Here is a 72,089-nt window from a genome sequence, read left to right as displayed (position 1 = left end):
GACAAACTGTTTATTTTTTAGCAACCTTGGATACAACCTTTAGCAACCTTACACCCCAAAATCAATGTTTATTTTTCCCCCCCGAGAAATCTGAAGACCTAATTCCATCCATTTTAGGTAAGCTTAATCTCAGATGCTGGAGCATTGCGGAATGGACAAAAAGCATAATAAGGGATGAGGTTGAGGGGAGAAACTATCTCACCTGGTTACCATGGAAACATGTCTTCTCCTTATTCCAGTATCATCCCTAAGCCCAGAGAGACAGAGGTCCGTCTGATCTCACACAGAAGACAGACAGCATGCATTTTTAAAGCTGCTTCACCTGATACATTTACAACCCACAGGTATCATGCACACACCTTCCATACACACCACACAATGCTTCTGACTTCTCTGAAACACCCCTCAATGTTTGTCATGTATAAGTTAATTAATTGTTTATTCAATAATATGTTTAAATCCCTGTGTTTCAACATTATTTTCTACAACTGTATCTTGATCATGGATCTATTCTTCGCTGTTACTCAGTGCACTACATACAGCAGTTATAATAATATCGGTCATCCCTGCACCAGTGTCGCCCAGTTCTCAGCTCTACACAACTTCAAACTCTTACTGAAAACATTTCACACACACACAGACACACACACACTGCTCGTTGACAACACTTCCCTTTCCAAACCAGCACAGAACATAGTCTACAATTTGAGCAAAGCCCTACTCTTCGTTACTACACGTGTACTACACTTTAAATTAGACCAGCTTCAAAATGTCATCACACAGAGGGAATGTGCTGTTGGAACTACACAAGAACTATGTTGTTTCTTATTTGGTGAATTATAGTAGTTGTATCAAAAGCTCAAATAAAGATGTTTGACCCTTGGGACCAGCTTGGAAGGATTCACTTCCCTTTTTGGCAATGTACTTTATTCATATTATTTTTCCAGGTCCTGTGTTCAAATCAAATCAAATGTATTTGTATAGCCCTTCTTACATCAGCTGATATCTCAAAGTGCTGTACAGAAACCCAGCCTTAAACCCCAAACAGCAAGCAATGCAGGTGTTGAAGCACGGTGGCTAGGAAAAACTCCCTAGAAAGGCCAGAACCTAGGAAGAAACCTAGAGAGGAACCAGGCTATGAGGGGTGGCCAGTCCTCTTCTGGCTGTGCCGGGTGGAGATTATAACAGAACATGGCCAAGATGTTCAAATGTTCATAAATGACCAGCATGGTCAAATAATAATAATCACAGTAGTTGTCGAGGGTGCAACAAGTCAGAACCTCAGGAGTAAATGTCAGTTGGCTTTTCATAGCCGATCATTGAGAGTATCTCTACCGCTCCTGCTGTCTCTAGAGAGTTGAAAACAGCAGGTCTGGGACAGGTAGCACGTCCGGTGAACAGGTCAGGGTTCCATAGCCGCAGGCATAACAGTTGAAACTGGTGCAGCAGCACGGCCAGGTGGACTGGGGACAGCAAGGAGTCATCATGCCAGGTAGTCCTGAGGCATGGACCTAGGGCTCAGGTCCTCCGAGAGAGAGAAAGAAAGAAAGAGAGAAAGAGAGAACTAGAGAGAACATACTTAAATTCACACGGATAAGACAGGAGAAGTACTCCAGATATAACAGACTGACCCTAGCCCCCCGACCCATAAACTACTGCAGCATAAATACTGGAGGCTGAGACAGGAGGGGTCAGGAGACACTGTGGCCCCATCCGATGATACCCCCGGACAGGGCCAAACAGGCAGGATATAACCCAACCCACTTTGCCAAAGCACAGCCCCCACACCACTAGAGGGATATCTTCAACCACCAACTTACCATCCTGAGACAAGGCCGAGTATAGCCCACAAAGATCTCCGCCATGGCACAACACAAGGGGGGGGTGCCAACCCAAACAGGAAGATCACGTAAGCTACTCAACCCACTCAAGTGACGCACCCCTCCTAGGGACGGCATGGAAGAGCACCAGTAAGCCAGTGACTCAGCCCCTGTAATAGGGTTAGAGGCAGAGAATCCCAGTGGAGAGAGGGGAACCGGCCAGGCAGAGACAGCAAGGGCGGTTCATTGCTCCAGAGCCTTTCCGTTCACCTTCACACTCCTGGGCCAGACTACACTCAATCAACTGATCTACTGAAGAGATGAGTCCTCAGTAAAGACTTAAAGGTTGAGACCGAGTCTGCGTCTCTCACATGGGTAGGCAGACCATTCCATAAAAATGGAGCTCTATAGGAGAACGCACTGCCTCCAGCTGTTTGCTTAGAAATTCTAGGGACAATTAGAAGGCCTGCGTCTTGTGACCGTAGCGTACGTGTAGGTATGTACGGCAGGACCAAATCAGAAAGATAGGTAGGAGCAAGCCCATGTAATGCTTTGTAGGTTAGCAGTAAAACCTTGAAATCAGCCCTTGCCTTAACAGGAAGCCAGTGTAGGGAGGCTAGCACTGGAGTAATATGATCACATTTTTTGGTTCTAGTCAGGATTTTAGCAGCCGTATTTAGCACTAACTGAAGTTTATTTAGTGCTTTATCCAGGAAGCCGGAAAGTAGAGCATTGCAGTAGTCTAACCTGGAAGTAACAAAAGCATGGATTAATTTTTCTGCATCATTTTTGGACAGAAAGTTTCTGATTTTTGCAATGTTATGTAGATGGAAAAAAGCTGTCCTTGAAACAGTCTTGATATGTTCGTCAAAAGAGAGATCAGGGTCCAGAGTAACGCCGAGGTCCTTCACAGTTTTATTTGAGACGACTGTACAACCATCATGTCAAGCTCTGACCCTAGTTCTTTTGTTATTTCTTTGTTTTAGTGTGGTCAGGGCGTGAGTTGGGTGGGTAATCTATGTTCGTTTGTCTATGTTGGTTTTTTCGTTTGGCCTGGTATGATTCTCAATCAGAGGCAGGTGTCGTTAGTTGTCTCTGATTGAGAATCATACTTAGGTAGCCTTTTTCCACCTGGGTTTGGTGGGTGGTTATTTCCTGTTTATTGTTTGTGTGTTTCACGTTACGGGACTGTTTCGGTTTTCATTTTGTTTCACTTTGTTAGTTTGTATTTTGTCGTATTCATTCTCATTAAAAGTCATTATGGACACGTACCACGCTGCATTTTGGTCTTCCGATCCTTCCTACTACTCCTCATCAGAGGAGGAAGAAGAAAGCCGTTACACATCAAGATTAATTGTCAGATTCAACAGACGATCTCTTTGTTTCTTGGGACCTAGAACAAGCATCTCTGTTTTGTACGAGTTTAAAAGTAGAAAGTTTGCAGCCATCCACTTCCTTATGTCTGAAACACAGGCTTCTAGCGAGGCCAATTTTGGGGCTTCACCATGTTTCATTGAAATGTACAGCTGTGTGTCATCCGCATAGCAGTGAAAGTTAACCTTATGTTTTCGAATGACATCCCCAAGAGGTAAAATATATAGTGAAAACAATAGTGGTCCTAAAACGGAACCTTGAGGAACACCGAAATTTACAGTGGATTTGTCAGAGGACAAACCATTCACAGAGACAAACTGATATCTTTCCGACAGATAAGATCTAAACCAGGCCAGAACTTGTTCGTGTAGACCAATTTTGGTTTCCAATCTCTCCAAAAGAATGTGGTGATCGATGGTATCAAAAGCAGCACTAAGGTCTAGGAGCATGAGGACAGATGCAGAGCCTCGGTCTGACGCCATTAAAAGGTCATTTACCACCTTCACAAGTGCAGTCTCAGTGCTATGATGGGGTCTAAAACCAGACTGAAGCATTTCGTATACATTGTTTGTCTTCAGGAAGGCAGTGAGTTGCTGCTCAACAGCTTTTTCTAAAAATGTTGAGAGGAATGGAAGATTCGATATAGGCCGATAGTTTTTTATATTTTCTGGGTCAAGGTTTGGCTTTTTCAAGAGAGGCTTTATTACTGCCACTTTTAGTGAGTTTGGTACACATCCGGTGGATAGAGAGCCGTCCGTTTATTATGTTCAACATAGGAGGGCCAAGCACAGGAAGCAGCTCTTTCAGTAGTTTAGTTGGAATAGGGTCCAGTATGCAGCTTGAAGGTTTAGAGGCCATGATTATTTTCATCATTGTGTCAAGAGATATAGTACTAAAACACTTGAGTGTCTCTCTTGATCCTAGGTCCTGGCAGAGTTGTGCAGACTCAGGACAACTGAGCTTTGGAGGAATACGCAGATTTAAAGAGGAGTCCGTAATTTGCTTTCTAATGATCATGATCTTTTCCTCAAAGAAGTTCAAGAATGTATTACTGCTGAAGTGAAAGCTATCCTCTCTTTGGGAATGCTGCTTTTTATTTAGCTTTGCGACAGTATCAAAAATAAATTTTGGATTGTTCTTATTTTCCTCAATTAAGTTGGAAAAATAGGATGATCGAGCAGCAGTGAGGGCTCTTCGGTACTGCACGGTACTGTCTTTCCAAGCTAGTCGGAAGACTTCCAGTTTGGTGTGGCGCCATTTCCGTTCCAATTTTCTGGAAGCTTGCTTCAGAGCTCGGGTATTTTCTGTATACCAGGGAGCTAGTTTCTTATGACAAATGTTTTTCGTTTTTAGGGTGGAACTGCATCTAGGGTATTGCGCAAGGTTAAATTGAGTTCCTCAGTTAGTTGGTTAACTGATTTTTGTCCTCTGACATCCTTGGGTAGGCAGAGGGAGTCTGGAAGGGCATCAAGGAATCTTTGGGTTGTCTGAGAATTTATAGTACGACTTTTGATGCTCCTTGGTTGGGGTCTGAGCAGATTATTTCTTGCGATTGCAAACGTAATAAAAGGGTGGTCCGATAGTCCAGGATTATGAGGAAAAACATTACGATCGACAACATTTATTCCATGGGACAAAACTAGGTCCAGAGTATGACTGTGACAGTGAGTAGGTCCAGAGACATGTTGGACAAAACCCACTGAGTCGATGATGGCTCCGAAAGCCTTTTGGAGTGGGTCTGTGGACTTTTCCATGTGAATATTAAAATCACCAAAAATTGTAATATTATCTGCTATGGCTACAAGATCCGAAATGAATTCAGGGAACTGAGTGAGGAATGCTGTATATGGCCCAGGAGGCCTGTAAACAGTAGCTATAAAAAGTGATTGAGTAGGCTGCATAGATTTCATGACTAGAAGCTCAAAAGGCGAAAACGTCTAGGTTTTTTTTTGTAAATTGAAATTTGCTATCGTAAATGGTAGCAACACATCCTCCTTTGCGGGATGCATGGTGGATATGGTCACGAGTGTAACCAGGGGGCGAGGCCTCATTTAACACAGTAAATTCATCAGGCTTAAGCCATGTTTCAGTCAGGCCAATCACATCAAGATTATGATCAGTGATAAGTTCATTGACTATAACTGCCTTTGAAGTGAGGGATCTAACGTTAAGTAGCCCTATTTTGAGATTTACCCACAGTGTTACATCTAGCTGTGCGTAATTCATCGCTATTTGACATAATTCATAGCATATCTCAGATTCATCCATGACTGGTGCACAACAATGATTGACACCAGATGTTAGAGAAATGAAAGGTGAGAGAGCAGAGGTCCATTTGCCCTTATAATGGTATGACTTTACAACAAATCAAATCAAAGTGTATTGGTCAAGTATAAAGTTTAGCAGATGTTGTAGCGGGTGCTGCAAAATGTGTGTAACTAGCTCCTAACGGTAAAGTAAAATGGCTGGCCCTCTATTCTTCCACTGATTCCTGGGGCTGTTATTGGGAACTTTCGTGCTCAACAATTGAGCTTATTCATTTTACACAGAAGCAAAATTCAACCAAATCTGGCATGGGACAAATCAAATAGAACAACTAGGTCTGTGTTTAGTGATGTGGAACGTAAAAGATGCAGATAGAAATAGAATGAATGGAGCTGACATGAGTCCCTATTCTATGAAAAATACAGATATTTGTTCTACATCTGAATGACATTGTGCAACGTTACATCCCCCTGAACAGGCCCTTGACACTGAGTTACTGAAACCTCTACTACATAGCCCTTTGGGACATTCCCACTGGGCACAAAATGATTAAATCAACATTTTTTTCTACGCAATTGGTCAATGTCAACGTATTGTGATGTGGAATCTATGTGGAAAATACATTGGATTTGAAAAAAGTCCTCAACTGTTGTTTTGAGGGTAAAATTTCAACCGCAGGATTACGTCATCATGGTAACCAATTTTCAGCATAGACAAACCTTGTATAAAATATGCTGAATTTGTACCTTTGAAACATCAGATCTTCAACGTAATACCCGCTATAAAAATAAGAAATTGGGTGAGACGCACCTCCTACTAGAGAGTTGATAAATTTACAGCTACCCCATCAGTCTCCCATTCCTGCTTAGCTTTGATATTTGTCACTGACTATTACCAATGTGCTATTGTGAGAATGATTGTTGAACAATCTACACTTAATAGATTAACTGTTGCTATCGAAGTCATTCTAAACAGTAGGTTCAACAGAGTAACCATACTTTATCAATCATATATCATCAATTATTCTACTTAAGCATGTACAGCATTTGGGAAGTCATCAACAACTATTGTTTAAATTCAGCCCAGGATTCAACTAAAAATAAACAATACATACAGGCCTAGGGTTTCAAGGTTTGGTTGATTTCAAATGGAATCTACAAGTTAATAATACATATGTTGGATTCACATCTCCATCTTAACCAAAAATACAAGTTAAAGAATAGTTGAATAAAATCAAACTATATAAGTGTTACGCACGCCTCTATAAAGAGGGAACGCAACTCCCTGCTGCAACAACTCCCCGTGAAGTGAAAGAGGTATGGACTGTAGGTGCGAATAATGATGACAAAAGTCAGAATTTACCGTTTACTAGGATTTATTTCCTACACGGTAATATGGGGAAAAGGGGCTGGACGGAACCAAAGAAAAGAAAGTATATATCAAAGCTCCCCCTCTCCTATCTAACCTGCCTACCCACTTAACTTACCTAACTTAGCACCACCTGGTGCCCTAACCAAAATACAGGGGGTGGTCCGCCCAGGTCTTACCTAGTGTGCCTAGACAGTGAATATACTACGGGTATATGTATGCCCTCGGGCCTCTTGCCTAAGCACTCCCTAAGTGCCTTCCCCTTCCCCCCTGGGAACAAATGAAACAGAATAATTATTAACAATTTCACACACACTTTACAACAAAACTGAGTAAACTAACTCAGGCCACTAAAGAAACTTTGACAAAGCAACAAACACAGAACTCTTTCTAATGATTTCTCCAAAATATTCAATCTCCCTCTAATCTTTTCTCCAAAATATTCAATCTCCCTCTAATCTTTTCTCCAAAATATTCAACCTCCCTCTAACCTCTCTCTCTCTCATGATCTCCCTTCTTCTGAACAGAACACTGGCTTTTATATCTTCTGGTGGCAATGGTGATTAGAGTCAGCTGCTTCTTGACGAGGGGGCGGGGTCAGCTCCAATCATCAATTAGCCTGGGGTCGACCAATCAGCTGGTTGGGGAGGCTTCCAGGAAGCCATCTCCTGAAACACACACACTCAAATACAAACCAGAAACTGGGGAACGTAACAATAAGTGCATTTAAAGTTTGATTTGATTTAATTATTTTCTATTCTTTAACTTGGTTGAAATGGAGACTTGATTCCAACATATCAATTATTAATTTGTAAACAAACTGGAAATAAAGCCACACTAAGTGGCACATATGGAGCTATCCAAGCAGAAAATACATCTCTTTCAAAAGTGTATATTTTATTGCGTTGACAACAAACACAATTCAATGTCACTTTTGCAATATGGTAAACAGCATATTAACTTGTCAACAAGTTAACAAATGATACGATGGTTTCACATCTCCATCTCAACCAAAAATAAAAGTAAAAAAATAGGATTAAGCCAGTGGCTCAGATGTAACTATTCAAGCAGTAGATACGTCTCCTTTAAGTGTTGTTATTTAGTTGCATTGTCAACCAAACACAATTCAATTTTACTTTTGTAAGACAGTAAATAGCCTAATCTTATAGGGATACTTCAGGATTTTGGCATTGAGGCCCTTTATCTACTTTCCCAGAGTCAGATGAACTTCTGGATACCATTTTTATGTCTCTGTGTCCAATGCTAATAAGCGTTAGCGCAATGACTGGAAGTCTAACAATTTAGCAATTGCACTAGCGCTAGTTAGCAACTTCCTTCAAACTGCACGCAGAGACATAAAGACTGTATCTCATAGTTCATCTGACTCTGGGGAAGTAGATAAAGGGCCTCATTGCCAAAATCCCGAAGTTTACCTTTAAGGCTGTCTTACAAACTAATGTAACAGTATTTATTTAACCTTAAAATGAGTAGCACATCATTGGCCACATTGTGAGGTTACTGGAAAAATAAATGACTTCTTATGTAATCATAGAAAGTATGCATGTTCAGGGTCGCAGGGATGTGGAAATCTTCACAATTGCTATAATAATCTGCACAGAATCTCAAATGGCACTGAGAACTTGCACCATGTACTTTAATAATCTCAATTGCAATCTAGGCCATTTGGTTGTGCTATAATTTGAAGCACAGGGATAACACATTAAGTTGTTGTATAAATTAACAAAATATCTGACATTGTATCCCATTTGAACTTTGGTGTGCTTTTAAATGGTTGAAAGCACAGTGGTAACACATTTTGGTGACAACTAAACCAAAAATCCGACATAGATTTTCCATTCCAATGTGGTTGTGCTGTTAGATCAGGGGTGTCAAACTCATTCCACGGAGGGCCTAGTGTCTGCAGGTTTTTGGTTTTTCCTTTCAATAAAGCCCTAGACAACCAGGTGTGGGGAGTTCCTAACTAATTAGTGATGTTAATTCATCAATCAAGTACAAGGGAGGAGCGAAAACCCGCAGACACTCGGCCCCGTGGAATGAGTTTGACACCTGTGTGTTAGATGGTTGAAAGCATAGTGGTAACAAATTGGGAACTCAACAAACTTTAGGCAGTTTTTTTGAGTGGGTAAAAATAGGTTGGAATCTCATTGATGAACCTATCTACCAAATATTACCAAATTCTCCACATTGAAATTACATGGTGTGCCCATTGGGTTGTTAGTGATGGACATCGGTTATTTAAAATCCCCTTTTCCAAGAAAACAACTGTCAGTCCATTCTACTTGTGCATCCTCCGTGGAGTTCTCTTTATTCTAATTCTAAATGTTCTCTATTGAAATGAATTACACTATCATTTCTAGTGCTCTGTGGCTGTGTAGCGGAGGCTTAATGCAGGTAATGGAGGCCTTCAAGCGATTAATGGATTCATGTCCTTGGAGATCCACAATACTTCCAGCTCCTCACTTTGCTATGGAGGGAGAAAAACACACGTGAAATAGATACTACACATATTCTAACAATCAAACAGTCTCAGCACAATCCTCTCATTCATCACGAGACAATCTCTTCAAATGTCAAGGATATTTGTCAACAAAGAAAAGCTATGAATAAAGACAGTATCAGAATACCCCCCTCCAAGCTGTATTGTCATCAGTATAAAATTAAGGCATTTGTTGTAGGCACAGCCCATGTCCCTCACCTTCAAATATTGACAGGGAAAAGTTATACTGTAGACGTAGCCTAAAACCTGATGTATTTTTTTCCTGTTTCAAATTCTTTGCATTTAACATCAGATAGTTGTTTGGACATTCTGATACTGGCGAGGAGGCTATTACTCTGCACAATTTTTCAAACAGTAGAACCACATCTATACCTGACTGTCTTCTGTGCAATTAAGCTTACAATTTAGTGCCTGGGGATACAGTGCCAGTACCCCAAGCCCTCCTCAGTGGAAAATAAAATCATTACAAAAGCTTAGCTTTCTATAGACACTCATGTAACTACATGCTGGCAGGCCGCGCATATTTCCCAGTAGAAAGTTACATTGTGGTCATTTCGAACACAAATTCGGGCAACAACTTGCATCCACACTGAGGGCCTCTTTTTGTTTTCTTAGCAGTGCCTTCTCAACCTATCTTTGAAAGGGGGGAGGGTAAATGGGTTGTACCACTGGGTTTGATGAGCAACTAAAACATCCAACCAAAAAGTAAATTATCATTCAAACTGCCCAATGGAAGCTTTGGAGTGTTGATGCTCTCCTCTCAGCGGCGACGATGGGCGGTCCTTTATGCCAAGGGCCACTTGGTTAGGTTGCGCATAGGCTGCAGTTTCAGTTTGTTTTATTCACCATTTTGAGTAGCTGAAGGTAAAATTTTTAACTAAAATCGCGTTTGGAAGACAAATCGTTGCCGTAGATTTAGTTTTACGCAGTAGCCGGGGCGTTGGAGTTGGAAGGTCTCGTTGCGCCCTTTGGAGTTGCAGAGCGGGACGATTTTGTTTTTATTTTTCTGGATTTCCTTTCCCCTTTCTTACATTCTTAACCTCTACAGTATTTCTGCAAAATGTCAAGACCAGTGAGGTAGGTTTTTCCTAATATGTCCTCCGCTGAGACTGCACGGTGTGCACGTTGCCTTTCGCAGGCAACACGCACGTCGCTACCATGTTGTGCATTTTGGTCACCGTTGCGTTTATTTGATTAAACATTTATGTAAATGTTTTTTTTTTCTTGTCGTGCACGCACTTGATAGCATGATTCCTTACTATGTGGACTGTTCGCCATGGTTAGGTTGAAATGTCTGTAATGCGCGTACCTTGGCGTGTGTGCGTGCATCTGGTGCAAATCATGCCTAAAAAACGATCCAACGCGAGCATCATTTGGTGCACTAACCTTAATGTTTTGTCGGATTTACCATTGTTTTATATGTCCCTGGACTGTGGCATGGCCTTGTATTTTGCGTGAAAGGGGAAGGAGACAGACTGGGGAATATGGCTACCCATTCATCCACGGGGGACTCTGAAAAGCTAATAAAAACCAGGGCTGGAGGTAGACATCGGCTCATGGGATGTACTATTGTTAGCGCGCAGCCTTGCGACGTGTGCACTAACTACAAATATCTACATTTAAAATGCAATTGTCTTTTAATTTTAATAGTCTTATTACTAGGGAACAATGAAATGTAAAAAGGCCGAGGCAGCCTTGTTGGTTTTCAGTGAAAACGCGGTAGGAGAAGGGGAGAGCGGAGGAACTACATTTTCACTGATGGCAGTAAATTAACACTGGAAGTGTGTCAGAGGGGGCGGAGTGGGTTTAGAAGTCACCACACCCCCCATGCCTAGCTCGTCACTGCCTGAAAAGACCGAAAGGGTCGCATTTGAGCGAAGAAAAAAATCGTCTTTGTATCTCAGGATAACCACTAACAAATGGACGATACTTGTTGATACAATGTAGCATACTATCGGATGCGAAGCACGCGCCACCCGAATGTTGCAACACTGTAACCGCAAAGAGCTGATTAAACTCAACGTGATGATTTGAGCGGCGACTGGTGTGGACGGCAGAGGTCACATAAAATTACGTTTTGATATATATAAAATACACATTTCAGGCCCCATTTATACTGAACAATGTCGTGTGTAACTGCGGGCTATTTTGGGTGCTGAAATCAGTCGTTTTTTATATATATAAATAAACGTACATTTGTGACATCGGTCCAGTCATTACACTAGTCGCCGCTCAATTCCGTCGTAAATCGTGGAGTTTATTTGGCTGCCACAAACAATGAAACCGATATTGCGACCACTGATATGCAAAAAGAAAAATTTGCAATGTGGCGTCGCAGGTAACCCAGGCTCTATTCCTTCCAGGTAATTCGCGGGTCCCAGTCCCTCGATATTTTGGCTCATTATGGTCACTGTTCTAGTGGTGGTCAGCTTTCGGTCTGTCTGTCTGTTGCAAGGTGGCGACAGGGCCTGGCTTTGCAATCTAGCCGCTTGTAAAATTACTTATTGCCCTGACGACTCTTCCTCGCTCCCGTTAGCTAATTTAACCATGTGTGGTACTGTTAGCCTATACTATTACAATAAGGGTGCTTCCAGGACTATTGTGTGTTGGGAGGTCAGGGTGGTGGCAAAATATAATACAAAATCCAAGGTTTTTGGTTCTGATCCATGTGTGTACGTTTACCAGAACAAGACAACTATATGTAGGTTTTGAATGCCTGTGTGTGTATATTACAGCACAGCTCTGAAGGTGTGTATTACATTGAGCATGGTCTGTGGTCAGCAGTGTGTCACCTGAAGTGCTGGTCTCCTGTAGTGTGTGTGCAGAGGCAAAACTTTGGTTTTAGAAGTGGGGGGCATAACCTGACAGGGGTTCCTCCCTCAGAATTTTCTTAGGCATCTAAAAATAATTTTGCATTTCTACACAGTCTAATATGACCATTTTGCGGTCACTTTAATTGTAATTAAGCCTATAATATGTTTCTGAACACTTCAACATGAATGTGGATTCTAACATGATTATGGATAATCCAATCCTGAATGAATCATGAGTAATGATGAGTGAGAAAGTTATAGATACGGGCTCCTGAGTGGTGCAGCTGTCTAAGGCACTGCATCTCAGTGCAAGAGGTGCCACTACAGTCCCTGGTTCAAATCCAGGCTGTCACATCTGGCCGTGATTGGGATTCCCATGGGGTGGTGCACAATTGGCCCAGCGTTGTCAGGGGTAGGCCGTCATTGTTAATAAGAATTTGTTCTTAACTGACTTGCCTATTAAATAAAGGTTACTTTTTTTTTCTTTTTTTTTTCTTTTTTTTTTCTTTTTTTTTTAATACCCCCTGTAGAGCTGTTTTTCTCACCATTACAATAACAGGGGAGGTTAGCATTTGAAGGGGTATGATATTTGTGCATCTAACTTTCTCACCAATCATCATTCACGATTCATTCAGGATTATCGGTAATCATGGTAGCATCCACATTAATGTAGAAGTGTTTAGGAACATTCTATTCTTATTTACAATAAATGTGACTCCAAAATGACAATACATTATTTACCATTCATTTCTACTGGGCACAAAATAATCTGAAACGACCAAAAACAAACAGCAAATGCATCCAACAAATGTGTAGAGTCTCAAGCTTGATGTAGTCATTGTGTGCTATGTATGTGGGACCAAATACTTTTTACTACTTTTAATACACATACAAGTGAATTTGGCCCAATACTTTTGATCCCTTAAAATGGGCGGGGACTATGTACAACAAGTGCTCTAATTTCTAAACAGTTCACCCAATACAGATGAAAATACCCCCTCAAATTAAAGCTGACAGTTTGCACTTAAATGTCATTGTTTGATTTCAAATCCAAACTTGGAGTATAGAGACAAAAGAAGAAAAAATGATTAGCTGTCCCAATAATTATGGAGGGCACTGTAATTCATATAGGCCTAATAGTACTGTAGAGCTGTTTTTACTTGCGCACTATATAGCTGGATTGTCCTGTCCTGCCCCTAGGGATCCACCACCCTGCAGCGCCCCAACTCAGCACACCCCACTCAGCTTTAGGATCTTAGTGAAATATTCATTAACCAACAGTACGGCAAACCCCCAGGGCCATGACTGGGCAGCCCAGCAGTTAGGGATTGCCTGAATAGGTATCTCCCCTTAAGTGGGCATGTTTTCAAAATGGACTCCTTTTGTTGTACAGTATTCCATATAAGGCATCCAGACCTTATGAAAGTTGCACAGTATACCTTTTAATCTTGTATTGAATCAAATCTAGTGATACATTACATTTCTGCCATCCATTGTGGGAGGATAACCAACCTTCCAATTAATGGTAATGCATTTCTGAGCCACTATAAATGCTAGATTACACTTCTGATAAGTCTCCAGTATCAACATTTCCAAGCGAACAAAAATGGCGGGAAGGGAGAATCTGTAAACATGCTGAATTCAGCCGGCCTTCACAAGAGCACAACATATGCAGATGGATCCCCTTTTTGTGTTTTACACCTCCTGCAGAGGAATTTCATTTGAGTCCATGATATTCAGTTTCACTGGCATATATGAATCATTATCATTAAATGTGTCTTCCTCAGATTTTTGTGTCATTGGAAAAAGCCTATCAACCCTTGATACAGTTTGGAAATCAACTTTTGTCAGACTGCCTGAAACTATTTTAAATCTTCTGGCTTGTCCAGTGTTAGATGCAAAGAGAGAATAAAGTGTTGCACCGAGTGGCGCAGTGGTCTAAGGCACTGCATCTCAGTGCTAGAGGCGTCACTACAGACACCCTGGTTCGACTCCAGGCTGTATCACAACCGGCCATAATTGGGAGTCCCATAGGGTGGCGTACAATTTGCCCAGCGTCGTCTGGGTTTAGCCGCAGTAGGCCGTCATTGTAAATAAGAATTTGTTCTTAACTGACTTGCCTAGAATAGAAATGTAACCTGCAAAAGTTTGCCTCGGCACAGTCAGACTGGTCTTCCGTGGTTGCCTGACTCTGCAGTTTCTAATAAAAACTCACACTGCTCTGTCAAATGTCAGAATATTGGTCTTCAATCATTTGGCTGCAGGTTTCAGCGTTTGATTCAGGTCTAGTGTGATTGAGGCAAAAATAATAGCTAAAGTTAGTGAGCTAGCTAGCTAACATTAGCCAACTTTTGGCTAGCTCTAATGGTACATCAGCTTGTGAAAACTAGCTAAGTTAATTTACTTATTTTGAAACAGGACAAAACAAATGCTACAAAACATTTCCATGCACACAACAGCTGTTAGATACTGCTACCTGACAGATAGCTAGCGGCTAAAGCTGAACTGGCTGTAGTAGCTACTAGCTAGCAAACTAGTTCATTCACTTCAGACAGAACTTCAGTCGAGAGGGGTTGAAACATGTAACGCATTAGCTAATGTTACATGTCAGTTACACTACTAACTCAGCACTGGAAATAAATACTTTTTTTCTGTTATGTCAAAGCAGTTACCTTGCCAGCTACATCAGTCAAATAAAAGTAGCCAGTTTTTGTTCTGCTTGCTTTTACAAGTCAGAGAAAAACACACAACACACACAGACAACAACTTCCATTCGCACATTCTGTAGTGTCCATCTTAAATCCAGGCAGCTCATACTGCCAAACAGCCTATCCTACCACTCTTAAGGCACAGATGACACTTTTTGTATCACAGTGCAATGATAAAACTGGGGGGGGCAAACATTTAATTTCAGAATGTGGGGGGGGTGTTTGCGTGCGTTCAACCATTCCACTCGCCCACATTCCCAAATGAGCCCTTGAAACTGGAGAAGTGGGACACCAGTTTACTAAAACGGATTGATTATTAAAACGCATGCAACACATGCTGCTGATACATGGTTGACCGCTGAGTGTGGTAGAATAGAGGGAGCTGAGATTTGATAACCCTGTTGCTCCTGAAATCTTTGGCTGCATTTTGACACATATTATCCTCTTACTAGAGATAAGAACCATATAGAGTTGGGCATTTTATATGAACCAGATGGGGTGTTATGTTTGTCTAATCTCTAATCTGAAGACTTCTGTTACTTCCTAGGGCCAATGCCGATCATAAAATCAGTGGGCTAGCATGGTCTTGAGTCACCACCACAAGATATTATCAGGCCAATATTCCAGCCAGCACGGTATTGTTCAGAGCAGCATGATTTTGTGAAAAGCGTATTTGTGAATTAGTAGAGCTAGGTAGGCCTACATGGCTAACATTATATAATTGGGCCCATCTGGACTCGCATAAAGCATTGGACATTCAAAAGACATGATCCTCCATTTATCTTTAATCAACCCTGTGTGTTGAGATTGGTGCAGATGAATAGCCACATTAGACTATTAATTTGTACCCTTTAGCCTTATTGTGTCCTCTGTGAGGAGAGGGCTGAGTAAGATGACTGGGTCCCCCTGACAGCATGTAACCTTTACGGTAGTGAACGGCTGTGATGATTATTATTTCTGCATGTTTTGTCCTACAACGACAGTCCTCCTAACTGACTAGAAACAGGAAAGGGATTTTCTGATTGGCTGTTTGTTTACTTCACAGGAACAAGAAGGTTGTGAATTACTCCCAATTCCAAGAGTCTGATGATGCAGGTGAGAGGGCAAGAGAGTGTGTGTGTGTGTGTGTGTGTGTGTGTGTGCAACTGCAACCCCTCTCCCCTGTAGCTAAACTGTGAGTGTGTAACCCCTTTTTCCTTCCCTTGTAGATGAGGAGTATGGGAGGAACTCAGACAAGCCTAAGAAGCCTCGTGCGGCTCCTCGTGAGGTGAAGCGCAAGCGTTCAAAGAACTCGCAGGAGGACAGGTGAGCCCAGAGAACAGCAGCACAAGGCTGAATCCTAACTCACACTTCAGTTAACATCTCACGTTGTCGTCAAGCATTATTTCGAAATACGAGTTGAGGGCTCAACTCAAGATTAAGCGGTTCTATAATATCCGGCCTTGATGTGTAGACGAACTGTATCTGCCTCCTTTGGTGCTTGTTGCTCAGTTGTTGTTTTTGGTTTCAGTGAGGATTCTGATGAAAAACTCTCAAAATCCAAAAATGATTCAGCAGGTAAGCCATTCTGGTTAATGAACAATATTATGTTTGTTAAATCTTCATTTCTGATAAATCTATGATGCTAAGCTTATAGGGGTTTGGGTCTAACTAGGTGTATGGGCTATTGAAAGGGGACTAGGGATAGGAGATGTTTTGGGACCGTGCTAGTGGTGAATGTTTCTGTTTGGGTGCAGATGACTTTGGTAGTGATGAAGGCAACGACTTTGGAGAGGAGGATGAGGAGGATGGAGGGAGTGACTTTGAAGCTAAACAAGGGAAAAAGGGAAAAACAGCCAAAGTGGCAAAGCCCACTAAGAGAACACCCAAGAGAAAACGACCTGCAGGTAAGACTCATACACTGAGGTGTGTGTGTGCCAGTTATAATGACTGTGTTATAACCTGACTACATCTTTCTGTGTGTAGATGACAGTGATGAGGAGGGGAGTCGTAAGGTGCGTACGGTGCGCCAGGCTGCCACCAAGGCCGTGTCCAAACAGAGAGAGATCCTGCTGGGAGACGGGGGCAGCGAGGACGAGGAACGCCAAGACCAAGAGGAGGCCTTCCCAGACCGTAAGTCAACAACTCAAAACGGACCCACTTGGACCATAAGTCAACCACTCTACACTATAGTCCTACTGACACAACCACAAAAATGTACACTGAAACTTTAAGTTATACACACAGCACTGAGCCGGCCTACATGGATCGTAAGTCAATCACTCAATATTACATTGCGCGTATATCAACCACAGTCCATTACAAACTATAAATAAACCACATGAGTAGTTTTCATGGAGCGTAAATTAAACCAATATGGAAAGTGACATTTGTCGGGTGAAATGACCAATAATCACTAGCTCGTCCCCCTCTCCTCTCTAGCTGATGAGTCGGGCAGTGATGAAGACTTCATGGTTGAGGATGATGATGATAGTGACTACGGCCGCTCCAAGAGCAAGAGGAGCAGCAAGAAGGTGATCAGACGGAGCAGGCCGGAGAGGAAGGAGAAGAAATCCCCCAAACCAAGACTAAAGGCCACCGGTAGGACTGCTCACTATGAATCAATCACCCATATCCTTCAGAACTAAAAGCATAGGTTGTTGTACAGGCTGTTTTTCGATAAAGGTTTTGTATCCTCCCAGCCTCAAAACATAATTGAATGAATGTGTATCTCTAACTGTGTGTGTGCCTCTCCTCTCCCAGTGACCCCCAGCCCAATGAAAGGAAAGGGTAAAGGTCGCCCAAGCGCCGCCAAGGCCCCGGAGAAGAGCTCGCCCAAAGAGGAGGAAGAGGAGGAGCCAGAGAGCCCTCTGGAGGAGGAAGAAGAGGAGGAGGGGGAGGAGGTGGTGAAGAAAGACTCCTCCCCCGCTCCCAAGAAAACAAAGGAGGCACCTGGGAAGGAGAAGAAGGAAGACGCCGAGGAGGAGGAGGAAGAGGAGGACGGTTCGGAAGAGGACGCACCCTCTGGGGAAGACTAGCCCCACAGAAGTTCCACCTCTCTCCCCTTCCACGTCTTTCTCTCTTAACCTTATGTTTTTTGTTTTGTTTCTCTTGGTGTAGAGGGTTTTATTTCGGTTTCCGTGGTGGCCTGGCTCAATGGTTTGAACCTCGTGGTTTTGTTGTTTAGTGTTAGTTTTTATCTTCCCCTAATGAATGACTGACTGACTGACTGACTGAGGACAGTGTCTGTGCATGAGAACATGTATACCACCATATGGCTGTGAGGGATGGAAGGGAAGAACATGTGAGATTTGACTCTGTCCCATCCCCCCATCACTGTCTGCTCTGCTCAGCTTCACCTCCACTGGCTCACCTTTCCTCGCATTTCTCATCTCCTTCTCTGCAGTGGCTGCATTTGTCTTTCCTACACAAGTCTGTGTGAATATCAGAAAACAGTTTATTTCGGCTTTGTTAGTTTGCCTTTCTGAGTGCTCAGTGCTAGTAGGGATCCGTCCTCAACAGTCGCTTGGTGTGTAGAGTCGTTAGTTTTCACTCTGCAGGTGCGTGTGCAAGTGAGCCTTCTATTTAAAAAAAAAAATACACTTTCTACAGCCATTTTCTTTCTACTCCTGTTCTCCGTCCCCCCTCTCCTCAAGTAATCTCTGGTCTGACATGACTGGATAGGTGCAAGCAATGTAGTGTAACCCTTGCTTTTGCCTATCCAGTAGTGTTAGATCAGGGATTACTAACTGAGCCCTGGGTTTGTTCAGCCAGTCTGGGTTAGGGTCTCCCTCTCCATCTTGGTTTGTCAGTGGACTGCTGGTGTTCAATCAAAGCACTTTATTCACTGTGCAACACTACCCATTGGTTCAGTCGGAACCCACTGGTGACGAATCAGAGAGGGCCACACTGGAGACTCTTGAGGGAGGATATGATGTCTGTGTTTCCTGTCTGTTTATTTCCCTGTATCTAGATTGCCTTCACTGAGGCCCTAGGCCAACTAACCCCATGGCACTGTGCAGACAGACACTGTGCTTTTGAAACTCTCTCAAACACAACATGTTTTAACAGGAAGGTTTTATGGTTGTTATTTTAATGTTAACTTAGTTGAATTAATGCTATGTTATATTTCCCCCTACTCTGAGGTCATGCCCTGGTCCTGTGTCAAGGACCTTCAGTTTAACACATACACAAAGCTTGTTTTGTTATTGAATATGTAACGGTTTAGTAATGTGCTAGAAGGAACAGAGTTGAAGATCACTGCTTTGGAGTAGCAGTGTGTTATTGTGCTTTAGACAGAGTGAGTGCTCTGAGCTTCTGCTATGAGCTGTAAACGGTTAATGATGTGGTGATTGATGGGGTCATGGAAGCAGGTCCTAGATCAGCCTTCCGAGAACCTCTTCTTTATGTGTCTTTACTGTGTGCTGGTATTACTACAGTGCGAGGGTGTGATGGAGCACACGCTCAAGGGGTTTGGCGTTTCCTCAACCTATGCCCTCTACCTTTGGTTTGTGGTTCAGAGATGTTAGATGCTTTGGATGCCTCTGTGCTGGGCATGATACATACACACAGAGCATCCTCTCTTGTTCAACCCTTTGTGCCAGGCATTCCCAAGCTTTTTTAAATTGAATCGAGAATGTGTTTTTTTTTTGAGTCCCCAAATAGATTTTTGGGGGGGGTTTGCTTTACTTCTCTATTCAGATTTTTTTGTAATGTTTGTTTTTTAAGAAAATAAATAAATAAAATGTATCTTGATTTTAAAGAAAAGTTGACCCTATCCATCTGTTTTTCTGCTGTGTTATAACTGTCTGGGAGAGCAGACTCAGAAATCCCTCCTTTCTGTTCCACTCACTTCCTTTCTCTCATTCTATTACTCTCTCATCTCCTGCTCCTTCACTCAGTTCATACTCACTCCCTCTCTCACAGAAGCTTGATGCCAGCTAATGTTTTGCTCCACACCTCTGCTCTCCTCCACAACCAAGAAACACTAGCTGTATTTCCCCTACTGTGCCCTGCAGAGATCTGATATGACTGGATAGGTGACAGCAATATGAAGGAATATAGGTCAAACCACTGCTTATGCCTTCCTGGTTGTTTCTGATCAGCAAATAGTGCAGAGGTGAGAGACGGCATGAAATGAGTGCTGTTTTTCAACTCCTCCCTGGGTTGAAAAACTTTTGAGCCAAACCTATGGTATCAAAAAGTGTTCTTGGTCTAAATGGATTCATTATTGTTTTAGCTGAGAATGAACTCTACCAGTTATTAAAATGAGTTTGGATGCTTAAAGATTGAATCTGTTTCTTATTGCCTTGTTTTCCCTTGGTCCTGCTGAACTAGAGGCACTGTGTTATGGTGTGATACATGTGGATTGGAGGGGATGTTATTGTGTTTAGGGTGAATACTAAACCAATCCCTAGCCCCCTAATCCTCAGACAATCCTGTAGATCTGAAATGATTCCACCTAGTCTACAGTACTGCCTAGGGCATTAGGGGTAACTTTGGACTTCAGCAAATGACTGCTCTGCCTCTTTGATAATGACCAACTGAAGCCATATATCTGACATAGAAAAAGAGGATGAGGAGGGGGTGTCTGACATGTAATCAAATAAAAGACCTAGCTGACCAAGATCGAAGCTGTCATACCAGGGGAGGACTATATGTATATATTTTGTTGGCCTATCCTTCAGGCCCAATAATGTGTTCTGACCAATACCAAATCACTCAAGACCCCAAGACTGCAAACACATGCCCTAGAAGCTGTTTGAGCAGACCCAAACTGAACCTGGTTCTGGTGCACTTTCACTGTTACCCTCCTGACTGCAGTGGATAAGTTTATTTGCCTAATTCCAAAATGACCACTAGCCCTTTGACCATATTGATTATATCTATTCAATCCTTTTCTACACGAAGGCCTTGGGGTTAGGAGTTCATTTAGATTGGTCATCTTAGTATAGGGCTTCTATCATATTCCTGAATGTCACTGAATGCTTGTACTGTATGGGGTTTCTGTGTCCAGGCAGCAGGGGCTCCCACACAGGAATATGAGATCCATACTGCTGGGCTTTTTTATGCTCGATAACCGAATGATTGTCACTGGTGTCCCAGGTCTGAATCGGGCCCTTATTAGAGGGGAAGGATGAAAACAAGCAGTGCTGGGGACCTCCAGGCCCAGGTCTGAATCAGGCCCTTATTAGAGGGGAAGGATGAAAACAAGCAGTGCTGGGGACCTCCAGGCCCAGGTCTGAATCAGGCCCTTATTAGAGGGGAAGGATGAAAACAAGCAGTGCTGGGGACCTCCAGGCCCAGGTCTGAATCAGGCCCTTATTAGAGGGGAAGGATGAAAACAAGCAGTGCTGGGGACCTCCAGGCCCAGGTCTGAATCAGGCCCTTATTAGAGGGGAAGGATGAAAACAAGCAGTGCTGGGGACCTCCAGGCCTAGATTTGAATCCCCCTGTTTAACATGAATACATAAACATGATAAATCATGGATTTGCTCTTTCTTTCCCATGCTTTCTTCAGTATCCCTGCATTTATATTGCTTTTCATTTGTATTTTCTATGTAGCTTACATTTACATTGCTAGTACAATTTAAGCAAAATTGTGATTCTTACAGGTGATGGTGCCGAGAAGCTTTTGTCAGTGGTGTGGAAAGGGAACGTTGAACTGTTGAATCTTTTGCATGTTGTGGAAAAGTGAGCAGTGATGATGATGAAGAAAACAATATTGTGGTCTTACAAAATATTATCGACAACAATGATGTTGAAGACGTTTTGGTTTCCCAGCTTCTAATAAAGGCAACCTACTTTTTATATGGATTTAACTAGTTGTTTTCTGATGTCGACCTCTGTGTTTTATGTGTGAGTGATGTGGGGCTCATAGAGTCATAATACCCACAAAACCTAGCGGTCAAACAAGGAATTGGTTCCAATCATTTTTCCACCATTCATTTTTCCCATAGGGGATTTTAGAAATACTTAAAATAAGGCCTGTGTTTTGTGTAGGCTTACCCTGGTGTGACATTTTGATAACCATGTAAATGTCTCACGGACAAGGTGACTTTTATTAATATATTTGCCTGTATTTACCCGGCAAAAATGAAATGCTAATTAGCTGCTAATGTGGCTATCATAAAGAACTACACATGTCATGATGATCTGGACGAGACTGCCAAATCGAGCCAAAGGTAAGATTCTCTGGATTAACTATTTTATTTTAGCTAAATTTAGTAATGAATACATTTCTTTAAATGGACAATTCTGTGAAATGCCTTATGCAAGTTTTAAATTGAAACAATAACTCTTAGCAAAGGTATCAGCTAGAGATGATGTGCAGGAGCTTGCAGGGATTTGTAGTCTTGCATGCCTACTTTTATGCTAATTAGAATGTTTGAATCTGAGAGTAAATAGTGCCGAATATTTTGATAAAAGTCACCTTGCCCGAGAGAGATTTACACGGTTATCGAAACATCACGCCAGGGTAAGCCTACAGGAAACAATGCCCTTATTTAAATGTTTTCTAAATTCCCTATAGGATAAATGAATGGTGGAAAAACGATTGGAACCATTTCCCTGTTTGACCGCTAGGTTTTATAGGTATTATGAACCTTCACTGGGGGGCTCTATTCCAGGGGACTTTTTCTCCAAGGGCCCAACCTTGGCACTACACACTGTTAGCCACAAAGTGTCACTGTTTCCATGCAGTCTACGGGTGCATCACAGTAATCTAGTCTAGTGGCCTCATCCCCTTTAACACTAATTTGTAGTCACAGAATAGGTGAAAACAATATGGTAGATTCCCACTGGAAATATCACCTGTCTAGTCATCAGTACAGATGAAGGGAAGGAGAGGAGACAAGAGCAAACCACTGTTGAGTAGACTATTGAGATGCACCCTATCAATAGACTAGAATCCTCTATGCCCTGCCAATCTGAATCATTAAACTTGATTGAACAATCATGAAACACAAACATCTGATTGGCAGCTGCAAATACGTTGGTGGACATTTCACATCAATAGGACTGGACATAAAGAGGGCATTCCACTATACAGAAGCTCTGCTTTTGCAGACAATGTACCGGTATGTCAATCATTCTGTTATCATGGCCTATCAATATCAAATGTTTTGTGCATATTGTTATGGAAAGTATTTTGTTATCGAACTTACTTCCCCCCCCCCCCCAATGCAATTGCAGTAGACAGTCAGGCAGACTGTTACATATTAATTTGACTCAGCTACAAAACTTGGAAGCATCTCCAAGTACGCGCACTGTCTCCACGACCTCTGCAGAATGAAGCTGCAGGTTCAACCACTGGGGTTTAAAAGGTATAGTAACTTTAAACGCATCTCTAATGTTGTAGAGTTTGATGCGGTGTGGATATACTGCACTTCAGTCAGTCAGTTAACCTAGAGCTCAAACAGTCTATTATCATTGAGAAAGGACAGAGGTCTGGCACTCTCTAGCTACAAATGCCATTAAATCAAGACAGACTGAAAAAGCAGAGAGTTCGGTAAAGCAGAGATGATGGATGGCCGAGCCACTGTCTGAGCAAAACATTTCACTCATCTCATCTTTGATGTGTTTTTCTCCTTCAAAGTGCTTGTTTCAGCTTGAGCACTGTCATGATTTGCCCTACTACATGACTCATTTCTCTGCTCATGTTAAGCATTTCTTGATTATCCTGACTTGAACATTATTCATGTCCATCTGGGATTTCTGTGCCAGTCAAAGGTAGTTGCGGCTCAGAGCTGTGCTTCTTTTGTAACATAATAACTATTAAATCCCTCTCATTTTGGATTTATTGAAGCAGTGACCTCCGACTGACTGTCCTGGTGGTTTAGGTTACTTACCTGTTGTTGTCACTGATACGCTTCGCTGGCAGGTGTGGGACCGGGATGTGATTCTCAGCTTTATGGCGGCCTCAGTAAACAGTCACTCCGGGCATGCTGTGTAGTGACTGACTGACAACTGCTTTACCTCTCTGCTGGGACATAATCAGGTCTTTAAACTGAGAGTCAGATACAAAGAGTTTGTCTGTTTTTACAGCAGTGGTCACCAACCCTGGTCCTGGAGAGCTACAGGGTGTGTAGGCATTTGTTACAGCCTAGCACCAGTCAAACAATCATTCTGACCTTGATTCTTTGCGTCAAATGTGTTGGGGTGGAACAGAAGTTGTGTTGGTGCTGGAACAGAAGTCTGCACACCCTAAAGCTCTCCAGGACTAGGGTTAGAAACCATTTTCCTAAGCGGTGTGTTCCTAGGAGTATGTGTCCTGAGAAGTGTGTTTTCTACTATTAGTGACAGCCGCTGTTCTGCTTTTGGCTTTTGGCTGTCTTGTGGTGGTTAGCCCCGCCCCTACAAGTCAATTCTCCAGGACATGTAATGGGAATGCTGATATTCCAGTACCCAACCTGAGCCTGAGCCTGGCACTCCTGACAGCTCCCACGTCAGCTGAAGACAGGTGTGTTACAGGTTTGTTACCTCACCACAGGTGCGACACACATCACAACAGGTGTGTTACCTAGGTCAATTTCTGATTACGCCTAGCATTGCGTGGCTTATCAGAAACGACACACACACACACACACACACACACAGGACTTACTTCCTTCTGAGAGTTGACAGACATAGGCACATGAGTGGACAGAAACAGCTCTACGAGTGACCCAGAGGAACATTAGACTGTGAGTTTTGTATTTGTATTGACATTACAGTGTTAATATTCTAAGTGATGGATTAGGCCATACTTAACAGAATTGAAGAAGTGTAAGCTATAAAATGTATTTATTCATTTAATCATTTAAGTGTGGGAATTAGAAATCTCAAGATGTTTTTTAATAAATAATTGATTTACCTGTATATAATAATGAAATGAAAGAGAGCTTACTGTGAAATCTTATTATATATACACTACCGTTCAAAAGTTTGGGGTCACTTAGAAAACGTAGAAAATGTTTTTGAGAGAAAAGCAAAACATTTTGTCCATTAAAATAGCATCAAATTGATCCGAAATACACTGTAGACATTGTTAATGTTGTAAATGACTATTGTAGATGGAAACGGCTGATTCTTTTAATGGAATATCTACATAGGCTTACAGAGGGCCATTATCAGCAACCATCACTCCTGTGTTCCAACGGCACGTTGTGTTAGCCTTTTAAATGATAAACTTGGATTAGCTAATTGATCATTAGAAAATCCTCTTGCTCAGTTGTGCACCGGGGCCTCCCACTCCTCTTTCTATTCAAGTCAGAGCCAGTTTGCGCTGTTCTGTGAAGGGGTAGTACACAGCGTTGTATGAGATCTTCAGTTTCTTGGCAACTTCTCACATGGAATAGCCTTAATTTCTTAGAACAAGAATAGACTGACGAGTTTCAGAAGAAAGTGCTTTGTTTCTGGCCATTTTGAGCCTGTAATCGAACTCACAAATGTTGATGCTCCAGATACTCAACTAGTCTAAAGAAGGCCAGTTTTATTGCTTCTTTAGTCAGAACGACAGTTTTCAGCTGTGCTAACATAAATGCAAAAGGGTTTTCCAATGATCAATTAGCCTTTTAAAATGATAAACTTGGATTAGCTAACACAACGTGCCATTGGAACACAGGAGTGATGGTTGCCGATAATGGGCCTCTGTACGCCTATGTAAATATTCCATAAAAAATTGGCCGTTTCCAGCTACAATAGTCATTTACAACATTAACAATGTCTACGCTGTATTTCTGATAAATTTTATGTATTTTAATGGACAAAAAATGTGCTTTTCTTTCAAAAACAAGGACATTTCTAAGTGACTCCAAACTTTTGAATGGTGGTATATATGAAATCTTAATTTCAAGCAGAGCTGCTTTCTGAGATCTGCTAAGATGTTCCTGACTCTTCCTCAATGTCACAAACAAAAACATACAGAAAAAATTATAGTTTGACATGACAGGACTATGTATATTCCTCATTTAATTTGTCAAGTTGTCTCAATTGTGATGCCAAGTCTTTGTAAGTCAGTTTCTTGTTCCTGATATAAGTCAGATAGCTTTATCTAGGCACAGTACACTAGGTATCCAAGTATTGTGTCAGGGTTTGATAGCGTTGTGTGTGAGGTGAGCTGGCAGCCAGGCTGAAAGAGGAGGACACACCTCAGTGTACACACTGTAGGATATCTCACACAAACAATCTTATCTCTGTGAAATGTCAACGGTGCATTGAGCATACTGCAAGCTTTTTATTTTCAAAGCCTTTTATATTTAAATCAGCTTGTGTCATGCTGATTTAGCTTTTTGTGAACATCAGAAACAACTTTGCAGACGACCACCACAACATGTAAAACCCTCAAATGTTACTTTGAAAAAGCAGCACCGCACTGTCAACAGGGCTCCCGAGGGCCCCCGAGTGGTGCAGCGGTCTAAGGCACTACATCTCAGTGCAAGAGGCATCACTACAGTCCCTGGTTCGAGCTCAGTGCTTATTATTGAAAAAGTCTAAATCTGACTTTTGGCATATAATGTTAATGATATGTTAGAGAAAGGCCACACTGAATGATTCAGAACATGAAGAATCCTATTTGTCTTGGTAAAATGTATTTTATAACATAAGGAAGTGAAATTTCATCTACTGATGAAATGACTGAGCTGATCCACAGAAGTATCACACACACACACACACACACACACACACACACACACACACACACACACACACACACACACACACACACACACACACACACACACACACACACACACACACACACACACACACACACACACGACACTCCCACATTGGATCAACTGTAAATCCTGTCTCTCAGTTCTTTAAAGCTTTCATTTTATCTGGACGAAGTGTTGTAAGTTAAATGTCGGATGACTGAAGGTACATAAACCTGAAAGGGTGTATGTACACAGTGATTTATTTGATTCCTTCCTGGAAAGGTACAGTATATTCCAGCTCACCTGAAGTGTCTTATTTTAATATATCACATCTTGGAATCTTAATCAACCGTTTTCCATCCTGTTTTCCCTGCGAGTTACAGGATGAGGCAGATAGATAAACGGAACCCTGCTTTCCCGCCTCTTCTCTGTCATAAGTGTTAAGCTGTAGCTTAACTCCACACCTGTTTATAACCAGTTTATTCCAGTGGTTACTAAAGTTTCAGCATTGTGACCCATCTAAAGCCCACCAATGAGTCCCAAGTCCAGGCCCACCAGTAGGGAAACACATGTATAAATGACTGTAGAAATAATTTGGAAGCTTGTTGCGTCCAGTATGACTTATGATATTTTATCCTTCATCATGTTGTGACTATTTATGTTAGCCTGTTCTCCCTTACTTCTCTCAGGGCCCATGTTTCCGTGTGTGGATTTCTCTGTCGATTGGCAGAGTTGAGTTAACTACACCTACACTCACCAGGCATGACCACAAGACTGGTACCCTTTATCTTCACTGACCCTTCTCTACTACCTCCATAGGACAGAGAAAATATAGACGGAGCTAGACATACAACTCTCCCACTATCTCTGTCTGCCAGAAGTGCAATGTGAGTACAGACAACACTATACATGGGGAAGCCTTGTCTGTTATCCACTATCTTGAGTAAAGAGACATTGGGACCTCCGGGCAGCAGCATGGGACACAAACACCAGCCTCCTTTCACTCTGCCCCACGTACTCATTTACATACGCAGGTCACTCAAGGACTACCCCCTGTAAGCCTAGACCCTTAGATCACATGGATAGAGAAGAGCATTCTGTCCTGTCCACACAGTCACTATAAACCTCTGTATCACAGTTGTCTCAGAAACTGTGTGGGAGAGAGACAGAAAGTAGGGGATAGACCAGAGAGCGAGATAGATAGATATAGAGGTATAGACAGAGGAAGCATCTTTGAGTCATGCAGGGCCGTGTGTGTCAGCTGTTGCTGGTGAATGCTTTGACCTGTGGTCTGGAGGTGTGTATGGCTGCAGGGACCTTCTACATCCCCCCTCTACTGCTGCAGGCCGGCATGGAGGAACGCTACATGACCATGGTGCTGGGTGAGGCAACACTCTATGACCATATTGTCGTTCTTGAATGACTGTAGTGTGAACACTGTATGACCATGGTTTGAATAAATGATTTGTTCTCCAGCTCTGAAGTAGATCTCCTTCTCTTCCTTCCCGTTCTCGCTCTCTCAGGAGTGGGGCCAGTTCTGGGTTTGATCTTCGTGCCCATGATCGGTTTGTATAGTGACTCGTGGCGTAGACGTTTTGGTCGGCGGCGGCCATTCATCTGGCTCCTTTGTGTGGGGATTCTGCTGGGCCTGCAGGTGATGCCCCAGGCCTCTCACCTAGCTGCCTTGCTCTACCCGCAGCACCCCCGCTGGATGGAGAGGGTCCTGCTGGCGGTGTCAGCCTGTCTGCTGGAGTTCTCTGGGCAGGTAGAGCAGAAAATATATTGTTAAATAGTATAAATACACTAGTTCTGTATCTGTATCTGGGTTAGGCCATCATTGTAAATACAAATTTGTTCTTAAATTAACTGACTTGCCTATATAAATCTGATTGAGTTGAAATGAAGTAGTTCATAGGCTTGTAATTGCTGTAGTTTACCTGCATTTTTCTTAGATAACATTGTTATGTAGATATTTCTGACTATATTTGAATTCTTTATTTGAATTCAAACTGTCTTTTTTGCTCCTTACTGTGTGTGTGTGTGTGTGTGTGTGTGTGTATGCGTGTGTGTGTGTGTGTGTGTGTGTGTGTGTGTGTGTGTGTGTGTGTGTGTGTGTGTGTGTGTGTGTGTGTGTGTGTGTGTCTGTGTGTCTGTGTGTCTGTGTGTGTGTGGTGTTTATAGCAGCTAAATGACTGTTGTGATCCACAGGCCTGTTTCACGCCGCTGGAAGCTCTGATCTCAGACCAGTTCCCAGGAGAGGAGGAGAGCAGAAGGGCCTTCTCTGTCTACTCACTGATGATCAGCCTGGGAGGATGCCTGGGGTAAGGGACCTCGCTGTCTCTTATCTATCGCTCTCACTCTCTCTCTCTCTCTCTCTGTCTATTCCCTAAAGATCAGCCTCAGGTGCTGCCTGGGGCAGGGTAACTCTCTCCATCTCTCTGAGATAGTGAATTGGACAGAGATCATATCATAAAAGAGACCAGAGTCCTCCTGTGGTATCCCTCTCGGTCTCATCCTAGGTACCTGCTGCCAGCCCTGGACTGGAGCCATGCCCCGACAGCAGCCTACCTGGGCGGCCAGGAGGCCTTCATCTATGCCCTGCTCACCCTCATCTTCCTCACCTGCCTCCTCAGCACAGTCTTCATCTCAGAGGAAAGATACACCAGAGGGGGAGAGACAATCAGGAAGGATGATATTGTTAGCTCCGCCCTGAACCGATACTGTGCACACTCCTTGCTGCCGCGGCCTCAGTGTGTGCGGCTGGCGGTGGGGCGTAGTGTGTCGCTGTGTGTGTCAGCGCTGCCACGCATGTACAGTGTGTGTATGCACGTGCCGGCAGTCATACGCAGGCTGTTTGTAGCCGAACTGTTCAGCTGGATGGCTCTGATGAGCTTCATGCTGTTCTACACAGACTTTATGGGAGTGGGGCTGTACCGGGGAGTACCCAACGCTACACCTGGAACACAGGAGAGACTACGATACGATGAAGGTAGGATGGACAGACTTTTACTTGATTCTTATCTTTTCATTTACCACAATGTTTGCAGCAAATTTTGTCTTCTCCTTTTTTCCTTTCCACTCCTTATCTTAAACCCTTGTAACATTTTCATATTAGATTGTCAATGCATCCATTTCAATACACTCATACACCTACTTTCCCCCGTATCTCCCCAGGTGTGCGCATGGCGAGTGTGGGTCTATTCCTGCAGTGCCTGACCTCAGTGGTCTGCTCCATCCTGATGGAGCGCTGGATAGTGTTGCTAGGCACCCGGGCTGTGTATGTTAGCAGTGTGGTCCTGCTAGCGTTAGCTACAGCTGTGATGAGTTTCTCAAAGAGTGTAGTGATGGTCACTGTCATGGCCGCAGCTACTGGATATACCTTCTGTGTGCTGCAGGTCCTGCCCTACACCCTGCTGTGTCTGTACCACTCTGACAGACAGGTGAGACAGATTACCACTACATGTTCTGACAGGGAAGTGATCACAGTAGATAAACTCAATCCCACCCTCTGCTCTCTATCGCTCTCTTCTCCATCTCTCTGTCTTTTGCTCCCCCCCCCCTCTCTCTCTCTCTCTCTCTCTCTCTCTCTCTCTCTCTCTCTCTCTCTCTCACTCACTCACTCACTCACTCACTCACTCACTCACTCACTCACTCACTCACTCACTCACTCACTCACTCACTCACTTTACTTACTTACTTACTTACTTACTTACTTACTTACTTTCAGGTCTTCTTCTCCAGTTCCAAATCCAGACCTTCTCACCCAGGAGATAGTGATGACCACATCCACTCCAAGCCCCTCGTTCCCCCTGACTCCATCCATATCCATGGCAACAGGTATCCAGAAGGGGTCAATCTCCCCGGGGCCCCCCTTCTCTCCTCCACCTCCCCCCACGTGTCCCTTCCCCTGGAGAGAGAAGGAGAGCCCATACCCCTGCCTCAGAGAGGGATGTGTCTAGACATGGCTATCCTAGACAGTGCCTACCTGCTTTCACAGGTAAACACTAAAGCTAGGCTCTACAGGTTAGACCAGTTGACCAGTGAACAGACTAGTGTGTGTTGTTTGCCTCAACAATAATGGTTATTCTATTGTGTTCTGTTCTCTGGCCAGGTGCTGCCTGCTCTGTTTCTGGGCTCCATAGTGCAGCAGTCTCACAGTGTCAGTGCCTATATGGCCTCAGCCTGCTCCCTCAGCATCATGGCCATGCTCTGCTCCACCGGTGTCGTCTTCACACGCAGTGACCTCCACAAGCTCACAGGCTCAAAGGACAGCGCTCCAACACTGACGGGGCTAAAGAGTTAACCCATTGTGGATGTATCTGTGTTGTGGAATTGCAGATTTCTATTGGATTTTGTCTGTCCATTATCATCGAATGGAATCCGGAATCCTGTAAAATCCGGTATGGAATCCTGTAGATTGCAAAATATGCCACCTGACTCCTCAAATGCATCAGGGGTTAAAGAACCAAGGGTTGATGATTGCAATCCTGACATCAGCACCTCTGAGACTGACTGACTGACTGAAAGGACAGGTACTTCTTGTTTAGTGTGCTGGCACAACCAAGAGAGTAGGTCAATCCTGGGAAACACTGTAATGGACAGTAAAATAATTTTCCTTCCTAGATTGGTCACCATATATGCTGGTCATAGATGCTTCAATATATCAGGGGGAATACTGAGACAGGCTACTGTTCCTCTGACACAGTAAAGGAGGATAAAGTTATACTGCTTATTGCTATGTCTGAAATGTATTATGTTTGCTATTGGTTACTGCAATCTAATATGTTTCAAAGTACACTTTGTTTACTGCTATAACTAAAATGTAGCATGATTGCTATCTAAGGCCATGAGAGTATTCTGAAGTCTGTTGTGCCTTTGTGTACAGTAAGTTTACTTGATGTATATATGGATGTATGTATTTATGTGAGCCCCAGGGCCAGAGGGAAAGTTGGGGTATGACTCCCACTCTGCTATTTGCATTGGGGTTGAGGGGTAAGGAGGAGAGGTGATGTGTTTTTGTTTGTGTTTTCCCCCCATGTTTCCATGGTAATGATAATTCCTGGTGGGGGGGGGGGGGGGGGGGGGGGGGGGGGGTGGGGGGGGGTGTCAGTGGACTCCTCTCAGTGTGTCTGATCCAATGACTATTATAAATCCTCGATTGACAATGCTATGTATTGGCCATTGAGAGGCTTTAACGCCACCGGCAGGCCATATTGGCACTCCCCAGTAGGAGCAGTCCTCCATAGGAATGAATGGAATTCTACAGTATTTCAATTAAATGTTTCAAGGACAAAATTACATTACATTTAAGTATTTTGTTGTCGTACTGGGGACAGTATAATTAGTACAAAAAAAAAACTTTAAGGTAAATGTTTAATATATTTCTTCTTTTTTTTAATCTTTGTTTAGCGCACATAATATAATTTAAAAGTATGCATTCAGGTGTCTGTAATAGAATAAACAAGTCAATTGAGGAGTGCCATGATGGCTGCCCGGTGGCTTCTATACAGCACCAGGGTTTTTAAACATAATTGGTCTGATCCGATCCTGCTGTGCTCTGTTGCTAGGGAAGCAATCTGGTTCCACTCTCATAAGGAGTGCCATATGTAACATAGTACAGTTAAATACAGTACAATATGAAGATAGGCTAAAACTGCTTCTCTAATAGAAATCCCCAATCACACTTGTGGGTGACTTTGGCTAGCGTAGAAACACGTCATCGGGTCTAACGGTTGTCTCGCACCGAACTGCACATGAGCAGACCTTCAAATCAAAGGCACTCCTTTTTTTAGGGGGGGGGGGGGGGGGGTGAAAACGTGTCAGTTTGTCACTTTTATGAGGTTGGAGGAATAACATGTGTAACTATTTTAGACATTGGCTCGACTCTATGCTGTGGCTTTAGATTTCAAAGAAATTAACAATTAACAACTAAACTCAGTTTTACACAATTCCTGACATTTAATCGTAGTAAAAATTCCCTGTCTTAGGTCAGTTAGGTTCATCACTTTATTTTAAGAATGTGAAATGTCAGAGAGTAAAGAGACTGATTTATTTCAGCTTCCATTTCTTTCATCACATTCCCAGTGGGTCAGAAGTTTACATACACTAAATTAGTATTTGGTAGCTTTGCCTTTAAATTGTTTAACTTGGGTAAAACGTTTCAGGTAGCCTTCCACAAGCTTCCCACAATAAGTTGGGTGAATATTGGCCCATTCCTCCTGACAGAGCTGGTGTAACTGAGTCAGGTTTGTAGGCCTCCTTGCACACACATACTTTTTCAGTTCTGCCCACAAATGTTCTATAGGATTGAGGTCAGGGCTTTGTGATGGCCACTCCAATACCTTGACTTTGTTGTCCTTAAGCCATTTTGTCACAACTTTGGAAGTATGCTTGGGGTCATTGTCCATTTGGAAGACCCATTTGCGACCAAGCTCTTCCTGACTGATGTCTTGAGATGTTGCTTCAATATATCCACATAATTTTCCTGCCTCATGATGCCATCTATTTTGGGAAGTGCACCAGTCCCTCCTGCAGCAAAGCACCCCCACAACATGACCCCCGTGCTTAACGGTTGGGATGGTGTTCTTCAGCTTGCAAGCCTCCCACTTTTTCCTCCAAACATAACAATGGTCATTATGGCCAAACAGGTCTATTTTTGTTTCATCAGACCAGAGGACATTTAGTACGATCTTTGTCCCCATGTGCAGTTGCAAACCGTAGTCTGGCTTTTTTATGGCGGTTTTGGAGCAGTGGCTTCTTCCTTGCTGAGTGGCCTTTCAGGTTCTGTCGATATAGGACTCGTTTTACTGTGGATATAGACACTATTGTGCCTGTTTCCTCCAGCATCTTCACAAGGTCCTTTGCTGTTGTTCTGGGATTGATTTGCACTTTTCGCACCAAAGTAACCAGAATGTGTCTCCTTCCTGAGCGGTATGACTTCTGAGTGGTCCCATGGTGTTTATACTTGCATACTATTGTTTGCACAGATGAATGTGGTACCTTCAGGCGTTTGGAAATGGCTCCCAAGGATGAACCAGACTTGTGGAGGTCTACAATTTTTTTTCTGAGGTCTTGGCTGATTTCTTTTGATTTTCCCATGATGTCAAGCAAAGAGGCACTGAGTTTGAAGGTAAGCCTTGAAATACATCCATAGGTCCACCTCCAATGGACTCAAATGATATCAATTAGCCTATCAGAAACTTCTAAAGCCATGACATCATTTTCTGGAATTTTCCAAGCTGTTTAAAGGCACAGTCAATTTAGTATATGTAAACTTCTGACCCACTGGAATTGTGATACAGTGGATTATAAGTGAAATAATCTGTGTAAACAATTGTTGGAAAAATTACTTGTGTTATGCACAAAGTAGATGTCCTAACCGACTTGCCAAAACTATAGTTTGTTAACAAGACATTTGTGGAGTGGTTAAAAAAACAGTTTTAATGTCTCCAACCTAAGTGTATGTAAACTTCCGACTTCAACTGTATGTCCATTTTGCTGATTGTAATTATATGGTAAGCAAGGGTCGGAAATTAACCGGAAAAAAACTACATTATTTGAGGAACAGAACCCGAACCAAAAACGAAAGAGACCTATAATGTTCCGGAACAGAACTGTTAATTTAAAAGCATGGGAACTAGTTAATAATGTTCTGTTAAGTCCCAGGCATTTTTTTCCAGTCCCACAAAAATCTCAACAAAGCGCCTATGCAATGCCCTCACTCTGTCACCAAAGATTATGGATATACTGACAAGATACATGTCTCTCCAACCTAACAATGGGAGTCATTGTCCACAACGCGGCATGGCGGGCTGTCTAGCTCCCGCCTATCCTTTCTTTGGATTGGTGCTTTCATCTAATTATTGTAATCCTTTTTTAAATATTCGATGAGGGTTATTGACGTCAACCGCCAGTAGAGAGAGATGCTACTAACCTCATGCCATTAATATGCATAGCCATCTTGAGACAACTCCGATATAAAGTGTTTCTTCTCAAAGTTGCTGGGATGTCCTACTTATATCAGTACACTCGTAACAGCTTAAGTATTATGAAACTTCTATTCGATCAAATCAACCTCATGTAGCAAATAAGCCAATCGATTTTTTGGTGGGGAGGGGAATTCGACACTCATTAACCGTCATACAAAAACTCCTTGCTTGGAGGGCGAAATAATGAACAAACGCCACCTGCTGGCGTGAGACAGATTCTCCGCTGAGTTAGGCCTCTCTTCCTTTTCCTCTCTGCTGTCATTCAGAAACTCATTCCAGAGTCTGCCTGCCAGCTGGAAATCTTTGCCAATGGGTGTGTGTGTGTGTGTGTGTAGGTTACCTGCCACGCCCATCTGAAGCATAGGTTACTGTAGCCTACTGATGACATTACAAGCGTAGACGAATTCAGAAATTAGGGAAAGATGTTTAAATAGAATGGATTGACCTTTTCAACGCTAGTTAAGGATACTATAGTTATCATGTATCACATTAGATTTTTTAACTACAAAAATATATATTTTTTATTCTAGTGCTGCTCTGCACACACAAGCTTCCCAGCTAGCACAGAACGTTCTTGTAATATTCCCTAAAGGTTCTTCTTTGCATTTTAGAAAAATAAGCCCCCAAACAATAAACCAAAATTCTGGGAAAGTTATTTTTACTAAGAACCAAGGGAGAACCTTAAGGGAACGTTGCTATTTTGGTAAGGAAAAGAAAACAAATTGTTTTCTGAGAACGTTCAAATAACCTCATTAAATAACGTTATTATTTTGGTGAATTTGAACTTTTATGTTGGCCAAATGGGACTTGTGGTTCCCGTTTGGTCTTTGAAAGAAAAAAAGTTCTGGGAATGTTCCGTATCGAAGTTCCATTGGATCAAACTGCTGAAAGAGAAGATAAAGTGTGTGGTGAGTGACCATCATTTCGTAAATAGCTAGCTAGTTTTTTATTTCCCCCCCAAAAACATTTGAACTCTCCTTTACAATTTATTTACAATACAAACGGTCTTGTGACACCTTGGTCACCATAGCAACTGTTGATGGTTGGGGAAATGGCTGCCAGGCAGTTGAGCTTGTTTCAAGTACTGCTAATATTAGTATTTGTACAGGTAAGGAGTCAGAGAAACATACAAATCTACAACACGTGTTTATATTAACATGTTAGGGGGTAATACAGTTATTTTTGAACATGTGTGTGTAGATTATTTTTTTATGCATAAGTTAGCTAGCTTAGCTAGCATGTCCTCCAGCTGCATTGGCTGCTAGCTAGGTCTGACCATAAAACTATTTAAAAAACGTATTTCCATGGAGAGTGACAATTGAGGTCTGATAAACGTCTTGCTATGTCATAAATTGGGTTAGAATTTGAGTATTTTGAAACGGGTGGCGATATATTTGATTTGTTGATTGACGAGGCTACTTGGCTAGTACCTGACGATGGTAACCAAGTCACATGACCCATCATGTAAATACAGTGCATTTGGAAAGTATTCAGACCCCTTGACTTTTTCCACATTTTGTAATGTTACAGCCTTATTCTAAAATTAATTAAATAGTTTTTTCCCCTTATTAATCTACATACAATACCCCATAGTGAGAAAAGCAAAAACAAGTTTTATACATTTTTGCCAATTTATAAAAAATTAAAAAATGAAATTTGTTCCTACAATCCGTTCTCAATAACTACCCTTATGTATGTTTTCTACAGAAGAGTGCCAACTTAACTTTTAAAAAGTTAATACAAATCACTGAAGTAAGAGGTACTTGGGTTGATTTATTGAGGTAATATGTACATGTAGGTTTGGTTAGGTGATTGAAGTACTATGGACATCTAGCTATGGGTAAAAAGCAGAAAGTCTGGGTATCCGTTTGATTAACTGCTTGGCAGTCATGGCTTTGGGGTAGAATCTGTTCAAAAGCACTTATGTCCCAGATTTGGCACTCCGGTACCAGTACCGCTTATACCGCTGATTGAGTGTAATCTGGCCCAGGAGTGTGAAGGTGAACGGAAAGGCTCTGGAGCAACGAACCGCCCTTGCTGTCTCTGCCTGGCCAGTTCCCCTCTCGCCACTGGGATTCTCTGCCTCTAACCCTAATACAAGGGCTGAGTCACTGACTTACTGTTTCTCTTCCATGCTGTCCCTAGGAGGGGTGCGTCACTTGAGTAGGTTGAGTCACTGACGTGATCTTCCTGTCCGGGTTGGCGCCCCCCCTTGGGTTGTGCCGTGGCGGAGATCTTTGTGGGCTATACTCGGCCTTGTCTCAGGATGGTACATTGGTGGTTAAAGATATCCCTCTAGTGGTGTGGGGGCTGTAATTTGGCAAAGTGGGTGGGGTTATATCCTGCCTGTTTGGCCCTGTCCGGGGGTATCGTTGGACGTGGCCACAGTGTCTCCCGACCCTTCCTGTCTCAGCTTCCAGTATTTATGCTGCAGTAGTTTATGTGTCGGGGGGCTAGGGTCAGGCTGTTATATCTGGAGTATTTCTCCTCTTATCCGGTTTCCTGTGTGAATTTAAGTATGCTCTCTCTAATTCTCTCTTTTTCTCTCTTTCTTTCTTTCTTTCTCTCTCTCAGAGGACCTGAGCCCTAGGACCATGCCTCAGGACTACCTGGCCTGATGACTCCTTGCTGTCCCCAGTCCCCCTGGCCGTGCTGCTGCTCCAGTTTCAACTGTTCTGCCTGCGGCTATGGAACTCTGACCTGTTCACCGGACGTGCTACCTGTCCCAGACCTGCTGTCGCGGTAGAGATACTCTCAATGATCGGCTATGAAAAGCCAACTGACATTTACTCCTGAGGTGCTGACCTGTTGCACCCTCGACAACCACTGTGATTATTGTTATTTGACCCTGCTGGTCATCTATGAACATTTGAACATCTTGGCCATGTTCTGTTATAATCTCCACCCGGCACAGCCAGAAGAGGACTGGCCACCCCTCATAGCCTGGTTCCTCTCTAGGTTTCTTCCTAAGTTCTGGCCTTTCTAGGGAGTTTTTCCTAGCCACCGTGCTTCTACACCTGCATTGCTTGCTGTTTGGGGTTTTAGGCTGGGTTTCTGTACAGCACTTTGTGACATCAACTGATGTAAGAAGGGCTTTATAAATACATTTGATTGATTGATTGCTTACCGTGCAGTAGCAGAGAGAACAGACTGTAACTTGGATGGCTGGAGTCTTCCTCTGACACCGCCTGGTATAGAGGTCCTGGATGACAGGGAGCTCGTGCCCCAGTGATGTACTGAGCCGTATGCACTACCCTCTGTAGTGCCTTGCTGTCGGATGCGAGCAGTTGCCATACCAAGCGGTGATGCAGCCATTCAAGATGCTCTCAATGGTGCCGACAGGGCAGGAGATGCTGTGTGGATAAAGTTGAAATCAGGTCAAAGGAAGGGAGGGCATTGATGAATGAGAAACAAACCGGGTGGTCTCGAGCACATCTCTGTCCCTTAGGTAATAGTTACAAGAGAGAGAAATAATTAACGGCAGCACATCCAAGATCACAAAGTACATCAGCTACAGTATTCTAAACCCGGCACTTAAAAATATATATATATATGAATTTTGATAGTCAGGAGTCTGTGTCGACTCCAAAATTCCTTTGTTCCATTAATCTGTACTTTCTCCTGAAGTGTTCATTCAGCACTCCAACTGAAGATGGGCACTCCAACTGAAGATGGGCACTCAAACTGAAGATGGCGCCGAAAGACATGGTAGCTTTGCTTCTAGCTCCTAAGCAACTTTGAAGTATTTAACCCAGAACATTTTTTATTTCACAGAGTCAAAGTTTCAAAAAAGAAAAATGGTGTAATTTTACCCCCTTTTTCGTGATCTTGTCTCATCGCTGCAACTCCCCAACGGGCTCGGGAGAGATCGAGTTATCCGTCTGAAACATGACCCGCTAAGCCGCACTTAATCTTGACACTAGGGGTCAGATTATATATATATTTTTTTATAACATTCCCAAGGTAAACAGACTATTTCTCAGGTCCAGATCGTAGAATATGCATATAATTTACAGATTAGGATAGAAAACACTCCAAAGTTTCCAAAACTGTCAAAATATTGTCTGTGAGTATAACAAAACTGATTCTACAGGCGAAAACCTGAGAAAATCTAACCCGGAAGTGTTTATTTTTTATTTTTTTTATCTGTGTTTCCTGGCCCGTCTTTCTTCCATTTAAAGGGGTATCAACCAGATTCCTTTTCCAATGGCTTCCTCGGGCTGTGATCAGGCTTTAGACATAGTTTCAGGCTTTTATTTTGAAAAATGAGCGAGGTTTTTCAAAACTAGTCAGGTGTCCTCTGATTAGTTCCTGCGCGCGAGAGGGTAGCTCTCCATTTTCTTTTTCTCTCTTATTGAATAGGTTACGGCCCGGTTGAAATATTATCGATTATGTTTGTTAAAAAAACCTGAGGATAGATTATAAAAAACATTTGACATCTTTCTACGACCATTACGGATACTTTTTGGAATTTTCGTCGAACGGAACAAGGCTTTGGTTTTCTGAACATAACGCGCAACCCAAATGGCATTTAAAAAATAAATAAAAAAGTAATATTTATCGAACAAAAATAACATTTGTTGTGTAACTGGGAGTCTCGTGAGTGCAAACATCCGAAGATTATCAAAGGTAAGCGATTAATTTTATTGCTTTTCTGACTTTTGTGACCAAGCTAACCAAGCTAATATAAGTCTAACTGTTCTAGCATTGATTGATACACTCACAAAAGCTTAGATTGCTTTCGCTGCAAAGCATATTTTCAAAATCTGACACGATAGGTGGATTAACAACAAGCTAAGCTGTGTTTTGGTATATTTCACTTGTGATTGCATGATTATAAATATTTTTTGTAATATTTTTGAATCTGATACGTTTGAATTTTCTTCTGCCTTTCAGGACCGGAACGAGGCTGTAGTTTTCTGAACATAATGCGCAACCCAAATGGCGTTTTTTTGTTATAAAAGTAATATTTATCGAACAAAAAGAACATTTATTGTGTAACTGGGAGTCTCGTGAGTGCAAACATCCGAAGATTATCAAAGGTAAGCAATTCATTTTATTGCTTTTCTGACTTTCGTGACCATGCTAATTTGGGGCTAGCTGTTCTAGCATTGATTGATACACTCACAAAAGCTTGGATTTCTTTCTCTGTAAAGCATATTTTCAAACTCTGACACGATAGGTGGATTAACAACAAACTAAGCTGTGTTTTGGTATATTTCACTTGTGATTGCATGATTATAAATATTACTAAAATATTTTGCGCCCTGCAATTCAGCGGTTGTTTAGGAAAATGATCCCGTAAAAGGGATCCGTAGAGCAGAGAAGTTAACACCCTCTCGCTTAACCCAGAAGCACCAATGTGTCAGAGGAAACACTGCTCAACTGACGACCGAAGTCAAACTGCAGGCGCCCGGCCTGCCACAAGGAGTTGCTAGAGCACAATGAGCCAAGTAAGGCACCCCCGGCCAAACCCTCCCCTAACTCGGGGGAGTTAGACCAATTGTGCGCCTCCTGGTCACAGCCGGTTGTGACACAGTCTGGGATTGAACCCCAGGCTTTAGTGACGCCGCAAGACTGCGATGCAGTGCCTGAGTCCGCTGCGCCACTCGGGATGCCCAAGATTCTACCTTTATTCGTATGAGTTCCCGATATGTTTTTAGGTTAAGACCTACTGCATAAAAGTATCAATGACACTATTTAACTTGGATAATCACAGATCACAGCCAAATTCCGTAGTGTATTTTGGTGATGTTATGGTGAGATTATTATTCACTAAGAATAGAAAACATTTAAATGAATTTTACTATTAACTATACCCTTTGTACTCGACTTAAAGTTATTACAGTATTCCAAACAACCGTGCTGTTGAAGCTGGAAACAATAATCGAGAACCAAGTGGAACTACTGGCAATTCAGCGACAGCTGCTAGCCGCTGGAGCGCAAGACCTGCAAAACGGAGTCCTGCATAGACCTTGTAGGACCAAGGAGGAGTTAGAGGACCTTGCAAGAGTCTGGAGGAGGCCATCACAAGACATAAAGAGATGGTATATATCTTAATCTTTGAAAATGTTCCAAGAACTTCCCACAGCAATCTGTTGTAAATCACAGTATTCAGGATGATGGGATAACTGCCTCTCAATTTTGTCTGTCATTTTAGATCCATTACATCCATTCCCTGGGGGGAAGGGACCACAACACCATCGTGTGCAAGGTCCTCTACAAATTTCCTACCAATGATGTCCTCAAACACTACAGCTTGAGAGAAAGGAGAGAGAAGTGTTTTTTCCCAGGACCTGGTGATTTGCGGGTTAATAACCAGTAGATTCAATACTAACCTAATCTGAGTGTACAAAACATTAAGAATACCTTCCTAATATTAAACTGAACCCTGCCCCCCAACCCCTTTTGCCCTCAGGACAGCCTCAATCCATCAGGCCATGAACTCTACAAGGCATCGAAAGCTTTCCACATAGATTCTGGTCCATCTTTCCACAGGGATGCTGGTCCATGTTGACTCCAATGCTTCTTTCCCACAGTTGTATCAAGTTGGCTCGATGTCCTTTGGGTGGGGGACTATTCTTGATACAAACAGGAAAAACCCAGCGTTGCAGTTCCTGACACAAACCGGTGTACCTAGCATCTACTACCATACCCCGTTCAAAGGCACTTATAATTATTGTCTTGCCCATTCACCCTCTGAATGGCACAAGTACACAATCCATGTCTCAAGGCTTAAAAATCCTTCTTTAACCCATCTCCTCCCCTTCATCTACACTGATTCGAGTGATATCAATATAACACTGAAATATCACAGGATTCAGACCCTTTAAGTACTTTGTTGAAGCACCTTTGGCAGCGATTACAGCCTTGAGTCTTCTTGGGTAAGACGCTACAAGCTTGGCACACCTGTATTTGGGGAGTTCTCCCATTCTTCTCTGCAGATCCCCTCAAGCTCTGTCAGGTTGGATGGGGGGTGTTGCTGCACAGCTATTTTCACGTCTCTGCAGAGATGTTCGATCGGGTTCAAGTCCGGGCTCTGGCTGGGTCATTCAAGGATTTCAGAGACTTGTCCCGAAGCACTCCTGCGTTGTCTTGGCTGTGTGCTTAGGGTCGTTGTCCTGTTGGAAGGTGAACCTTTGCCCCAGTCTGAGGTCCTGTGTGCTCTGGAGCAGTTTCTCATCAAGGATATCTCTGTACTTTGCTATGTTCATCTTTGCCTCGATCCTGACTAGTCTCCCAGTCCCTGCAGCTGAAAAACATCCCCACTGCATGATGCTGCCACCACAATACTTCACTGTAGGGATGGTGCCAGGTTTCTTCCAGACATGGTGCTTGGCATTCAGGCCAAAGAGAATCTTGTTTCTGGTCTGAGAGTCTTTTGGTGCCTTTTGGCAAAGCAGGCTGTCATGTGCCTTTTACTGAGGAGTGGCTTCTGTCTGGCCACTCTACCATAAAGGCCCAATTGGTGGAGTGCTGCAGAGATGACTGTCCTTCTGGAAGGTTCTCCCATCTTCAGAGAGGAACTCTAGAGCTCTGTCAGAGTGACCATCGGGTTCTTGGTCACCTCCCTGACCAACGCCCTTCTCCCCCGATTGCTCAGTTTGGCCGGGCTGCCAACTCTAGGAAGAGTCTTGGTGGTTCCAAACTTCTTCCATTTAAGAATGATGGAGGCCATTGTGTTCTTGGGGACCTTCAATGCTGCAGAAATGTTTTGGTACTCTTCCCCAGATCTGTGCCTCGACACAATCCTGTCTCGGTGCTCTACGGACAATTCCTTCAACCTCATGGCTTGGTTTTTGCTCTGACATGCACTGTCAACTGTGGGACCTTATATAGACAGGTGTGTGCCTTTCCAAATCATGTCCAATCAATTGAATTTTACCTAATGCTCAAACTTTTTTGATAATATATTGGATTGTTTTATATATTTTTATGATTTTAAACCGTTTGTAATTGTATCAAGGGAAAGGTTAAGTTGTTACACAAGGTAATGGCAGGTAGTAGTGCCTTACATAATTTCATTTTTATTTGCAAGCTTCTTTCTCCTTCCTTTTATCTTGTGAATAAAATATTTTAAACATCAAACATTCTTTTTCATATGTAAACTAAATTATTTGAGTTTGACTGTCCGTTATGTTTGATACAGAAGTTATTCATAAGGACTGGGCTGGATTCAGATAACACCACCCAAATCCACACCAACACAATGAAGGGATTAAAATCACAGCAGACTGGATCATTGTGGCCAATATCCTGAATCTCCAGCAGAGGTCCCCGTTGTATCGCTAAAACACTCCCAAACATGATAATGGAGGTAGGCTCTCTAGTCTTGCAATGTGGTCTCAGGGCATTTCATATTATTCTGTACGTAAAACCGTTAGTATGATCTATTTAGTATGATCTGTTATGTTTGGTATGGTATGTATTAATTTGTAATTGTCCATCATCCATTTCGTATGATATGTTATGAATTACAATTTGTATATGTTCGAATTGTAATTCGTACAATTTGTTAGGGATTTGAAAAAGTAAAATATGTTACGAATAGGAAAAAATTATGATATGTTATGAATTCCAATTTGTTGTGGCTAACGTTAGCTAGGTGACTAATGCTAACATTAGCTAGTGCTAATCTAATCAAATTTATTGGTCACATACATGGTTAGCAGATGTTAATGCGAGTGTAGCGAAATGCTTGTGCTTCTAGTTCCGACCGTGCAGTAATATCTAACAAGTAATCTAACAATTTCACAACTACCTTATACACACAAGTGTAAAGGAATGAATAAGAATATGTACATATACAGTGGGGAGAACAAGTATTTGATACACTGCCGATTTTGCAGGTTTTCCTACTTACAAAGCATGTAGAGGTCTGTAATTTTTATCATAGGTACACTTCAACTGTGAGAGACGGAATCTAAAACAAACATCCAGAAAATCACATTGTATGATTTTTAAGTAATTAATTTGCATTTTATTGCATGACATAAGTATTTGATACATCAGAAAAGCAGAACTTAATATTTGGTACAGAAACCTTTGTTTGCAATTACAGAGATCATACATTTCCTGTAGTTCTTGACCAGGTTTGCACAAATACTTTTTTCCCTCACTGTATATACATTTGAGGTGAGTAAGAGTAGGGTATGTAAACATTATATAAAGTGGCATTTCTTAAGGTGACTAGTGATACATTTATTACATCCAATTTTTAATCATTAAATTTTTTCTCAATAGGGGGGGCGCTGTTCTCACTTTGTAAAACATCGTTCCCAAATTAAACTGCCTCGTACTCAATTCTTGCTCGTACAATATGCATATTATTGTTACTATTGGATAGAAAACACTCTAGTTTCTAAAACCGTTTGAATTATATCTGTGAGTAAAACAGAACTCATTTTGCAGCAAACTTCCTGTCAGGAAGTGAGAAATCTGAAATCGGGGGCTCTGTTCCAGGGTCAGCCTATCAATTTGCATGGAATCTATGGGTCTACATGCACTGCATACGCCTTCCACTAGATGTCAGTAGGCAGTGAGAGTTGGAATGGGGTGTACAGCTCTATCTGAGGCCGAACAAGACCTGTTGGAATGACACGACCACTCTTTCCTTTATTCTGCATGGCGCGAAGGGGACCCCTGGATTGCATTCTGAAAAGCTTTCGTTATAGGCGTTAGATATATCCGGCTCTGATTTTATTTGATATATGTGTTAAAAACATCATCAACTAGTTATATTAAACCGACTTATATCAGTTTATTCCGATTTTCGGTATTTTCTTTGTTATGCGTTCTGGTGAGTTGGACACTTCTGTGCCGCATGGCTAGCGTTTGCTAGCGTTCTACAGATGAAGAGGGCATTCTACAACCAAACAACGATTATTCTGGACAAAGGACCCCTTGTACAAGATTCTGATGGAAGATCATCAAAAGTAGGAACAATTTATGATGTTATTTCGTATTTCTGTCGAAAATGTTTAGACATATATTCCGCCCAGATTTCGGGCGCTGTCTCGCTATAACGTAAGCTGTATGTCGTACTAAAGTTATTTTTAAAAATCTAACACAGCGGTTGCATTAAGAACTAGTGTATCTTTCATTTGCTGTCCAACCTGTATTTTTTAGTAAAGTTTATGATTAGTTATTTGATTAGATGATGTGAGTGTCAGAAATATATCCGGATAATTTTGTGCAGTTTGGCTACGTATTCACATTGTTCAACCACGAATTGTACAGCTAAATATGCACATTATCGAACAAACCATATATGTATTGTGTAATATGATGTTATAGGACTGTCATCTGATGAAGTTTGAGAAGGTTAGTGAAAAAATTTATATCTTTTGCTGGTTTATTCGCTATCGCTAACGTGCCTTGAATGAATGCGGTTGTGTGGTAGGCTATTGTAGTAAGCTAATATAATGCTATATTGTGTTTTCGCTGTAAAACACTTAAAAAATCTGAAATATTGGCTGGATTCACAAGATGTTTGTCTTTCATTTGCTGTACACCTTGTATTTTTCATAAATGTTTTATGATGAGTATTTAGGTATTTCACGTTGGTTTCTGTAGTTATTCTAGCTGCTTTGGTGAGATTTTGTGATGGTGGCTGCAATGTAAAACTATGATTTATACCTGAAATATGCACATTTTTCGAACAAAACATATGCTATACAATAAATCTGTTATAAGACTGTCATCTGATGAAGTTGTTTCTTGGTTAGTGACTATTTATATCTTTATTTGGTCGAATTTGTGATAGCTACCTATGCAGGAAAAAAAATGGTGAAAATATGCGGTTGGGTCTTTTGCTATCGTGGTTAGCTAATAGAAATACATATTGTGTTTTCCCTGTAAAACATTTTAAAAATCGGAAATGATGGCTGGATTCACAAGATGTGTATCCTTCATCTGGTGTCTTGGACTTGTGATTTCATGATATTTAGATGCTAGTATTTACTTGTGGCGCTATGCTAGGCTATGCTAGTCAGCTTTTTTACTGATGAGGGTGCTCCCGGATCCGGGATGAGTACCAAGTAGATTAAAGTGGCTAGAGATTTGAGTCAGTATGTTGGCAGCAGCCACTCAATGTTAGTGATGGCTGTTTAACAGTCTAATGGCCTTGAGATAGAAGCTGTTTTTCACTCTCTCGGTCCCAGCTTTGATGCACCTGTACTGACCTCGCCTTCTGGATGATAGCGGGGTGAACAGGCAGTGGCTTGGGTGGTTGTTGTCCTTGATGATGTTTTTGGCCTTCCTGTGACATCGGGTGGTGTAGGTATCCTGGAGGGCAGGTATTTTGCCCCCGGTGATGCGTTGTGTAGACCTCACTACCCTCTGGAGAGCCTTACGGTTGTGGGCGGAGCAGCTGCCGTACCAGGCGGTGATACAGCCCGACAGGATGCTCTCGATTGTGCATCTGTAGAAGTTTTTGAGTGCTTTTGGTGACAAGCCGAATTTCTTCAGCCTCCTGAGGTTGAAGAGGTGCTGCTGCGCCTTCTTCACAACGCTGTCTGTGTGGGTGGACCAATTCAGTTTGTCCGTGATGTGTACACCGAGGAACTTAAAACTTACTACCCTCTCCACTACTGTCCAGTCGATGTGGATAGGGGGTGCTCCCTCTGCTGTTTCCTGAAGTCCACAATCATCTCCTTTGTTTTGTTGACGTTGAGTGTGAGGTTATCTTCCTGACACCACACTCCGAGGGCCCTCACCTCCTCCCTGTAGGACGTCTCGTCGCTGTTGGTAATCAAGCCTACCACTGTAGTGTCGTCTGCAAACTTGATGATTGAGTTGGAGGCGTGCATGGCCACGCAGTCATGGGTGAACACAGAGTACAGGAGAGGGCTGAGAACGCACCCTTGTGGGGTCCCAGTGTTGAGGATTCGCGGGTGGAGATGTTGTTTCCTACCCTCACCACCTGGGGGCGGCCCGTCAGAAAATCCAGGACCCAGTTGCACAGGGTGGGGTTCAGACCCAGGGTCTCGAGCTTAATGATGAGTTTGGAGGGTACTATGGTGTTAAATGCTGAGCTGTAATCGATGAACAGCATTCTTACATAGGTATTCCTCTTGTCCAGATGGGATAGGGCAGTGTGCAGTGTGATTGTGATTGCGTCGTCTGTGGACCTATTGGGGCGGTAAGCAAATTGGAGTGGGTCTAGGGTGTCAGGTAGGGTGGAGGTGATATGACACTTGACTAGTCTCTCAAAGCACTTCATGATGATGAAAGTGAGTGCTACGGGGGCGATAGTCATTTAGCTCATTTACCTTAGCTTTCTTGGGAACAGGAACAATGGTGGCCTTCTTGAAGTATGTGGGAACAGCAGACTGGAATAGGGATTGATTGAATATGTCCATAAACACACCAGCCAGCTGGTCTGCGCATGCTCTGAGGACGCGGCTAGGGATGCCGTCCGGGTCGGCAGCCTTGAGAGGGTTAACACATTTAAATGTTTTACTCACGTTGGCTGTGGTGAAGGAGAGCCCGCAGGTTTTGGTAGCGGGCCATGTCAGTGGCACTGTATTGTCCTCAAAGCAAGCAAAGAAGTTGTTTAGGTTGTCTGGGAGCAAGACGTCAGTGTCCACGACGGGGCTGGTTTTCTTTTTGTAATCCGTGATTGACTGTAGACCCTGCCACATATGTCTCGTGTCTGAGCGTTGAATTGCAACTCTACTTTGTCTCTATACTGACGCTTAGCTTGTTTGATTGCCTTGCGGAGGGAATAGCTACACTGTTTGTATTCGGTCATGTTTCCGGTCGCCTTGCCACGATTAAAAGCAGTGGTTCGCGCTTTCAGTTTTGCGTGAATGCTGCCATCCATCCACGGTTTCTGGTTGGGGAAGGTTTTAATAGTCACCGTGGGTACAACATCACCGATGCACTTACTAATAAACTCGCTCACCGAATCAGCGTATACATCAATGTTGTTGTCTGGGGCTATCTGGAACATATCCCAGTCCACGTGATCGAAGCAGTCTTGAAGCGTGGAATCATATTGGTCGGACCAGCGTTGAACAGACCTGAGCACGGGCGTTTCCTGTTTTAGTTTCTGTCTATAGTCTGGGAGCAACAAAATGGAGTCGTGGTCAGATTTGCCAAAAGGAGGGCGAGAGAGGGCTTTGTATGTGTCGCGTAAGTTAGAGTAGCAATGATCCAGAATGCTGCCAGCCCAGGTAGCGCATTCGATATGCTGATAAAATTTAGGGAGCCTTGTTTTCAGATTAGCTTTGTTAAAATCCCCAGCTACAATAAATGCAGCCTCAGGATATGTGGTTTCCAGTTTACATAGAGTCCAATGAAGTTCTTTCAGGGCCGTCGAGGTGTCTGCTTGGGGGGGATATACACGGCTGTGATTATAATCGAAGAGAATTCTCTTGGTAGATAATGCAGTCGGCATTTGATTGTAAGGAATTCTAGGTCAGGTGAACAAAAGGACTTGAGTTCCTGTATGTTGTTGTGATCACACCACGACTCGTTAATCATAAGGCATACATCCCCGCCCTTCTTCTTACCAGAGTGATGTTTGTTTCTGTCAGCGCGATGCGTGAAGAAACCGGGTGGCTTTACCGACTCTGATAACGTATCCCGAGTGAGCCATGTTTCCGTGAAACAGAGAATGTTACAATCTCTGATGTCTCTCTGGAAGGCAATCCTTGCTCGAATTTCGTCTACCTTGTTGTCAAGAGACTGGACATTGGCGAGTAGTATACTCGGGAGTGGTGAGCGATGTGCCCGTCTACGGAGCCTGACCAGAAGACCGCTCCGTCTGCCCCTTCTGCGGTGCTATTGTTTTGGGTCGCCTACTGGGATCCGATCCATTGTCCTGGGTGGTGGTCCAAACTGAGGATCCGCTTCGGGAAAGTCGTATTCCTGGTCGTAATTTTGGTAAGTTGATGTTGCTCTTATATCCAATAGTTCTTCCCGGCTGTATTTTAATAAGACTTAAGATTTCCTGGGGTAACAGTGTAAGAAATAATACATTAAAAAAATAAAAATACTGCATAGTTTCCTAAGAACGTGAAGCGAGGCGACCATCTCTGTCGGCGCCATGTTGGCTCTAGGAGTTAGGGTTAGGGGACGGGTTAGATAAAAGGGTTATGGTTAGGGTTAGGTGAAGGGTTAGCTAACAGCTAATTAAGTTGCAAAGTAGTGAAAAAGTAGTAAGTAACTGCAAAGTTGCTAATTAGCTAAAATGCTAAAATTGTCTGTGATGAGATTCGAACATGCAACCTTTGGCATGCTAGTCATTCGCTTTATACCCACCCCACCCCAAGGGTTGCTAGATGTTTGCTTCATACACCCACCCACCCACCCCGACCAACCACCCTCCTTTCGTTTTTACTTAAGTAACCTTCTAATGTATGTAACCATACCAAACGTGACATATAATAATTTGAGTATCCCGGATTTACATGAACTATGTTATGTCTAGTCTATGAGACTGAGTCTAGTGTTTATACATGTGCTCTCCACAGGGCTGACAGCCACTCCAACATTTGGTTAACCATGAAAAAGGCTATAATTCTTAATCCTAATTAAGCAATGCATAGGCTATAATTTAACAAAATGTCCATCGTACCACCTGCTGCAGTTCAAAACTCTGCCATCTTGTCAGTTCATGACACATGGTTTCTGAATGAGCCACGTTGTATGTACGATATCATTTTGAGAACACTGGATACATAACTGTGGTGGCGTTAATTCTAATTTTCCCGGTGGCATAGGGACAGTAGGCCTAGATCAATGACGTTTCCAAAATATTGGGGGAAAAACAGCGTCCATCAAGCGGAAACCAATTAAATCTCTTGTTTTAGGGCGAGCCTCCGTAACCTTAGCCAACCAAACAGCCGGAATTGGATCCTTGCCTCTGAGTGTACAGAAATGCAGTCATGTGATGGGCTCATAAAGAATGCCAACATGGAGCCTTGGCAATGACGGGATCCCTCTCTGCAACAATAACACGACGGACAAAAACTTCGAGGACGGTGTATTTCGAAAGCTCTTAATATATTTCATGATAATAGACGGTAAGTTCGCCATTACTAATGTTAGTTGTTCTTTTCGTTTGCGCTGGATGCTTAGATTTGTATTTATAGAACCCTCCGAGCTTGAGACTCGTGAATTCCTGTCTGGCTGTTGCAGTCAGGTGGCTTGCCATGCGCCTCGCCTGCCCATGCGCTGAGGTTAAAAGCAGTTGAAGTTTTAAATAATACTGTTTGCTGACGTCGAATAAGGTTTATCGATTGTATAACATGATTCACTTTGGTGTAATTACGCACTTATTACAGTCCTGCACCATGTTGTTTAGCGCCCGAGACACATATGGGCGTCATGTGGGAAGTGTTTACGCTGGACATGTCATTGTGCACAATGTATCCATTTAATTATCCCGCGTGTTGCTTTATTGTTATGATGGTCGAATTAATTAAATCAAATGACACATTAGGTTTATTATTTTTCATTTGATGATAGATATTATTGCTTTGTTTTAGCACATGTGTTTAGGCCTTGATCCCATTCGGATTAGATGTTTGGCCTAATCATTTGTTGATTGTTAGCTTTTAGCCTATTATTACCTAGCTCTGGAGAACCCAATGGGGGTATACACATTTTACAGCCGGCCCCACTTTTGGGTTCTCAGCTGATGGTATGGACCACAGCTGGCTCCATGTGAACTACAATCCCAACACTCTGTCTAAACGCAAATACGCTTCACTTGCAGTATGGTTTTGGAAACCTTTGGAACTTATTAACGTTAGTATAAGCGAGAAAGAATCTTTCAAATCCAAAGGATACACTTTAATGCTGTTTTCACACACCACCTTGGCTGACACATCCTCTCACCTTGCACTCGCATTTCCATTGGACCATTCCACATTTCTGCTGTTCCTTCAAATACAGCTAGGTCTTAAATATTGTATTCTTATTCATGTTTAACCGTTCACATTTTTAACTGCGCTATCCCTCACATTTTCTGTGCAGGTGTAGTGAGAAGCGTAGTTCTCTGCTCATCTCTCCTGTGTATCTGGACTGTATCAATGGTGTCGTTAAGCAGCAGAGCGCTGGTCTCTGATAATGACCTCTTTAGGGACAGTGTTAGTCTGGTCTCCCTGGAGCTTGAGGAGGGAGAGGGCAGTGAGGGGAGGAGCGAGGGGGATAGCTTTGCCTCCGGTTACAGCCCAGATGCCGGGGACATGGGTGCTCGGCTCAGCTTCAGCCCCGGAGAGGAGGAAGAGGAGGAGGAGGAGGAGGATTTTACCCCCATAGAGCGGGATAGGGAGAAGCGAGAAGAAGGCATGCTGCAGGTCCCCAGGCTGCCTGACTTCAGTCCCCGCCTGCCCTCGCCCTTCTCTCCCACCCTTGAGGACATCGAGGAGTTCCTCAGGGAGAAGATGGAGCTGGTGAGAGAGGGGATTCTCTTCTCTAGTGAACCCATGGAGGAGCCCGCTCCCTCCCCTTCCAGCTCCATTGAACAACCTCTCTCCTCCCCAGGGGGACAAAGTGACCCAGGGACCAGCGCTGCCCTGTCACCCCCCACCCCACAAACCCCCAACATCCCTCACACCCACAGCCCAGCAGCCCCGTGCCCCTCCCCGTCCCCCTCCACCCCCTCAGTGCTCCTGGGAGCACCCTTGGTACTCCAGGTCCAGTCGCTGCCGCTGGCCCAGCCTCTCCCCCAGACAGGCTCTCCTCCTGGGGCGTCCAGTGGGCTGAGATTGGCCCACCTGGTCTTGGGGCTCCACGGAGGGCAGAACTTTACCCTGCTTGCCTCACAGGTGCCCTCTGCCCCAGCCACCCTTCTCAACGTAGCCAGCATGGACGCCGGAGTTCCAGACCAGAAGTACGTGAAGATTGCCCCTCTACCGATCACCGTGAGGATTGCCGGGGGGCTTGCTGGGGCAACGGTGGTTGGGGGTCGAAGTGGAGGGGCCGTGGTGAAAGCTGTGGCCCCACATAAGGTGAACAGACCCCCTCCTACAGAGACGCTGAGGGTGCACAAGTGTTCTCATCCAGGCTGTGAGAAGATGTACACCAAGAGCAGCCATCTGAAGGCCCACTTCCGCAGACACACCGGAGAGAAGCCCTACACCTGCAGCTGGCCTGACTGTGGCTGGAGGTGGGTTATATCATAACAATGCTAGTCAACATGCAGAAAACACAGAAAGCTTAGGTTTGTTTAGTTCATTATCATATAGGCTAGTTATTAACATGTGATAGGATAATAAACAGAGAGAAGAAAGCCTGTAATGACTGGTTCAAAATGAAGTAGGTATAATGATGATAGTAGAAAAAATGCTCTATACCCCTTGTTAGGATGTTGACACAGTATTCCACTGTAATTATTTTTGCAAAGCTTAGCATAAAGAAAAATAATATATGTCTGTGAAGGTAGGGAATAGAGCTTTTATAAGACAATATAGAGGTTCGCAAATATGAGATATTACAACACGCTCACAGTTTCTAATATCCTTATAAGCAACTGCAGTGAGCTTCCTAAGGGAAGGGTTAGTGTTATTGAGGTAGTTAGAGGATGTGAAAGGATATGCTTATAATGTTGTTTGTACACTGTGTGTACAAAACATTAGAAACACCTGGTCTTACCATGACATAGACTGACCAGGTTAATCTAGGTGAAGCTATGATCCCTTATTTATGTCAATTGTTAAATCCACTTCAATCAGTGTAGATGAAGGGGAGGAGACGGGTTAAAGAAGGATTTTCAAGCCTTGAGACATGGATTGTGTATGTGTGCCATTTGGGGTGAATGGGCAATACAAAAGATTTATGTGCCTTTGAACATGGTATTTTAGTAGGTGCCAGGCGCACCAGTTTGAGTGTGTCAAGAACTGCAACACTGCTGGATTTTTCACACAACAGTTTCCCGTGTGTATCAAGAATGGTCTGCCACCCAAAGGACATCCAGCCAACTTGACACAACTGTGGGAAGCATTGGAGTCAACATCGGCCAGCATGTTGACTCCCTGTGGAATGCTTTCGACACCTTGTGGAGTCCATGCCCCAATGAGCTAAGGCTGTTCTCAGGACATAAGGGGTGCAACTCAATATTAGGAAGGTGTTCCTAATGTTTTGTACACTCAGTGTATATTGTAAATACTGTTTGACCCACCATTTAGTGTTTCAATTTCCCTCAGAGTTGAGTCTGAGCGCTAGTCGGGGGGCTATCAAACAGTGGGAAAAACCGGCCTCCTGACACACTTAGCTGTAACCGACTGAATGTTTAACTCAAACATTTTGAATTCAGAGAAATGATCAAAACACCAACTTGTTTTATCGCAGGGCTTTGGGTGTTGACCTGTGCTCCTCTGTCTCTGTAGGTTCTCTCGTTCTGATGAGCTGTCTCGTCACCGGCGCTCCCACTCCGGGGTCAAGCCTTACGAGTGCTCTCTGTGTGAGAAGAAGTTTGCCCGCAGCGACCACCTCTCCAAACACACCAAGGTGCACCGCAGCCCCCGGCCTGGCAAAAACATCAGAACTACCGTCTGACCCAGCCAGCCCAGTCTGGATCCTGATGCCACCCACCCACCTTCACTCACCCTTAACCCTGTTACAGCACTTGACCAGGACGGCAGAATTATAAGTACCTGAATTCAGAGCAGCCTGGTCCTCTACCTTTACCCTGGCTGTGCTTGCCCAGCCCAACCCAGCTCAGTACAATCTCAACCCCACCACGGGCTGACAGACTCATGAGACTCATCCACCCAGGCCTACCCCGGGGAGGCCTTGCCAGAGAGTCTGGGTCCTCATCAGGACTCTGGTGCTATAGAAGCAGTCCTGGGCCAGAACGTAGGGTAGGGTTTCCCAAACTTGGTCCTGGGGCCCCCCCTGGGTGCCCGTTTTGGTTTTTGCCCTAACACTACACAGCTGATTAAAATAATCAAAGCTTGATGATGAGTTGGTTAGTTTAATCAGCTGTGTAGTAATAGGGCAATAACCAAAATGTGTACCCAGAGGGGCCCCCAGGACCCGGGAATAGGGCACTGAATCTGATTCAGACCCTAACCGGCCTCTGCCGCCTCCCCTCCTTCCTGCAACCGGAGCAGATGAGGGCTTGTCCTGGTGCTACACAGTGAACTAACAGGTAACGGCCATTTCAGGGATGTGATTGTTCAGCTTAAAGAAGAAGTTCACTTTATTTGAACCAAATCTGTATTTTGAATGTAAATGGCATGTTGTAAAAGTGCCCAGACACATGATACTGTGTCATTCTAAACGGTTTCCCCTCTGCAGATGTGCTGCTTCTCCGTGTGAAAAAGTCTTGTGGGCTACACAGAGAATTATCGCTCGAGTCGCACAAAATGGAATATAACGTTGCGGATAAAGTTCTCAATTACACAATTTCATGTCTGAAACATCTAAAGACCTGCATCACAATACTGAGAGCGTTGCTGTTTCTAAAATGACGTATTTGGGTGTTTTTGGAGCCTTTGTGGGTACTTCTATAACATGCTATTTACACTACAGTTCAGAAGTTTGGGGTCACTTAAATTTCCTTGTTTTAGAAAGACGAGCACATTTTTTTGTCAATTTTAAAACAACATCAAATTGATCAGAAATACAGTGTAGACATTGTTAATGTTGTAAATGACTATTGTAGCTGGAAATGGCAGATTTTAAAAATATATATATATATTTTTTTTTAAATGGAATATCTACATAGGTGTACAGAGGCCCATTATCAGCAACCATCACTCCTGTGTTCCAATGGCACGTTATGTTAGCTTATCCAAGTTTATCATTTTAAAAGGCTAATTGATCATTAGAAAACCCTTTTGCAATTATGTTAGCACAGCTGAAAAATGTTGTAACGATTAAAGAAGCAATAAAACTGGCCTTTAGACTAGTTGAGTATCTGGAGCATCAACATTTGTGGATTCGATTACAGGCTCAAAAAGGCCAGAAACAAAGCACTTTCTTCTGAAACTCGTCAGTCTATTCTTGTTCTGAGAAATGAAGGCTATTCCATGCGAGAAGTTGCCAAGAAACTGAAGATCTCGTACAACGCTGTGTACTACTCCCTTCACAGAACAGCGAAAACTGGCTCTAACCAGAATAGAAAGAGGAGTGGGAGTCCTCAACTGTCAGCTTCATTAAATAGTGCCCGCTAATGATCAATTAGCCTTTTAAAATAATACACTTGGATAAGCTAACACAATGTGTCATTGGAACACAGGAGTGATGGTTGCTGATAATGGGCCTCTGTACGCCTATGTAGATATTCCATAAAAAATCTGCCATTTCCAGCTACAATAGTTATTTATAACATTAACAATGTTGACACTGTATTTCTAATCAATTTGATGTTATTTTAATGGACAAAAAATGTGTTTTTCTTTCAAAAACAAGGACATTTCTAAGTGACCCCAAACTTTTGAATGGTAGTGTACATACAGATTTGGTTAAAATAAAGTGAACATCTCCTTTAAAGTGGATTTCAGGCCTTAAGGCTAAATCGCATCCTGCTCAGCCCCCCCGCCATACATATACACACACCTCGTTACCCTGAGCAGATGACAAATTGTGACAGGCAGTTGCTCACTGTATAACACTGTTTTAAATGTAATTTAATTGTGTTTAAAACCCTATACTGTCACACATTCTATTCTACATATTTTATTGTTCTGTGAATCTGCTTCATGAGTTACTCTCTACAAAACAGTTTTAGAGGGCAATCCACCGTAAATAACCCAGCTCATTCTAGCCTGTAATCTGTGCTATTAGCCCAGATGAAATTACTGTGTTGATATGTGAGTTTAGAGATTCTCTCAGAGAACAGGTGATGAGTCTAAATCTCTTAAATATCCCCTCCTGCTCCCCACGGTGCTAAACCTCTGTCCCAATCACATCCCTACCTGACCCTACAAGGGCCAATCCAGTACTTTTACCACCGCTTTCCTGACCTCGTGCCTCCTCCCACTCCACAAAAGACCTCTGGGCTGCAGACTGGTGTCTGTTGGTTTTCACCATGGTACTTCACTGTTCCATTATGTAATAACTGGTTCGTTAAGAGTCCACTCACACCCACCTGGTTTCCCAGGTTTGCATCAGATGCTGATTGAAGGGTAAGAGTGACTGAGTGAAAACCAGCAGAAACCACAGCCCTCCTGGTCCATGCTCTTAAACGACTGGAATGAGTTTAAAAACAAAATATTGCCAAACCAAACGTCCTATTTGACTTTTCAGTCACCTTTTTGTGCTATCTGCTCACACATTGTATGATGTAGAACCTATAAGCTATTTTACTTTATTTCTATGTCTTTAAAATCAATGTTGAAATGACTTGGCGAAAGCTAGTTGTGTATACTGTATTTGTACATTGGCTTTACAATGCAAAGTAACCAATTTTGTAAGGAACTGCTTAGTCATTTACAGTAGTAGAGGTTAGTATGTTAGGCCAGCAAGCAAAGCTAATAATTTACAGTATAGTAGCATACTGTACCTGAAAAGAGCAGCTGATCTTTGTCCAATCTGTGTCTGTCAAATATCACATTTACATGTACAGAACATGTAGGAGCTCCTATCCCGAGACAACCCCCCCCAGTCAGTATATTAAGCTATCCAGGGGTGTCTGTGCTTGATTCTCTCATGTAGTGTATCTTGGTGAACCTGTAGAATGTTATTGAGGGGTTATCAGGTCAGCCAGACAGGAATTAATTATGAGACCCACTCTAACATTAATGAGTTAACCCATCACATCCCATCAAGATGAACCCTTTGTTCTCAAGTGCACTTACTGTATGTTAGCAGGAGGGGGTTTAGCATGGAGAAATGCTATGCCAAGCACTGGAGGGCTCTGTTATGGGTACGTAAGCTGTATCTATGTGTTTGAGTTTAAAATTGTAAAAGGTGCTTTTTCAACAGGCTACTGCACTTAGGAAATCATATAGAGAACTATGGACTTTTCAGGGTAGCAGTCTTGGCCAACATCCCTTGAGTGAATTGTACTCACATTTGCCACCCATCACAGTGGTTCAGAACTTTTGGTTAAAACACACGTTGTGTTGCCTTTGGATGGGTCAACTCAGAATTGAGCACTCCAACATACCACCGCCCTTCATCAACAGCATCACTGGTAATCATCACCATCACATGGCCTCTTAAACAGTTTGTTGTTCTTTGAGCATAACTAGTTTGAATAGATCACAATCCCACTCAGAAGTCTGACCCAGCTGTGTGTCCATGGCTGGTCTAGTCCCTCTGATTCAGTCCTGTTGTGTGTTCCCCTTCCTGCCTTACCTTTAACCATGGGTTTCTCTCCCAATAACTATATCATCCAAAGTATACACACACTCAACTGTACTGTATGTTTGCTGAAATACAGGTTCTATTTTTTCAAATACCAGAAAAGCTATTTTCCTATGTATGATAATAAAGGCTAAGAAAATTAAAGCATCATCCTCGTCGTTATTTGAGTCATCATGGCTTATGTTTTGTGAATTTCAACACACAAAATGATCCATGCTTTCATTGGAAAGATCCAAAGATTGTAAAAGTGTTTATTTTTATTTTCTCCAAACAATGGGGAGGATTGTGACAGTGGGTAGGTGGTGGCACAGCAACCACAGCGGTAGGCCGTTCCTACAAGACTGCCTGGGAAGAGAATGCCGTAGGCTCCAGTACTGTGAATGATGGCATATTTCTACCATTGATTCCGCTGTTACAGGGTGAAGGAATGTGGGTGTTCAATGCTAGAGAGAGAGAGGAATTCTCCCTGTGCGCTTCAGAAGCCAGCCTGCCTGTAAAACTGGAATGTCTGGCTCTGTGTGGAGCTGAGTTGTTCTGGGAATGTCTAGAAGAAGTCTGGGTTGCATTTCATTTTTTAAATTTAAGTAGCATGCCCTGCCCTTTTTCATTCCCCTTTACAAACCTGAGATATCTGGGTAGCTGTAAGCCTCCATCACTCACCCTAGGGCTTTTGTCAATTGGTTTTGCTTAACTCATGCGTCCTCTCTCCTCTGGCCTCTTTTTGGAAAAAGGTCAAAAAGTCAAGGAGAGGGAAAGTATGTGAAAATGCGCTTGAATGAAATGAGACTCCTCCAACCGCATGTCATTGGCCAAATTATGTTTACAGGGTGGAATCCCAAATTGATGGTTATCAAAACAAATGCAGCTAATTGTGCAATTTTGTTTTGATATTAGGATAAGTAGCATATCATTTTTAAATGTTAGCATGTTTTTCTACTTCGAGAAAACAATAGTTGATTGAAAAGTGGGTCAGAGAGGAAGAGGTGAAGCAAGAGTCCCAACTCTGCCAAAAGTCTGTATTTTCCAGCAGGTGCCATTTCTTTTCTTTTGCTAACCAAGCGAGGAGTTTTTGTATAGCGGTCAATAAGTGTCGAATTTGGTCAACAAGAAATGTAATGGCTTATTTGCTCGAATATACGTTTCGTAATTTTTAGGTTGTTATTAAGAGTGTACTGATATATAAGTAGGACATGTGGTCAGGGGCACAACTTTGGTTTTAAAAGTGGGGGGGCATAACCTGGCGGAGTTTGGGGGTCTTCGCTCAGACTTTCCTTGGGCATCTAAAACTAATTTCCTGCATTTCTACACAATCTAATATGACCCTTTTAGGGTCATTTTTGTTGTAAACAAGAATAGAATATGTATTTTTAAACACATACATAAATGTGGATGCTACCATGATTACAGTTCCTTCGGAAAGTATTCAGACAACTTACAGCCTTATTCTAAAATCTTTTTTTTTTTTAAACATCCTCAGTAATCTACACACAATACCCCATAATGACAAAGCGAAAAAAGATTGTTCTACATTTTTGCTAATTTATGACTAATAAAAAACAGAAATACCTTATTTACATACACAACTGTTCAAAAATTTGGGGCCACTTAGAAATGTCCTTGTTTTTGAAAGAAAAGCAATTTTTTTTGTCTATTAAAATAACATCAAATTGATCAGAAATACAGTGTAGACATTGTTAATGTTGTAAATTACTGTTGTAGCTGGAAACGGCAGATTTTTTATGGAATACCATCACTCCTGTGTTCCAATGGCACGTTGTGTTAGCTAATCCAAATTTATAATTTTAAAAGGCTAATTGATCATTAGAAAACCCTTTTGCAATTATGTTAGCACAGCTGAAAACTGTTGTTCTAATAAAAGAAGCAATAAACCTGGCCTTTCGACTAGTTGAGTATCTGGAGCATCAGCATTTGTGGGTTCGATTACAGGCTCAAAATGTCCAGAAACAAATACCTTTCTTCTGAAACTTGTCAACTCTATTCTTGTTCTGAGAAATGAACGCTATTCCATGCGAGAAATTGCCAAGAAACTGAAGATCTCATACAACACTGTGTACTACGCCCTTCACAGAACAGCGCAAACTGGATAGAAAGAGGAGTGGGAGGCCCCGGTGCACAACTGAGCAAGAGGACAAGTACATTAGAGTGTCTAGTTTGAGAAACAGACGCCTCACAAGTCAGCCATTTCCAGCTACAATAGTAATTTACAACATTAACAATGTCTACACTGTATTTCTGATCAATTTGATGTCATTTTAATGGACAAGGAAAGTGATTTTCTTTCAACAAACAAGGACATTTCTAAGTAACCCCAAACTTTTGAATGGTAGTGTAAGTATGCAGATCCTTTGCTATGAGACTCGAAATTGAGCTCAGGTGCATCCTGTTTCCATTGCTCATCCTTGAGATGCTTCTACAACTTTATTGGAGTCCACCTGTGGAACTTCAATCGATTGGACATGATTTGGAAAGGCACACACCTGTCTATATAAGGTCCCACAGTTGACAGTGCATGTCAGAGCAAAAACCAAGCCATGAGGTCGAAGGAATTGTCTGTGGAGCTCCGAGACAGGATTGTGTCGAGGCACAGATCTGGGGAAGGGTTCCAAAAAATGTCTGCAGCATTGAAGGTCCCCAAGAACACAGTGCCTCCATCATTCTTAAATGGAAGAAGTTTGGAACCACCAAGTCTCTTCCTAGAGCTGGCTAAAACTGAGCAATCGGGGGAGAAGGGCCTTGGTCAGAGAGGTGACCAAGAACTAAATGGTCAGTCTGACAGAGCTCTGGAGTTCCTCTGTGTGGAGATGGAAGAACCTTCCAGAAGGACAACCATCTCTGCAGCACTCCACCAATCAGGTCTTTATGGTAGAGTGGCCAGATGGAAGCTACTGCTCAGTAAAAGGCACATGGCAGCCCATTTTGAGTTTGCCAAAAAGCAACTAAAGACACTCATACCATGAGAAACAAGATTCTCTGGTCTGATGAAAACAAGATTTGGCCTGAATGCCAAGCGACACGTCTGGAGGAAACCTGGCACCATCCCTACGGTGAAGCATGGTGGTGGCAGCATCATGCTGTGGAGATGTTTTCCAGCGGCAGGTACTGGGAGACTAGTCAGGATCGAGGCAAAGATGAACATAGCAAAGTACAGAGAGATCCTTGATGAAAACCTGCTCCAGAGCGCTCAGGACCTCAGACTGAACTCGATCTAACATCTCTGGAGAGACCTGAAAATATGTACAGGGACGCTCCCCATCCAACTTGACAGAGCTTGAGAGGATCTGCAGAGAAGAATGGAAGAAACTCCCCAAATTCAGGTGTTCTAAGCTTGTAGTGTCATACCCAAGAAGACTCAATGCTCTAATCGCTGGCAAAGGTGTTTCAACAAATTACTGAGTAAAGGCTCTGAATACTTATGTTAATTCTGTTAACCTGTTTTTGCTTTGTCTTTATTGGGTGTTGTGTGTAGATTGATGAAGAAAAATAATTTTTAATCAATTTTAGAATAAGGCTGTAACGTAACAATATGTGGAAAAAGTCAAGGGGTCTGAATACTTTCCGAAGGCACTGTTTAGACAATCCTGAATAAATAATGATGAGTGAGAAAGTTATAGACGCACAAATGTCACACCCCATCAAAAATGCTAACCTCCCCTGTTATTGTAAGGGTGATAGGTTAGCATGTCTTGGGGGTATGATATTTGTGCGTCTAACTTTCTCACTAATCATCATTACCCAATTCATTCAGGATTATCCATAATCATGGTAGGATCCACATTAATGTAGAAGTGTTTAGAAAAATATGATATTCTTATTTACAATAAATGTGACTCCAAAATGACAATACATTATTTACCATTCATTTCTACTGGGCACAAAATAATCTGAAACAACCAAAAACAAACAGCAAATGCATCCAACAAATGTGTAGAGTCTCAAGCTTGATGTAGTCATTGTGTGCTATGTATGTGGGACCAAATACTTTTTACTACTTTTAATACACATACAAGTGAATTTGGCCCAATACTTTTGATCCCCTAAAATGGGCGGGGACTATTTACAAAAAGTGCTCTAATTTCTAAACGGTTCACCCAATATGGATAAAAATACTCCCTCAAATTAAAGCTGACAGTCTGAATTTAAACTTCATTGTCATTGTTCGATTTCAAATCCAAACTTGGACTATCGAGCCAAAAGAATAAAAGAAATCCTTCAGTGTCCCAATAATTATGGAGGGCACTGTAATTCATATAGGCCTAATAGTACTGTAGAGCTGTTTTTACTTGCGCACACTATAGCTGGATTGCCCTGTCCTGCCCCTAGGGATCCACCACCCTGCAGCACCCCAACTCAGCACACCCCACTCAGCTTTAGGATCTTAGTGAAATATTCATTTCTGGATTCAGGTGTATTAGGCCAAGGCCAGAGTGACAACAAACAGTATGGCAGACCCCCAAGGCCAGGACCGAGTAGCCCAGCAGCTAGGGATTGCCTAGTTAGGCATCACCCCTGACTTGGGCATGTTTTCAAAACAGACTCCTTTTGTTGTACAGTATTCCATATAAGGCATCCAGACCAGTGGAGGCTGCTGAGGGGAGAACGGCTCATAATAATGGCTGGAATGGAGTAAATGGAATGGCATCAAGCACATGGAAACCATGTATTTGATACTGTTCCACCTATTTCACTCCAGCCATTACCACGAGCCCGTCCTCCCCAATTAAGGTGCCACCAACCTCCTATAAATGCTAGGTTACACAGTTTCTTCTGATAAGTCTCCAGCATCAACATTTCCAAGCAAACACAAATATGAAGAAGGGAGAATCTGTAGACATGCTGCGATAAAATAACATATAACATGTGTAACATACTCTACCAGAATTCAGCCAGCTTTCACAAGAGCATAACATATGCAAATATGTCCCCTTTTGTGTTTTACACCTCCTGCAGGGTCCATGATATTCATATTATCTTCCATGGATGGTCTTAAACTGCAGTAATTTATGTCTGAGATTATATGAACATAACCTGGCATTCGAACATATCTGTATCCATTCATTATCATCAATAGTCTCCCAGGTCTTCCTCACATTTTTGTTTTACATGTTTTGTGTAATTGGTAAAAGCCTCTATCAACCCTTGATACAGTTTGCAAATCAACTTTTGTCAGACGGCCTTAAAACAGTTTCAATCTTTGAAGCTTCTGGCTTGTCGCTTGTCCAGTGTTTTCTGCACAGAGAGAATAAAGTGTTGCACCTGCAAAAGTTCACCTCAGCGCCATCACAGACTGGTCTTTCCTGGTTGCCTGACCATGCTGAGATCCCTGTCACCATCTGATCCTGCTCAGATGAGGCATGACAAAGAATTTCCTTGGTGTACATTTATACTAGCTAACGTTAGCCAACTTTTGGCTAGCTCTAATGGTACATCAATTGGCAAAAATTAGTCAAGTTCATTTACTTCTGTTGAAGCAGGACAAAACATTTCCATACACACAATTGTTAGATACTGCTACCTGACATATAGCTAGAGGCTAGAGCTGAACTGGCTGTGGTAGCTACTAGCTAGCAAACTAGTTCATTCACTTCAGACAGAACTTCAGTCGAGAGGGGGTAAAACATGTAACGCATTAGCTAATGTTACATGCCAGTAACACTACTAACTCAGCACTGGGAATAAAAAAAATAATCTGTTATGTCAAACAGCAGTTACCTTGCCAGCTACATCAGTCAAATAAAAGTAGCCAGTTTTTGTTCTGCATGCTTTTGCAAGTTTGCCACCAACACACACAGACAACAGCTGCCATTCGCACGGTCTGCACAACGCATCACCGGGGGCAAACTACCTGCCCTCCAGGACACCTACAACACCCGATGTCACAGGAAGGCCAAAAACATCATCAAGGACAACAAACACCCGAGCCACTACCTGTTCACCCCGCTACCATCCAGAAGGTGAGGTCAGTACAGGTGCATCAAAGCTGGGACCGAGAGAGTGAAAAACAGCTTCTATCTCAAGGCCATCAAATCAAAATAAAATTTAATTAGTCACATTTCTTGTTACTTTTATTTCTTATTCTTATCCGTATTTATTTTAACTGCGTTGTTGGTTAGGGGCTCGTAAGTAAGCATTTCACTGTAAGGACTACACCTGTTGTATTTGGCGCATGTGACTAATACAGCAGCGCCGAATACAACAGGTGTAGACCTTACAGTGAAGTGCTTACTTACGAGCCCCTAACCAATAAATGCAGTTTAAAAGAATACGGATAAGAATAAGAAATAAAAGTAACAGGTAATTTAAGAGCATCAAACTGTTAAACAGCCATCACTAGCACAGAGAGGCTGCTGTCTACATGCAAACTTGAAGTCATTGGCCACTTTAATACTGCCCTACCAAGCAAAAAGGCAGTAACTCCTCATTTGGTCAAAAATTAATACATGCTTGATCATGTGGACAAGTATCCTGCCTCTATTGTATTGTGTTTTGGAGAAAATGGGGGTCATGTTAGCAGTAACTGCATAAAGTAAGGTAAATAAAATATATTTTTCTCAGTTCCACACTATGAGCAGTTACTGCCTTTTTGCTTGGTAGGGCAGAATAAATGGAACACTAGTCACTTTAATAATGACACTTTAATAATGTTTACATATATTGCATTACTCATCTCATATGTATATACTGTATTCTATACTATCTATTGCATCTTAGCTTATGCTGCTCTATCATTGCTCATCCATATATTTATATTTATATATTCTTATTCCATTCCATTCCTTATTCCATTGTATTTGTTGTGGAATTGTTAGATATTACTTATTAGATATTGCTGCACTGTCGGAACTAGAAGCACAAGCATTTCGCTACACTCGCAATAACATCTGCTAACCATGTGTATGTGACCAATAAAATTTGATTTGATTTTGATTTGAATAAATACTTTTTTTCTGTTAAATCAAACAGCAGTTATCTTGCCAGATACATCAGTCAAATAAAGAGTAGCCAGTTTTTGCACTGCTTGCTTTTACAAATCAGAGAAAAGCACAACACATACAAACAATAGCTGCCTCTGTCCGCGCGGTCCAATATCCAGCCGGCTGATATCACCAAACAGCCTACCCAACCGCTCTGAGGTGGCCGCATGGTCCTAATTTAATCACAGTGCAATGATAAAACTGGATGGGGGAACAAAATACAATTTCAGAATGTGGTGGGGTCATGTCCCCCTTGTCCCCAGTGAAAGTTGTGCCCCTGCACATGACAGCTTTGTGAAAAAGCACTTCATATCAGAGTTGTCTTGAGATGACTATGCATATTTATGACACGAGGCTAGTAGTAAGCATCTCTCTCCATCGAACGCAGGTGGTTGACGTCAACAACTCACATCAAATATTTGAAAATGTATTACAATAATTAGAGTTAGCCTATCCACCAATCCAAAGAGAGAAATAGGTAGGAGCTTGACAGCCCACCGTGCTGCTTTGTGGACAACGGCTCCCATTGTTAGGGCGGAGAGACAAGTATCTTGTCAGTATACCCATGATCTTTGAGGGGGTGTGGCAAATTTCAAAACTCTTCCCCGAAAGACCAGTTAACTGTGGAGGAGGATGAAACCAAGATTTGGAGGTGGCGGAGGACGGACTTTTGTCTAAATTGAGAAAATGCCCTAGTTCCCGGCGTATTGCTCTCACCTATCCAGTCTTTTCAGATCTGTGAAGGGAAGTGAACAAGAGTCATTCCAGTTACAAAAAACCCGCACATCTTTAAAGGCCCAGTGCAGTCAAAAACGTGATTTCCTATAGTTTATATATATTTCCACTATGAGGTTGGTATAATAGTGTGAAATTGTGAAAATGATTATAATGGAGCATCTATTAGCAACATGGTGACATTCAACCATACATGTTTCAACCGGAATATAGCGAAGAGGATTCAAAACAAAGCGATTTAGCTAACATTAGAAGCTCAGCTACAGCTGATGTCAGCACCAAGAGGGCAGATGACAAATATGTCATGACTGGAGTTGGGTAGTTAGTTAGCCTGGCGCCTGCTAACTTGTTCGCAAACATGTGTAACATCAGCAACTGTAACTAATTTGACTAGCTAGCTATTCAACATAATTGACGAGGGTTGACATTAATAATGACCGTGGACGAATTTCAATCTCACAGAATTATAGGCATGACGCAAGATAGGATTCCCAACAGATGTAAATAACAAGTATGGCATACCTTTTTTTTGCCATAAAGTAATCCAACAATATGTGCACCGCCATCGTGTCTATTTCAAGTCTTCTCACTCATTGATTGAGACAGGTCTCTGTCATCATGACATGCAACACTTTGGGGTGGACACCCACCTGTCTCGATCAATGAGAGAAGACTTGAAATAGACAAGATGTCAGCAAAAATCTTTGGGTAAATCAAATGATCTGGTGTAACAATCAGTAGCTACAGTTCTCTGCACTTGTGTGTCTCTACACCTGAGACACAATCGAACACACTGAACTACACTTTTCATATTACACTAAACAAAAATATAAACTCAACATGTAAAGTGTTGGTTCCATGTTTCATGAGCTGAAATTTAAAGAACTCAGAAATATTCAAAAAGCTAATTTCTCTCAAATTATGTGCACAAGTTGGTTTACATTACTGTTAGTGAACATTTCTCCTTTGCGATGATAATCCATCCACCTGACAGGTGTGGCATATCAAGAAGCAGATTAAACAGCATGATCATTACACAGGTGCACCTTTTGCTGGGGACAATAAAAGGCCACTCTAAAATGTGAAGTTTTGTCATACAACACAATGCCACAGATGTCTTAAGTTTTGTGGGAGCGTGCAATTTGCATGCTAACTGCAGGAATGTCCACCAGAGCTGTTGCCAGAGAATGTAACATTAATTTCTCTACCAATAGCCGCCTCCAACGTCGTTTTAGAGAATTTGGCAGTACGTCCAACTGGCCTCACAACCGCAGACTATGTGTATGGCGTTGTGTGAGCGTACGTTTTGCTTATGTCAATGTTGTGGAAAGAGTGCCCCATGGTGGCGGTGGGGTTATGGTATGGGCAGGCATACGCTACGGACAATGAACACAATTGTATTTTATCGGTGGCAATTTGAATGCATAGAAATACTGTAACGAGATCCTGAGACCCATTGTGCGGCCCATTTTTTAAAGATATCTGTGACCAACAGATACGTATCTGTATACTCAGTCATGTGTCACGCTCTTAACCTTAGATATCTCTGTTTTTCTATATATTTTGGTTAGGTCAGGGTGTGACTAGGGTGGGTATGCTAGTTTTGTATGTCTAGGGTTTTTGTATGTCTAGGGTTTTTGTATGTCTATGTTGGCCTGATATGGTTCCCAATCAGAGACAGCTGTTTATCGTTATCTCTGATTGGGGATCATATTTAGGTAGCCATTTTCCTCGTTTGTGTTGTGGGATCTTGTCTACATTGAGTTACGCACACCTGTAGCTTCATGTTTCGTTTGGTTGTTTTGTTAGGTGAGTTTCAGTTGATAAAAATTATGTGGAACTCTACTCACGCTGCGCCTTGGTCTCATCTTTATGACGATCGTGACAGAAAATCCCACCAAAAATGGACCAAGCAGCGTGTACAGGAGGAGTGGACTTGGGAGGAGATCCTGGAGGGAAAAGGACCCTGGACGCAGGCCGGGGAGTATCGGCAACCTAAGGAGGAGATAGAGGCAGCGAAAGCGGAACGGCGACGATACGAGGAGATTGCTCAACGGAGCAAGCACGAGAGGCAACCCCAAGAAAAAAAATTGGGGGGGCACATGGAGCAGTCGGAGGAGCGAGCCAGTCAGGGAGTCGGATGAGGAGCTCAACGCAAGATTCCCAGAGAGAGGTGCTAGCATTGAGAGCGCTGCAGAGCGGGCGTGCTGAGGTGCGTGTCATCAGCCCGGTGCCACCTGTACCGGTCCCACGCATCAGGTCTCCAGTGCGCCTCCACAGTCCAGTACGTCCTGGGCCTCCTCCCCGCACTCGCCCTGAGGTGCGTGTCATCAGCCCGGTGTCACCTGTACCGGTCCCACGCATCAGGTCTCTGGTACGTCATGTGCCTCTTCCCCGCACTCGCCCTGAGGTGCATGTCATCAGCCCGGTGCCACCGGTACCGGTTCCACGCATCAGGCCTCCAGTGCGCCTCCACAGTCTGGAGCCTCTGGCGACGGTCCCCAGTCCGGAGCCTCCGGCGACGGTCCCCAGTCCGGTGCCTCCAGCGACAAAGCCTCCAGCGACGGTCGGCGGACTAGAGCCTCCAGCGACGGTCGGCGGTCCAGAGCCTTCAGCAGGGGTCCCCAGTCCGGAGCCTCCGGCGACGACCCGCGGTCCGGGGCTTCCGGAGACAACCCGCGGTCCGGAGCTTCCGGCGAAGATCCGCTGTCCGGGGCCTCCAGAGACGACCCACGGTCCGGAGCTTCCAGAGCTGCGTCCAGAACCAGAGCCGCCACCAAGGGTAGATGCCCACCCGGACCCTCCCCTATAGGTTCAGGTTTGCGGCCGGGAGTCCGCACCTTTGGGGGGGGGGGGGGGGGGGGGGGGTGCTGTCACGCTCTGACCTTAGATATCTCTGTTTTTCTATATATTTGGTTAGGTCAGGGTGTGACTAGGGTGGGTAAGCTAGTTTTGTATGTCTAGGGTTTTTGTATGTCTAGGGGTTTTGTATGTCTAGGGGTTTTGTATGTCTATTTTGGCCTGATATGGTTCCCAATCAGAGACAGCTGTTTATCTTTGTCTCTGATTGGGGATCATATTTAGGTAGCCATTTTCCTCGTTTGTGTTGTGGGATCTTGTCTACATTGAGTTGCCTGTAGCGTCGCGGTTGAGTGCACACCTGTAGCGTCGCGGTTCGTTTGGTTGTTTTGTTAGGTGAGTTTCAGTTGATTAAAATTATGTGGAACTCTACTCACGCTGCGCCTTGGTCTCATCTTTACGACGATCGTGACATCATGTGAAATCCATAGATTAGGGCCTAATTGACTGACGTCCTCATATGAACTGCAACTCAGTAAAATCTTTAAAATTGTTGCATGTTGCATTTATATTTTTGTTCAGTATACCTTTTTTGCATCTTACTTTTACCATATAACATTCATGTTGAATAGCCAGTTCTCTTGAGTTAGCATTAAATAACGTACACTTCCCTGTATTTTAGAATTTGATAAACAAACATTCCTTGGATATCAGAATGTCTAGCATCTGTTTGATGCTACAGAACCCTGTACAGCTTATATAAATATATTCTGTGAATAGTGCAGACACATTTTTAAGATTGACATAAGAGATCCATATTTATTTTATGGTGGTTCTAAATCATGTCTCTCCAATCCTGTTCCTGGAGAGCTACAGTCCTGTAGGTTTTCACTCCAACCCTAAGGTAGCACACCAGATTCTAATAATTAGCAAGTTAGTTACAACTGGCGTTGGCGTGAAAACCCACAGGAGGGTAGCTCTCCGGGAACAGGATTGGAGAGCCCTGTTCTACAACAGGAGGTTGATGTCACCTTAATTGGGGAGGACGGGCTCATGGTAATGGCTGGAGTGGAATTGTATCAAATACATCAAAAACATTGTTTCCATGTGTTTGATTCCATTCCATTCGCTCCAGACCTTATTATGAGCCGTTCTCCAGTTAGCAGCCTCTGTGTGTTCTACATGGTCTTATGCTAAGCCATACTGGCTGCGTTTACACAGGCAGCCCAATTCTGATATTTTTTCTACTAATTGGTCTTAATAGTCAAATCAAATTTTCTTAGTCACATGCGCCGAATACAACAGGTGTAGTAGACCTTACAGTGAAATGCTTACTTACGAGCCTTTAACCAACTGCAGTTTCAAAAAATATGGATAAGAATAAGAGGTAACAGTAATTAAAGAGCAGCAGTAAAAAATAATATATACAGGGGGCTGCCGGTACAGAGTCAATGTGCGGGGGCACCGGTTAGTTGAGGTAGTAGGTAGACTTAGTAACGTGACTATGCATAGATGACAACAGCGTGGCAGTGGTGTGGAGAGGAGAGGGGAGGGGGGGGGGAAATGCAAATAGTCTGGGTAGCCATTTGACTAGATGTTCAAGAGTCTTATGGCTTGGGGGTAGAAGCTGTTTAGAAGCATCTTGGATCTAGACTTGGTGCTCCGGTACAGCTTGCCGTGCGGTAGCAGAGAGAACAGTCTAAGACTAGGGTGGCTGGAGTCTTTGACACTTTTTAGGGCCTTGCTCTGACACCGCCTGGTATAGAGGTCCTGGATGGCAGGAAGCTTGGCCCCAGTGATGTACTGGGCCGTATGCACTACCCTCTGTAGTGCCTTGCGGTCGGAGGCCGAGCAGTTGCCATACCAGGCAGTGATGCAACCAGTCAGGATGCTCTCGATGGTGCAGCTGTAAAACTTTTTGAGGATCTGAGGACCCATGCCAAATCTTTTCAGTCTCCTGAGGGGGGATAGCTTTTGTCGTGCCCGCTTCACTACTGTCTTGGTGTGCTTGGACCATGTTAGTTTGTTGGTGATGTGGACACCAAGGAATCTGAAGCTCTCAACCTGCTCCACTGCAGCCCCGTTGATGAGAATGGAGGCGTGCTCGGTCCTCTTTTTCCTTTAGTCCACAATCATCTCCTTTGTCTTGATCACGTTGAGGGAGAGGTTGTTGTCCTGGCACCACACGGCCAGGTCTCTGACCTCCTCCCTATAGGCTGTCTCGTTGTTGTCGGTGATCAGGCCTACCATTGTTGTGTCAACGGCAAATTGAATGATGGTGCTGGAGTCGTGTCTGGCCGTGCAGTCATGAGTGAGCAGGGAGTACAGGAGGCGGCTGAGCACGCACCCCTGAGGGGCCCATGTTGAAGATCAGCGTGGCGGATGTTTTGTTACCTACCCTTACCACCTGGGGGTGGCACGTCAGGAAGTCCCGGATCCAGTTGCAGATGGAGGTGTTTAGTCCCAGGGTCCTTAGCTTATTGATGAGCTTTGAGGGCACTATGGTGTTGAACGCTGAGCTGTAGTCAATTAATAGCATTCTCACATAGGTTTTTCCTTTTGTCCAGGTGGGAAATGGCAGTATGGAGTGCAATAGAGACTGCATCATCTATGGATCTGTTGGGACGGTATGCAAATTGGAGTGGGTCTAGGGTTTCTGGGATGATGGTGTTGATGTGAGCCATGACCAGCCTTTCAAGCACTTCATGGCTACAGACGTGAGTGCTATGGGTCGGTAGTCATTTAGGCAGGTTACCTTAGTGTTCTTGGGCACAGGCACTATGGTGGTCTGCTTAAAACATGTTGGTATTACAGACTCGGCCAGGGAGAGGTTGAAAATGTCAGTGAAGACACTTGCTAGATGGTCAGCACATGCTCGCAGTACACGTCCTGGTAATCCGCCTGGTCCTGCGGCCTTGTGAATGTTGACCTGTCTAAAGGTCTTACTCACATCGGCTACGGAGAGCGTGATCACACAGTCTTCCAGTACAGCTGGTGCTCTCATGCATGTTTCAGTGTTATTTGCCTCGGAACGAGCATAGAAGTAGTTTAGCTTGTCTGGTAGGCTCGTGTCACTGGGCAACTCTCGGCTGTGCTTCCCTTTGTAGTCTGTAATGGTTTGCAAGCCCTGCCACATCCGACGAGCGTCGAGGACATTTACAGTATTAGGCAATCAGTATTATTATTAGGCAATACTGCCTTCTCCTCTTGTGCACCAGAGGCATGGAATAGTCTCCAATCTATGCTCCATCTAGATATGTTAATACCCACTGAATGAATTAAACATTTTGATGGGAGTCTGTTACAGAGGAGTGTAAATGTTTTTTTTATGTTGTTGTATTGTATTTGTTGTGTATTGATATTCTAGTTTTGTCCCTTTAGGGCACCTGTAACCCCCCTTGCTTACCTACGTTAAAATGCTTGGAATGTTCTTCCTGTGAAACGCATTAAACAATGCCCATGTTAATTTCTACTCCCGTCTCATGTCACGTCATCGACAGTTCCACGTCATCGACAGTTCGGGGCTCCACAAGGCGCCATCGAAGGTGAAGGCCGTTGCAGAAGCTCCATCCCCACAGAACGTGAGTCAGCTGAGATCATTCTTAGGACTACTGACATACTACGCAAAGTTTGTGCCAAACCTAGCTAACATGTTAAAGCCACTGCATGAACTTTTGAACAAAACCAAACAGTGGAAGTGGACAGACAGATGTGAGGAGGCCTTCAAGAAAGTGAAAACAGCCTTAGCTCAGTCAGAGGCCCTAACCCACTTCAATCAATCAATCAAGTTTATTTTATATAGCCCTTCGTACATCAGCTAATATCTCGAAGTGCTGTACAGAAACCCAGCCTAAAACCCCAAACAGCTAGTGATGCAGGTGTAGAAGCACGGTGGCTAGGAAAAACTCCCTAGAAAGGCCAAAACCTAGGAAGAAACCTAGAGAGGAACCAGGCTATGAGGGGTGGCCAGTCCTCTTCTGGCTGTGCCGGGTGGAGATTATAACAGAACTATGCCAAGATGTTCAAAAATGTTCATAAGTGACAAGCATGGTCAAATAATAATCATGAATAATTTTCAGTTGGCTTTTCATAGCCGATCATTAAGAGTTGAAAAACAACAGGTCTGGGACAGGTGGCGGTTCCATAACCGCAGGCAGAACAGTTGAAACTGGAATAGCAGCAAGGCCAGGCGGACTGGGGACAGCAAGGAGTCATCATGCCCGGTAGTCCTGACGTATGGTCCTAGGGCTCAGGTTCTCAGAGAGAGAGAAAGAAAGAGAGAACGAGAGAATTAGAGAGAGCATACTTAAATTCACACAGGACACTGGATAAGACAGGAGAAGTACTCCAGGTATAACCAACTGACCCTAGCCCCCCGACACATAAACTACTGCAGCATAAATACTGGAGGCTGAGACAGGAGCGGTCAGGAGACACTGTGGCCCCATCCGAAGATACCCCCGGACAGGGCCAAACAGGAAGGATATAACCCCACCCACTTTGCCAAAGCACAGCCCCCGTACCACTAGAGGGATATCTTCAACCACCAACTTACAATCCGGAGACAAGGCCGAGTATAGCCCACAAAGATCTCCACCACAGCACAAACCAAGGGGGGGCGCCAACCCAGACAGGAAGATCACGTCAGTAACTCAACCCACTCAAGTGACGCACCCCTCCTAGGGACGGCATGAAAGAGCACCAGTAAGCCAGTGACTCAGCCCCTGTAATAGGGTTAGAGGCAGAGAATCCCAGTGGAGAGAGGGGAACCGGCCAGGCAGAGACAGCAAGGGCGGTTCGTTGCTCCAGAGCCTTTCCGTTC

General features: G+C 43.2%; 3 protein-coding genes across 3 annotated transcripts; all 3 read left to right on the top strand.

Moving 5' to 3' along the window:
* Positions 1-10,131: 10,131 nt before the first annotated feature.
* On the top strand, positions 10,132-20,138 carry LOC120065158 (nuclear ubiquitous casein and cyclin-dependent kinase substrate 1-like). Its single transcript, XM_039015933.1, has 8 exons — positions 10,132-10,422; positions 15,912-15,961; positions 16,075-16,171; positions 16,377-16,423; positions 16,603-16,752; positions 16,832-16,978; positions 17,288-17,446; positions 17,609-20,138. The coding sequence occupies exons 1-8, from the start codon at positions 10,406-10,408 to the stop codon at positions 17,881-17,883; spliced, it is 942 nt and encodes a 313-aa protein (XP_038871861.1). The 5' UTR covers positions 10,132-10,405; the 3' UTR covers positions 17,884-20,138.
* Positions 20,139-22,216: 2,078 nt separating this feature from the next.
* LOC120064722 (solute carrier family 45 member 3-like) lies at positions 22,217-30,787 on the top strand. The gene is made up of 8 exons (XM_039015344.1): positions 22,217-22,244; positions 27,723-27,866; positions 28,008-28,249; positions 28,693-28,805; positions 29,004-29,473; positions 29,659-29,924; positions 30,212-30,481; positions 30,596-30,787. Exons 1-8 carry the CDS (start codon positions 22,217-22,219, stop codon positions 30,785-30,787), a joined length of 1,725 nt encoding a protein of 574 aa, XP_038871272.1.
* Positions 30,788-49,399: 18,612 nt separating this feature from the next.
* LOC120065727 (Krueppel-like factor 15) lies at positions 49,400-53,355 on the top strand. Its single transcript, XM_039016815.1, has 3 exons — positions 49,400-49,504; positions 50,460-51,594; positions 52,814-53,355. The coding sequence occupies exons 1-3, from the start codon at positions 49,492-49,494 to the stop codon at positions 52,980-52,982; spliced, it is 1,317 nt and encodes a 438-aa protein (XP_038872743.1). The 5' UTR covers positions 49,400-49,491; the 3' UTR covers positions 52,983-53,355.
* Positions 53,356-72,089: the final 18,734 nt, after the last annotated feature.

Source organism: Salvelinus namaycush, chromosome 20 (assembly GCF_016432855.1).
Source record: "Salvelinus namaycush isolate Seneca chromosome 20, SaNama_1.0, whole genome shotgun sequence".
NCBI lineage: Eukaryota > Metazoa > Chordata > Actinopteri > Salmoniformes > Salmonidae > Salvelinus > Salvelinus namaycush.
Note: the sequence above shows the minus strand (reverse complement) of the source record. Positions and strands in the feature narration are given on the sequence as shown.

Bases quoted from the DNA above. Each gene is read 5' to 3' on its own strand.
- LOC120065158 (XM_039015933.1), top strand. The intron at 16,753-16,831 runs GTAAGACTCATA...TTCTGTGTGTAG, and splicing joins CAAGAGAAAACGACCTGCAG to ATGACAGTGATGAGGAGGGG. The intron at 17,447-17,608 runs GTAGGACTGCTC...CTCCTCTCCCAG, and splicing joins ACCAAGACTAAAGGCCACCG to TGACCCCCAGCCCAATGAAA.
- LOC120064722 (XM_039015344.1), top strand. From the start codon at position 22,217: ATGCTAATTAGAATGTTTGAATCTGAGA. The intron at 27,867-28,007 runs GTGAGGCAACAC...TCGCTCTCTCAG, and splicing joins CTACATGACCATGGTGCTGG to GAGTGGGGCCAGTTCTGGGT. The intron at 30,482-30,595 runs GTAAACACTAAA...TTCTCTGGCCAG, and splicing joins GTGCCTACCTGCTTTCACAG to GTGCTGCCTGCTCTGTTTCT.
- LOC120065727 (XM_039016815.1), top strand. The intron at 51,595-52,813 runs GTGGGTTATATC...CTGTCTCTGTAG, and splicing joins TGGCCTGACTGTGGCTGGAG to GTTCTCTCGTTCTGATGAGC.